The following is a 64273-nucleotide window of genomic DNA, read 5'->3' as shown; positions in this document are numbered from 1 at the left end:
AGGGTTACGATGTTGGCGTCTCTCATGTCCTGAGACACTGCACCCTCATCTCTGCACTGGCAGTGGAGGTCGTACAGGTGTATGAGCAGCACGCTGAAGTCGCACTTGATGACTTCTGCTGGGATGTCATCCTTCCTTGGGGCTTTACCTAAGGACAGTTTCTCTAAGGCCTTTTTTAGTTCTGCCACAGTAGGTTTCTCGTCCAGTTCCGCCATGAGAAGGAGGTTTTCAGTGGCGATGAGGGCATCGTTGGTCACGTGGTTCTCTTTGGAGTACAGTTCAGAGTAGTACTCCACCCAACGCTCCATCTGCTTGCCCTTGTCGTGGATGGTATCTCTTGCGGAAGACTTCAGTGGTGTTGTCACTTTCTTCATGAGACCCATTGCTTTATTTATTCCATCATACACGCCTCTGATGCTTCCAATATCAGCTGATGACTGGATGTGCTGACAGAACTGAAGCCAGTATTCGTTGGCACACTTCCGTGCTAGCCTCTGCACTTTGCTTCTAGTAGACCTGTATGCCTGTAGTGTCCTCTAACAGTGGGATCGCTTGTATTCCAGGTGAGCACTGCGACGCTCTTCTATGGCTGGCTTTAGTGTGGTGGAGGTAGCCTCAAACCAGTCGTTGTTCTTTGACTGCTTCTTAGCAAAGATCCGTGTGGTGTACACAGTCTCTCTGATGTCATCACATCTCTATTTGGCACTGTCGTTAGGAGGTTCTGAATCAAACATCTTGGAGAGGGCATAAGTGAATTCCTCAGCCTTGTCGGATATGACATCTTGCTCACATCGGTGCATGGTTTACTCTCTTGCCTAGAGCGGTGTATCTTCTTTGGCTGAAGCTTCATTTTGCAGCACACCAGTGAGATGTCAGTGTCGCAGACAGCGATGTGGAAAGTACGGGTAGGAAGCAATCCCTTTATGGCAGGTTTTCTCGTAATGATCATGTAATACTGGTGCCAGTGTTTGGACCGGGGATGCCTCCAAGACACTTTATGCTGTGGCTTTGTCTGAAAGAATGAATTGAAGATGCTGAGGTCTTGGTACGATCACACACCTCTAGGAGTTGCTGACCGTTCTCATTCATCTTCCCAATGCCAAACATGCCAAGACAGGAAGGCCAAAAGTCATGGTCGGCACCCACCCTGGCATTTAAGTCGCCCGGTAATATCAAGTTCTCTTCCTTGCGAAATTTGTCGATGAGCGACAACATAGTTGTGGGTGGGATGGGGATATACATAGGGCAAATTGAAAGTTCAGTAGCCGATTTCGTCTACTCGCTATCATTAAATGTGTAGACAGTTATAAAATGTGGTCTAAATAGTTTCCAAATTATGACTTAGAGCTGAATTGTTATGGAATGGGGTGGGGGTATTTGCTGCACATATAAATTTGTATATTATGTCTGAAAAAATCTTGTTTGTTGATTTATATATATATATATATATATATATATATATATATATATATATATATATATATATATATATATATATATATATATATATATATATATATATATATATATTGTTATGATATGGTTTTTGTGTCATTGTGTCATAAGCTTCTTCTCATTTCTTGCTACGAGTAGGAATTACTCATACGTTAAGTAGTGCCTTTGCCCATGGTGAGAGAGAGAGAGATAGAGAAGAAAGAGTTCAGGCTCTCTTAATAGATGTGTCTTTCATGACGGTGTAGATACGACTACATATTGGGGAATGAGGTACGGGAATCGCTGGAGTGAGAGACAGACCCTTTCTGATTCTGAACGATCGAACTTGATATAAATAATTGATATATATAATACTACATTCTAGATATACATCTATAAAGCTTTTATATTTAAAATTCAAGAAATACATATAAGATTACACTTTTCCTTCGAGCTTACTAACTTCATACATTTGTATAATTTCTGCATTTTAGAATATAATACATATAGTTTAATATCAATTAACTTATACCCATGGGTACAAAATTCAATAGTTGCGATTAATGCAACAAGCATTTTGAAGAACTGTATTTTACTAAATTTGAAATAGAATACTGATTTTGAATAGGTTACTAAAACATTATTCTTTATTATTTAAACAATATTTCATTTCCACATTAAATCTAAACATGAAGTTGGTAGCAAATTCGTTTTTTTCCCAATTAAAATTACCATAAATACAAATGAATATAATTCTTTAAAACAATTAAACATTCCATTACATTATAATATAAAATAGAAGAACTCAGACAAATGTTGCAAAAATAGGGACTTTACTGTTAAAATCTAAAATATTAAAAAGTGCCTATAGTTTAAAAAAGTTTACGAACATAGACGATCCTTACCTGGAATGAGAGACAGACCCTTTCTGATTCTGAACGGGCGAACTAATTCTGTGCAAGCCTGTTCTTAATTTATACGCAGTATTGAACGCTACACGACCAAATATGGACATTCGCCAAGAGGCTAGTGTTCACGCAATTGGAATCAGAACGAGGCTCTTATCTCTTGCCTATTGAATCGCCCGTGCCTGAATACGTAATGAGACAGACAATTTTGCCACATAAGCTTGCTTACTCACTCGAAGATAATTTTAGGAATTCGTTAGTTCAGCAACCTAAACAACTCACCGAGTTTATTTTTTGCTGACTTTTCGATACATGAGAAATGTATAGTGCAAGAGAGTTTTGAGTTTGCTCATAAAGGGCGCAATCTTTATTAAAATAGCATATAGCTGTAATACAGAAACAAATGAAATTAATATCAATATTTTTTGTGTAGAAAATTACTTTTAATATAATTTAATGAACAATTACTTGTTTTATAATGTAGAGAAAATTTCAGTCTTATTAGTTTTAGTTAAAAAACATTATGTCCTGATCATAATACGCAAGTTCCTTCAACCTCTTTATATATATATATATATTTATATATAAGAAGTGATGTGTAACTGACGGAGTGATAGACGGCGGCGATCACAATGTACCAGACGCTTTTTAAAATCCATGGAGATGAAAGTGGAATCCTCGCAAATAATAGGATATTGATTAATCAATCGTTTAAATGATGGACTAAGTGATTGACAAAACTATTTATGTATGAATAAATACTAATTTGTACATTTCAATCTGACACAAAAATGATAAAGGGATATGCAAGAGAAGAATGTAGGAATTAACTGAAGAAAAAGTCGAAGAAAAAACATAGATGATGTAAAATGGGTAATTGGTAATGAGTTAATATTGAATTCAGGAAACGAGTTGAATAATATCCAACGTTTGCGAGTCTCGGCGAACAAATGCTGGACATTATTCGATAAGTTTCATAAATTTAATATTAAACCATTACCCATTTGAGATTCGGTTTACTAAATATTTTGTTTCTTTCAATGGTAATAAGTTGATGTACCTGTCATTTGTTGCAGGTAAAAAACTAGTCCCAGCTCAAAGAGCGAAATTCGTTCCAAATCAATATAACATTTAACACAGACAGGATCATCAGACTGCAAGGAAATTCATATGTGATGTCACATAGTTAGCTGACTCTGTTTAGGTTAGTCAAACCATATTCCATGAGATTGTTTACAATGTTTCCAGCTAAAGTGTATCACTTCTATATTCCATGTGTTGGACATTCATGTAAAGGGATGATTACTGGATGCAGAAATTCCAGATTTAATGTGTTGTATTTGTGACCGGATATTTGCATTTTTTAAAATTTGGAACAGTTCTGTACATTATACAAAAAGACACATTTTTATTTAGAATAGGAACTGCATCACATAATACAGAGTTTAAAAAAATGCTGTGGCATGATAACATTGTCATTTTGGGAGACCGGCATATGTCCACACAGTGGCGTCACTAGGAGGGTGCGGAGGGAGGGGGCTGCCGACAGCACCGGGTGACACAATCAGAGGGCGTGACACCAACATGACTGTCTATACAAGTTTTGAATTTTTATGCAGAAAGGAGGTCCATGGGGGTGACACCATGAGTTACCGTACATGACTGTCTATAACATTTTTGAATGTTCGTGTAGGAAGGGGACCCATGGAGGTGATACCATGAGTTACCGCACTGGGAGACACCAACTCTCGTGACGCGAAAGAGTCCACAATCTTTTCGAAACAGAGGTGAGTTTATTTAATGTTATAAGTTAACATCTAAAACACTTTTGTCGTAGGGTAGTGTCCATTCTACGGGTCCAACCCTACCACTCATGATGACTATTGCATAGAATTGACGTTATTGTATGCAAGATGATGACTGCTACTTAAGAGCACAAATAACACGTTAAGAACAATTGTTGCATAAATTGGGTTGAAGGGTGTTTTAATTTCTTCTTTTTACCCCAAAATGTATTATATTTTATGGTTCTAAGTCGTATGTCAGTCAGAGATAACAACACTGTAATAAAGGTGCAATTTTATAACTGTTAAAAATATTTCTGTGCTGTAAACAGTTTAATTTTGTGTGATTTTTTGGGTGCTCTTGTACTTGGTTACATAAAAAGAAAAATAACTCCTCTGGTGTATTGGGTCAGTACAGACTAGCAGAACTTAGGTGGCAGCTAACAGTATAAGACTATGGCGTCATCCACGACTTCTTTGTAGACTTATCAAAATAGCCGAGCTATTCCGAATGGAACAGCGATTTCAACTTTCGATTTGTGGAGTTCATACTTGTCGTCGCCGAGGAAAGGTAGTTATACATACCGTAAAGGGAAGAAGAGTATAAATAACAGTTTGTTATGAACATGTATAACTACAAATTATTAATATCGACTTCTTTAGTCACACGTTACACGTATGTAATATGACCATTCGTTACTTCTCTCTAAGCTAAAGTTACGAGTAAGCAGATCCAGTATATAGTCCTACCTGGAAGACCTGGCGCTATTTATGTTTTGGGCGTCAAGTACTAAAACAAAAATAACGTGATATGTCTTACATTGTAGACTACCCAGACATTGTTGTTGTTTACGTTAGCCTACTAGGCCTACATAATATTTAACTGCAAATTAACTTGCCTCTATGTACATAAATATAAAACTGAGATGCAGAACACTGGTCATTCCCATTATAAATAAGGAATGACGTCATCTCGTCATCAGTTCACTGATGTCATTTATGGCTGAACAATTAGTGCTGTAGCAAGTTCCATCTGCAATCAGCACTGTAACTGGAGGCCAAATTTTCAAGAATATCACATAGTTGACAGCCCGTATTGACACTGTAATACAACCCCATGTCTAATTGGATTTTTTTGTGTGGACTAGACTGACATATGACCTTTTCCTTATCAAAGTAATTAGTCAAAATCAAATGCCTGTGTTTTACAAATTATGTTGGCTACCATTTCATTTGGTTGTAAAACAGTGGTTTAAGCCAAAAAAAGCTGGAGAATGTTGAACTAAATATGCATTTTTTTTAATGGTTGAAAAAGGAACAGAGTTTATTCAATATTGTAGGCCTCTGATCCATTAATACAAAACATATCAAATAAATTTTAAATGAACATCATTGTAAAATACACTTGTTTTTTTAAACATTGATATTGATACTTTTTAACAGTTGATCTATTTGTAATTAGATTTATTTTCTGACTGGATATTAAATTTGTAAATTTATTGACAATAGGGTTGATCCAGTACATATCAAGATACACTTTATATCTGACTTAAATTGCTATAAGAAGTACATTTACATTCAAAATGGTACTCACAGCAGGTCAAGCTAGACTTGAATTTTAGGGAGAAGTTGATTCTCCCTTTTGGATAGAATCGGAAGAAGTGACAAAAGAGCTGGGAGAACTGGCAGCAAAGGAAGAAATATTATATATATATGTGTGTGTATGTGTGTGTGTGTGTGTGTGTCTGTGAGATCTGGCTCTCTTATTTTAACTGTCCTGTTTCTCATTATACATATTTGCAATTAACATTGTATGTATCTTATAAACACATTTTGCAAGAGTATGCATATACCATCCTCATTTGCGGTGTATTCATACATCAAAGTGTGTGTGCTTAGATGGAGAGAAATATGCAGTTAATATTGGTCAAAAGAATCCAGAAGTGAACAACAGAAATTGTTTATTGTAATTAATTTTAAGTGACAGAAGTACCTAGAGTACAGTATTGTAATTACAAAAGGGTAAAAAGAATTAACCAACAAATTTGTAATTTGTAAAACCAATTAAACAACAAATATATGATTTTAGTTTCTAACACTTAAGTAGGAAAAAGCAGTCCAAAATATTTATAAATTACACTGGTCAACAGTGAAATCATTACTGACTTGAAAAGGCCCTAATCTGTAGTATTTTGGTGTGCCGAACACGAATATAACCGTGAAAAATTTGTATTGGCTCTCGTTTTGAAGATATTCATATACCTCATTTTCTATGTTTCACTGTGTAAATTTCTCCAGTAGGACTGCAGCAACATCCGGAATAATGATGTAACATTGCATAATACCATCATGCTCACATCATCCACAGTTGATTGCATCATTTTCTGATGCAATGCAATACTAATGCCATGCGGCTGCTGAAGTAAGTTGACGTCAGCAGTGTACTATACATGTGTAGGCCTATTATACTAATGCCAGGCGGCTGCTGAAGCTGACGTAAGCAGTGTACTATATAAAGCCCAATCAGATAGGTTCAGCATTTAAAATATTTTAGACGTTGTGTGAGACAGTTCAAGCTACTGTTACATAAAACTTATTATTTTATCCATTTACGTACAATAAAGAACAGTAATGCCTCGAAAGTGTGTTAATACCGCGGACAATTTTTGCTATATTTGTGGGGAAGTGACATTTGCCAACCAGAAGAAAAGTATCAATTCTCAAGTGAAGAAGGCATATCATCTTTACTTCGGATGCAAGGTTGGTGACCAAGACAAGCCTTGGGCTCCGCATATATGCTGTGCTACATGTACAACACAGCTTTCACAGTGGTTGAATTGCAAAAGGTCATCAATGCCGTTTGCAGTCCCAGTGGTGTGGAGAGAGCCAAGCAACCACCTAAATGACTGTTACTTCTGCTTGGTTCCTCCTCTTTCCGGCGGAATAACGAAGCGAAAGAAGTCGAGAATAGTCTACCCAAACATTCCGTCTGCATTGAGACCAGTTCCACATGGTGAGGGACTTCCTATTCCAGAACCTCCAGCAGAATATTCTCTTGATTCATCTGACGAAGACAAAGGTGAGTCGACCTGTTCTTCTCCTGGTCCATCAGCATGCAGTGATCCAGATTTTCACTGTGGTGCATCATCAACCCCACACAGAATAACACAGGAAGAACTAAATGACCTGATTCGTGATTTGGACTTATCAAAGAACAAGGCAGAATTGCTAGGATCAAGACTCCAACAATGGAATCTTCTAGAAGAAGATGTCACAATTACTGCATATCGAAAGCGCCACCAGCAATTGGAGCCTTTCTTCAGAAAGGAAAGTAATCTGATATTCTGTTCCGATATTGAGGGCCTCATGAATGCTTTAAAAATCACTCATGACCCACAAGAATGGAGACTATTTGTGGACTCTTCGAAACTGAGTCTCAAGGCTGTGCTTTTGCACAATGGAAACATTCTTCCATCTATTCCAGTAGCGTATGCTGTCCACATGAAAGAGACATACGATAACTTAAGGCAGCTACTGAATTCCATTGAGTATAACAAGTACAGCTGGCACCTCTGTGGTGATTTGAAGGTAGTTGCCCTTTTAATGGGACTGCAGCAAGGATATACAAAATACATGTGTTTCTTATGCGAGTGGGATAGCCGAGCAAGGGAAATGCACTACATGAGGAAGGAATGGACTCACAGGCAGAATGTAGCCATTGGAGAGAAGAATATCCAACACCCAGCTCTGGTTGAGGCTCAGAAAATCTTGCTACCACCCCTTCACATCAAACTAGGTTTGATGAAGAACTTCGTGAAAGCCATTGACCGGACTTTGCCAGCATTCCGATACCTGCATGAAAAATTCCCTCGACTCAGCGAAGCAAAGATTAAAGAGGGAGTTTTTGTGGGTCCTCAGATTCGAGAGCTTTTCAAAGATGACCGGTTCAACAACTTGCTGGAAGGTGACGCGAAACAAGCATGGAATGCTTTTCGCCTAGTTTCTACAAACTTCCTCGGAAATGTTAGGGCAGAAAACTATAAGGAACTAGTAGAAGACATGTTGATGAAGTATAAGAAACTTGGCTGCAATATGTCTCTAAAGATTCACTTCCTTCATTCCCATTTGGATTTCTTTCCTAGCAACTGTGGTATTGTTAGTGATGAACACGGCGAACGTTTTCATCAAGATATCGCAACAATGGAACAAAGATACCAGGGAAAATGGTCCACTACAATGCTGGCTGACTACTGCTGGACACTCCTCAGAGATGCTCCCGAACAGCTGTACAAGAGACAGGCGAAGAAATCTAAGATGTAGTCAATGACTTGATTTTTTATAGGTAGGCTATTACAGTTGACCTTTTACTATTGGAATGCATTTCGGTATGTAAACATTAATTTCTTGCAGATTACAAAAAAACTAGAGCCAATTTTGCAATTTGACTGTCATATTCGTGTTCAGCACATAAAAATTGATAAGAATTGACTAATTTTATTTCAGTAACATGACTTTTGTAAAAATTTGTTGTCCAGTGTTACATTATAACAACCCCTATAGCATGGTAATATTTGCTGTTTGTGACATACTTAACAAATATCACATTACAATTTTGTGCTACCCCTTGATTTCTCTGCCACCAAGCAAAATCTCTCAGATTTCAAAACTGCATGATCTTTACATAGTCAATATTTTGGGCCTCCAGCCACTGTATGGCAATATTAAAAGATTCTATTGCTTCCTGTGGGGTACGGTGTTGTTGTTTTTGAAGCAACATATGAATCAGTGTCACTCTCAACGCTAGTGGTGCTCCACTTGGAATCATCTACCATTGCAAATGTATTTGTTACAGAATTAATAATTATTTCTGACATTTACTCGGCTGTGGGATAGTCGTAGTCTGTACATATCCACCCGTCCAAATTGTCATGGGTATCAACCATCTCCTCTGTTTGAATGACATCTGTTATTCTCAAACCTTCCAAGTCACTCTCATCACTACTATCTTGATCACTGACTTGCTTTATGTCAAAGGCAGATCCAAGACCCTTCCTCCAGCACCCTTTTATTATCTTAGGAGTGATTGCTCTCCATTGCCACCCATTAATACAATCTGTTTCATACTCACACCCTTAAGAATGGTTGTAACACCTTCTTTGCTATTGAGGATTGACTGTTAACAGTGATTGGTAATTATGCTTAAAAGTGCTGACATTTCCCTGTTGTAGTAGCTTGATTAAATATGTTGTGTTTTTAGAGAGATATTCCACCTGAATCTTACCATTGCTTGTTGTGAGTTAATCAGCAGGAAATTGGCTGGACAAGTATCTAACAACACTTACTGTAGAGCTTTCTCCTCAAAACCCCTGGATTGCTGATGGTTTCTGACAGCAGGAGAAACGTCTCAAAATACCATTTCATAAGTATAGTTGCAGTCATTCATCCAAGCATTTCCACTACTTCTGAATACAAATGAAAAGCTGTCTATGTTCTTGTGATAGAAGCATCAAGGAGACTTGTATCTGCCAACATATAATTGTTTCATCTGGTGTGTGCCAGTTTTGTTCAGTTTGAAGTGATCCTCCTCTTTGTGTGTTCTGTGTTCACTTTTGATCTCTCTTCACTGTTATGAACCCTATCTATGAAAGAAAGCTTTTCTTTTGCTGAATAATATGGCACCTACTTTGTTCCTTTACTCTCCATGATCAAATTTACAAAGGATTGGGATCCATTACTGATTAATATGTATATAGGATTATATAGGTTATGATGAATATTCATTGCTGTTAAAATTTATATCCTTTGGAATTGAATAATGCAGTGGTCATTTGATCAAGTAACTTTTCTTTTCTTGATTCTTAGAAGCTAACAAACTAGAAATCGATAATAATTGTCATCATAGCCATTGACTGTTACTTTGACTGTTACTTTGCATTAAACATTAAGGTATGATGTTCATATGAGGTTTAAAAAATGCAACAACAGGTCTTTTTTTGTAAGAGATTGAAATGCATATATATATATATATATATATATATATATATATATATATATATATATATATATATATATATATATATATATGACATTAATTATTAAATTACAGGTATGAATTGTATACTGCAAAGGCAGCACTCTGTGGATCCATAGCCATAGGCATACAGTATTTATTCAACCCAGCAACACTCCATCAAGTTCATACAGTAATGACTGATTGATGGCAGAAGGCTATTCAGCTTAGTGTCATACTACCGTGAACAGAAACTATTCAAATTCTTGGGACCTGTCCAGCATCACTCAGCATTATTTGACCAAATTTGAAAGAAAGTATCCTGGCATAAATATGTTTTGCAAGTGTAAAAATGATGCTAATCCATACTGAAATAATTGGTTGCTGTTACTAAAAGCAGGAATACTTTTAAACAACTTTTCAAAAATTACCAAAAAGAAATTGACCAAAGATGACAAAGAACATTCATATGATTTTAATACCTTTACAGTTCTTACATATCTTGCCACTCTGCCATCAGATTTAGCAGTTTTACAAAATACAAAAAAAACCTGCAAATGACTTATCTTAAAAAACTGCTGAACAGAATTTGACCAGATTTGAAAGAAAGTATCCATGCATGTAAGGGTTTCAGTTTGCATTACTGACGCTGATTGATGATTCAATATGACCATTGTTACTAAAGTGAACATAAACCAGCTTTAATTATTTTTCATGAAATTTAGTGAATATTAGTTGACCAGATGCATTGCCTTTCTTTTTCACCATGCCAACTAGTAACTGAAAGGGTATGGTTTTGAATATTGCCATTGGATCAGCCCAAGTCAGCTACCATGGTGTGTCTTAGGGTAGGCCATTTTACTTCAGTTGGCTTGGCACTAAATAATAAACTTGTTTTGCTGTGCCATAAAAGACCAGACCAGGTCATGTATGTGTATCATGTCAGTCTGTCATCATATAATAAAGATAGAGAACCCCTTAAATGTTAGGAAGTGCATCATACTAACCCAGATTGGATTTGGTTTAAGGTAGATGAGTGCCAGATGAGTAATCTCAGGCCCACTTGGATCTCTTGCTTTTCATAATCTTCATTGCAAGATTACACAAAATTCACTAGACAAAGACAAGTAAAATTGGAATGTTTGTATGCAAAATTTGGTGAACTGAGTATGTTTATTGCCATTTAGGCTTTTTAAATTTCTTTTTTGGAAATTTTCATTAATTTCCTTTTGGGGGATTTTCATTATTTCATTTTCGGGGATTTTCATTAATTTCATTTTGGGGTATTTTTATTATTTCATTTTGGGGGATTTTCATTATTTCCTTTTGGAGAATTTTCATTAATTTCGTTTTGGGGCATTTTCATTATTTCATTTTGGGGGATTTTCATTATTTCATTTTGGGGGATTTTCATTAATTTCATTTTTGGGAATTTTCATTAATTTAATTTTGGGGGATTTTCATTAATTTCATTTTGGGGGATTTTCTTTTACTTAGATTTTGTTAGCTACATTGTTGGCAATACAGGTTGTTACCCTAATATCGACAGCTTGGTATATGGTGGTGTCACTAAAGAAATGCTGATATGGCACCAACCAATATGGAATAAAATAAGCTAGTTAATCTCAGTAGAGACAAGCAACTTGCATGAAGAGTGGTATAAAGAGTGAGTACTGCATCTTACAAATGAGATTTCATATCAGTTTATTTATTTATTGCTTCAGCTCACTTGAGTCAACCTTGCTCATTGGGACACACACTATTTTACTTTGAAACAAATTTTATGTATTTATGTAGAAATGGAAATGAACTCATTAAGCTGATTAGGAATATTGCCCTGTTGAATCCTATGCTAGTGCTAATTTTTTTGTGCGGCCTATTTTACTTGACGACTATAACGTGTAATCAGTTTCATGTTTCAAAAGTATGAGAGTTCTTCTGTATTACCAATGCAAGGCAAGTTTTGCACTATCCAGTTTTCATATGTAGTAATCTTTTATAATTTGCATTTCAGATGGCAGAATATTCTTATAGGGCTGAGTGTGTAGTGCCTCAAGCGTTGATTCAGAGAATAAAGTTTGAAAGAAAGATAGTAAGTGCTGAACAGATTGTAAAATCTAATGGTATAGATTGGAGAACTCCTTTTAAAATGAGCGATCATGTGACAATTGCTGGTCCCAGTGACGATATATTGAGGTTTGTCATTGAATGCCTGGAGACCATGCTGGATAAAGACCGAAATCCTTCATGTTTTCTCTTAAATAGAAAGGTTAAATTCCAGTTTTTGGACACTTTGGGAGAGAAAATCTTTGAATCAAGGAAAGAACTTCAGGAGAAGCATTTGCCACTTGAAATTGAAAATGTTCCAGGAAAACATGTACAATTAGTGTGTAGTTTTGATGGATACAGCAAGATAAGACAGACAGTTGATAACATTAGAAATTCCAAACCATCATCTAATTTCATCTCAGATCCACTGGACAAGAGTTTGGTTGGAGAACAAAATGGCTACCTTGGTTCATCCAACACTCCATTGCTTGCTGATAACCACCCAGCCTTCTATTACAGTTTCAATGTAAACAAGGTCAAAGTCTGTGTTTATAATGCATCCATAATAGAGGTTAATGACATAGATGCCATTGTCAGTACTGCAGATGAAGATTTAGATAATAATGGAGGTATTGCTTATGTAATAAGCACAGCAGCTGGAACTTCAGTGGAAACTGAATGCTGTAACTATCTCATTCAACATGGTAGAGTTCAAGTAGGTAACTGCGTTGTGACAGGACCTGGAAATTTGAAGAATTTGAAGGGCATCATCCATGCTGTTGGACCACGATGGGATGCTTACACAGACAAGAAGAAATGTGCCATGGATTTATATGAGACTCTTCTACATGTCCTACAAACAGCCCACAAAAGGAAATTTAAAAAAATTGCTGTGCCACCCATCAGTTCAGGTGTGTGTGTGTATCTGTCTGTCTATCTATCTATTTATCTATCTATCCATCCATCCATCCATCCATCCATCCACCCACCCATCCATCAGGAAGGTATTGTTTACATTGAGGAATATCATGTGAATTGTTGTGCAAACGTTATATCCAGTCATGTTGACAGTATAACTCAAACGTGTCAGTAATTGTCCAATTTGAAAAGCTATTAAGTTTTTTGAGTAGATGTTAGTCAAAGCAATTCATATGCTGGAGAGTGGGAAAAGTAGTTGCATTATCACAGCAGAAATGAAAGTCTCTTTTGTGACACTGTGACAGGTATATATAGTGAGATATTTTGAGCTATTTGCCTTTGAATTACGTCTATCTTGGAAGGAAAATAGCTTGCCTTTGCGAAGAGATATTAAATAAATCCTTTTTCATTAGGATTAGGGGTCATGCAATATTTAAAACATGTATACATATCAAATTTGGGTGATTATGAATAGATATATATGGATTCTAATGACTTTCTATTCACCACAGGCTTCTCACATATGCCATATTTTATGTTACATGTTTAGGCTCAAATAAACATTAACAGAAGAAACAGTGAAAACAAAAAAGCTTTAAAAAGTTTAACAAATAATTTATTTCCCTGGAAAAAATGCTGAAAAATGAAATAATATGAACTTACGGTTTTAAGGATCAAATCCAAAAATAATCCAAGAATAATCCACAAATAAAGTTTTAGAACTCCTAATAATGAAATGTCCTAATGAATTCAAGTTCGAGTCCCATCGAAGAATCCAAGATGGAAGGCATGACATATGCTGTATCGGGTACAGTGCTGTCATCTACGGTTCCTTGTAAAAACACAAGAAATAACGCTCCGATGTTGGAAATCTGAATAAAACTTTTAAGAAATGTCTTTGTTCAAGAATTCTGTATGATCACACAAATATTTCCAGAGAGACAAATTACTCTTTTAGAATTCAAATAATCTGAAGAAAAATTAACATATAACTCGAAAACTGGCTACAACAGAAGAAACACCAAGACATCAAGTGTTTTAAGCCCAGAGTGAGAACTCTCTCTCTAAGCATCACTATTAAAACTAATGCACTAAAACCGATGCCCAGATAAGGGTCACATATCACATTCAAAGTCTTGGAAGGAATCTACAAGTCTAATGGCACATAAACCAGTACAGCCTCAATTCCACGATTATCATTCACACATTACAAATGAATAAAAAAAAAGAGTTGTTTACTTTACCCCCAGTCAAGGTCAGGAACTAAGTCATAAATAGAAACATTGTTTCTAATATTAGGTATTTGTGAAAAGATTCAGGTCAAACTGAATTTCCTGGAAAATATAAATTTCGTAGTAAACAAAATTACATTACATTGACATGGAATGAAATTAAGAAATAAAAAGATTTTAAAACTTACAAACAATTAAATTAAATCAAATATACATAACACAAGTATCTTTCGATCTTGGTGAGTTGAGCAACTAACTTAGTCCAGATACTGTTTTTGTAGTGTGAACAAACTAAGGATGGTGTATACTTTTTATAGTGTGAACAAACTAAAGATGGTGTATGCTTTTATAGTGTGAACAAACTAAAGATGGTGTATACTTTTTATAGTGTGAACAAACTAAAGATGGTGTATACTTTTAAAGTGTGAACAAACTAAAGATGGTGTATACTTTTTATAGTGTGAACAAACTAAAGATGGTGTATGCTTTTTATAGTGTGAACAAACTAAAGATGGTGTATGCTTTTTATAGTGTGAACAAACTAAAGATGGTGTATACTTTTTGTAGTGTGAACAAACTAATGATGGTGTATGCTTTTATAGTGTGAACAAACTAAAGATGGTGTATACTTTTTATAGTGTGAACAAACTAAAGATGGTGTATACTTTTTATAGTGTGAACAAACTAAAGATGATGTATGCCTTTTATAGTGTGAACAAACTAAAGATGGTGTATGCTTTTTATAGTGTGAACAAATTAAAGATGGTGTATGCTTTTTATAGTGTGAACAAACTAAAGATGGTGTATACTTTTTATAGTGTGAACAAACTAAAGATGGTGTATGCTTTTTATAGTGTGAACAAACTAAAGATGGTGTATACTTTTTGTAGTGTGAACAAACTAATGATGGTGTATGCTTTTATAGTGTGAACAAACTAAAGATGGTGTATACTTTTTATAGTGTGAACAAACTAAAGATGATTTATACTTTTTATAGTGTGAACAAACTAAAGATGGTGTATACAAATCAAGATCAGTGAATATTTGAAGTCAGTGATGATTTAATTTTGGGATGGATTAAAGGGAGCTGGATACAGTAATCTTGTGTGGAAAATAATTTTGGGAGAGAACATATACTCGTAACTATGATTTTGTTGTACAGTACACATTAAACAATCTTGATGATGATGATGATGTAGCTCAGATTCAGTACATGTTATTTGTTCAAAAACCAATTTTAGAAGGTGAACCTGTGCACTGTGGTTACCTGTGTGCAACTGCCAGTCTTGCCGTTTCCCATGAGCAGTCACTTGTGACTGGTTTGATTGTGTATGTCTGTGTGTATTCAGGTTTAGAAACATGTTAACATCCATGTCACACAATATCTGTGTTACAGCTCTATGGTCTTAAAGTAAGTATAAAACAGAAAAGAATACAAACCATCAAACATAAAAATTCTACAGATAATGTATTTTCCTAGAATACAAAGTGAAAACTTAAAAAGAACTTACAGGCTTATGAATTAAATCCCAAATAGTTAAAAAGTTCTATCACAAGTCCTAACAAATAAAGTTTTAATTAAATTCCAGTGGTATATGAATTAAGATCCAACACTGAAGGTGTTGATGTGCCTGTTGTCTCAAATGTACTGTAATGTGATGTGATTTGGATTTTTAATGTAGCTTTAACAATTTTTTAGTCATGTCACTTATATGATGTCTGCAGTGTGGCAGTTTATAGTGATGTCTAGCAATTGGGCATTATGCCGCAGACATGTAGCATGATGTCCCACCGAGTCACATTATCCTGACACCAGGCTGACCAGTCCTAACACTAACCTCTTAATGCTGAGCGCCAAGTGAGGCAGCTGTTAGTACCATTTTTGGAAGTCTTCGGTATGACTCGGCCGGGGATCAAACCCACGACCTCCCGCATCCGAGGCGGACACTCTAACCACTAGGCCTCTGGAGCGGTCTCGCAAATGTACTAATGTACCTGTGGCCTGAAGTGTGATTATGTGATAAAAGTCTTTTGATGAATCCCATTAATATAATCCAAGATGTCGTTGAGTTCAATGTTATTCCAAGTTTTTATCTCTATCCAAGAATATTACTGAGCACTTTGTAATTCCAGAGAATAATAAATTTGAATAAATAATTCCACCAGATCAAAACCTGAACACAACAATAAAAATGATTCTACTGCAAAAAGTTAAAGCCAGAATTAATAATGTTTCAGGTAAACAAGATTATATTAATTTTTTTAAATATGACAGAAAATAAAAGTCAGGATGAGGGTTAAAAGTTCATTTCTAGAACAATATAAGCTTTAACAAGACAATGCCTCTTACTAAATTATAATATCGAATGTGGTAAACATCAGGTAGACCTCGTTAATCCATGGGGAATACCAATATTCTTGACTCATTTTGAGATAAACATTATGTTGTTTACAAAAAAAATGATTCTGGTCAGGTAGACAATGAACCAGATATTGGACAAAGTCAACTACAAAATACATTCTTACATAACCCATTATGATAGAGAAAAAATCCTAACAAACAATGTGGATTAAATATACATAACACTTGTGACTTGCCATCAGTCCTGCTAGTGGAAAGTGTCACATGCATATATTTAAACTACTTGAGACCCACAAATAAAAGATGATCAAATACTTTCCTCTTCTTATAAATAAATAATACTTTCATCCAGGTTAGAGAATATTTTTAATTTGTTCCTTACCTAAACTTGAACCTAGCTCCATGGGTTATGGCAGCTATAGAGTTTACATTTCGTGCATTCTTAAAACCTCTAACATCTTAGATTCATGTCAAGTGCCATATTGATATGCAGATGGTCTGGGTTCAATTCTTGACATAAGCTTTGCTTTCTGCTCCCCTGTTTCAGTTTGGGAATTGCTCAACTCATTAAAAGAGTATGGTGGTATATTAAATGGCGAATGTCTGGGCAGGGGAAGTGTAACATTTGGGGGGTATATGAAGGGGAGTGTAAAGTTGGGGGTATTGAAGGGGAATATAACAGTTGGGGTATGTGAAAGGGAATATAACAGATTGGGGTACTGAAGGGGTGTGTAACAGTTGGGTGAATGTGAAGACACTTTCCAAACTAAATGGTCTGGGGCTCTGTTTTGGTGGAGTGAGCTACAGTAGCTCAGTTGGCAGAGCATTTGACTCGTATTTAAATGGTCACAGGTATGATACCTACACAGAATGCCCAGGTCAGGTGCTTGGGTGCATCCTTGGGAAATACACATTGCTCATATTTCCTCATCATGACATAGCCAATAAAAGTGTTTATAGTCCCACTGAGCGAAACATGCACATAATTAGTATCTTCTCATTTTAAGGTAAACGCAGTGTCCCCCTGGATGTATGTGCTGAGATGTATGTCAAGGCTCTTATGGATTACAGTAAAGATGCTACACCAAACTGTGTTGCTGAGGTGCACTTCGTAGACCTCTTTGAAGACTCTCTGAAGGAAATAAAAAAGGCTCATGAAAATTGGCTAAAAAGCCCATATATGTTGGATTCTAAGGAAGTCCTAAGGCATGCGACATATCACCGAGGAGGGGTAAAGCCACAAGGAGGGGCCAGCTATTCTTTCTCTAACAAGAATGTGACAGGTAAGTCTATCAATGATGTACTATTCAGAAAATTTAAAAAATTTGTCCTGTCTATATCTGCCATACCTCTTTGGATTTTTTTTTTTTTTAGCTCTGTGTACAGTCCTTATGTGACTTCTATATCTCCTTTTGTGTTTTATTTCTTGTACCTTTTTAAATCACATAAGAAGAGACCTCTTATAGCAACTTAATCATTACAAGGAAAAGCAAAACCTTCATTTTCTCTCTTTATATATCTCTCCCTCCTTGTGTGTGTGTGTGTGTGTGTGCATGCATGCATGCACGTGTATGTGTGTATATACAGTGGAACCTGTCTTGAAAGTCCACCATTTCTGCCAAGACATAATAGTCTCTCATGACAGATGAGTCATAACACTATTAACACCACTCCCTCGATAACTTGTGCACTGATAACTCACAAACCCACTTTTAATGTGGGGTCAGGCATGGATGCCATTTTTTAAACCAGAAAATACCAAAAAATTGTTCCTTCTTGTTGAAAATCATGATCTAAATTGGTAACAGAAACTTTGATATATCACTCATTTTATCATCAAAAATGGTAGATAGGACCTGGAAATTTTAATCAACATTATGAATTATCAACTTCAAAAAGAAGTCACAAAATTTATTACATTTTCTTTCCAAAAGACATTCTTAGTACACTGCAATTAACGATATTCAAGGAAATTTTGATCAATGAAAATGTCACTTACACTTAGTTGAGGCAGTACTTAAATAAATACAAATTAAATAATTTTTTTATCAATTGAAATTTGTGTTCTAGTTCTGTCTTTTAGTTCCGTTTCAGTATAATCATCGTAAATGCAATGTGTCCTCTTGTAATTAAAAATAAAATATGTAAATCTACCATAACAGCTGTGTCTGCGAGTGTTTCTCTGAGACCCTAATTAAATGCCAATCATGTTTTGATATTGGACTAGCAGAAGCATTTGTTGTACTATTGCACTAAATAAAAAGCGGCCTCCTTTTCTATTGTCACATTAATTACATCTTTTGAATCAAATAAATGATGTGCAATAAACAAAAAAATTAAAAGCCAAATAAATCCTACAGATTTAAGAACCAGCAACCCCGGTTGTATGTCAGGTAACTCATTTCAGCTGATCAGTCGAACACTGTTATAAATGTTATTGAGTATGTAATCTAATTAAAATACCTTAAATTAACCTACTCAGTCATAACTGTGATTAAAGATAGGAAGGCTACCAAGTGAAATTAGTACTTTGTAAAATAAAGGGCTTTGTTTCACAGATACGGACCATTATGAGGAAAATGAGTTTCAGACAATTCCTGAACTTGCACATAAAGATATCCTCAAGGATGATAAACTTCGCTGTTACTGGCAATGAAATCGTGGCATCAGTATTGTACTAACTGAACAATTGAAATATTAAGATTCGACATCGACGACTGTCTCACCAAATGTTGCATTTTTTATATAAAAAGGAATCTTGTTTGGTAATGTATCAACAGTTAGTCTGGTTTCCTGTTTTGTAGACTCCTTGTTTTTCGAAATACTGTATACATCATTCCACCAGTCTACAAAACAAAAAGCCATGACATAATACATGAATGTTTTTGCATATCTGTTGTTGTTGAAACTAGTTGGATCATGTTATCAATTTTTAGGTGTTGGACATTTTGAAAATAAATTTAATTTATACAGAATAACGAACAACTTCATCAGAAAAAGTGCTTTATTGACAATTATTTTTGACACGATTATAAAATGAAGATTCAGTCATTAAACAGCCCAGTCCACCCCACCCCACCCCCAACCCCTTGGTTCTCTGGATGTCTAGCAGATTTTTTGGAGGTCCCTCGGTAACTTGAGCCCTCAATTATAATGCAGTCTTTATTTTTGAACCTCAATGTGTGCAAGTTGTCAAGAGAGAGGTGTATTCAATAAATTTGTACATGGAGAACCTGGTCCCTCAGGGGATCTCTCATAGCAGTGGTCTTTCAAGACAGGTTTTATTGTGCATGTGTTTGTGTGTGTGTCTCTGTCTGTGTTTCTTGCGACAACCCTGAGACTGTCTTCACTCCTTCAGCTCACAGTAGGAGATCTTTAGTAGTCACTCACCTGACATCCTGCTGACATGGCCTGCCCATCTCATCTGTGATTTGATCAGCAGAACATACAATATGAAGCCTATTGTTTGCCTGCCCATGTTAGAAACTTAGTGTCTGGCAACCTGTCTTGCCATCAGATCTTCATTAGATTCCTCAGGCAATCCATGTGAAAATGGTTCAGCTTCTTTGCATGGCATTTGTACACCATCTTTTACATGATTAGGGCAGGATCAGCATAGACAATGGATTTGTACACCTTCAGGTTTTTTTGGACTCCCACATGTGTTGTCTGCCAAAGGCCACACTTACTTTTGCAATTCTGGCATTGGTTTCATCATCAGTGTGAACTGTATGTGACAGTCTACTGCCGAGATAGGTGAACTTTTCCACTGAAAGGAGGGTTTGGCCGTTTACTGTGATGGTAGGCTCTATTTAAGGCTTTCCTTAAACATATGGGTTGAAAGAAGAAAACATTAGGCTTCATATTGTATCTATATTTTCTGTTGAAAACATTATTATCTGGACAAATTAAATCCATAAATACCATGAAGTTAAAAACATATGCTGATGTAAAATAAAAATGTTACTTTTTCTTTGTCAGGCATTCTCTCTCTCTTTTTCTTTCTCTCTCTCTCTCTGTCTCTCTCTTGCCAATAGTAGAGACTATACTCACCCACTAGATCTCATTTTCCTGTGAATATATACATGTGTATTGGAAACAAAAATAGAATTGCAAAAGGCCCATTGACATGCCAGCAAAACCTGCAAGATCATAGTTTCTTTTCTTCTTTCTATCCCATGAATATGACATGTGTAAAATCCACAGCTGAGGGATATACATTTTACTTTCTTTACTGAAATCCTAAATTTTAGTTTATTTATATTGAAGGTAGGTACATATATTTAAAAATTTAACATATATAAAGTAGAATATTGTGTATGTGTATATTTATTTATTCAGGCTATAGAATGCCGTGGAAATACAAGGAGGAAGAGAAAAAGGAGGAACTAGCAGAGCACTTTTCATGGGCATCTCTGGGTGAGGAAAAATTCAGACAACTTTGACAAAGGCCCAACTATTTTCCAATCAGTCTTTTAGCTCTACTGGTAATCGACACAAAGAGCTTATGGGGTGATCTTTTGTCCAACTTATCCATTCTTCTGTTAGCACAAGTTTGTTCTCCAAAAACCTGCTTGGAGGACTACAATGAATCATTACACATGCATTCATCCCATGGTCTAGGTGGTCCTACGTAAAAATCAGTGTCACTCGGACATCTGATTCGGCCTTCACAGAAGCAATCCTGAAAGTCATGTTATTGCAGCGTCTCCTTGACATATCATTATGGGGGTTTTCACTAAAAGACTTGTTATGACATTTGTTAATGCTAAATGAAAATGGTGCCGATCTGATGTCCAAACTTACCTTCAGTACGGCCACTGCAATCTGACATGCAATATGTCCACCACAGCAGCTAATTTAAAAATCATTTTATTGCTGAAGAATATTAGAGATGGTTTCCAACACTCAGCAGTTAAAAGGAAGAAACCGTCATTTTTTATCCCAGTAGATATTCATTCACTTAGAGGGACTCGTGTTTTCTTATTTAAGGCTTGTAAATTAGGGACATTGCACAAGTAAGGCAGGTTATTTAATCAAAGTTAATACATTTCTTGTGTGCCAGAAAATGCAGCTGTGGACAGTTTACAGTTTGTTGCAATGAAATTATGCAAGAACAAACCTAATGACCTAATAATGTTTCCTACCTTAAATATTCTCAGCATGTTTTTAATGTTTTCTAATTTCATGGTGTTTGTTTTTGTAATCATATCATTATATATTTTTTATCTTATACGTGTTGTCTAATGTTGTAAAGCGCTTAGAGCTTCTAAAGATTAGGGGCCATACAAAGTCCTCATTATTATTATTATTATTATTATTATTATATGCGTATTTGTATATACAGTATATAGTGCCTTTGTGCCTCTCCCTGGCACACTCAGGGATCTAGAATTGGCTTGATTTACTCTCTAGCTTAATGGAGCCAGAAGCTGTGATGGTTTAGTGGTAGCATGCCAGACTCATGACAGAAAGGATTCAGATTCAAACCCTGCCACTAAATCAGTCTGTGTTGGCTACTATTGTACATCTTTGGGCAAGGTACTTGGCACTGACAACCTAATTGTTTTGTTGTGCCATAAGACACAATAAGCCAAACCAAATCAGTTGCCTCTGTCTGATTGGTAACCACAGGTATTTATGTACATATATATCTAGATCATATATTTAAATAAATTACTAGTAGTAAATATTTAAGCACTTTAAATTGTTTTGAAGTATAAAAAAATGAATTCATTCTTAACCACATAGATTCCACCAAATATTTGTGCCCTCAGGTTATCAATTTTCATTGTAGCATTTTTGTACATACTTTGAAACCCTAAAACAGATATTTACATTGCATTTGGTAAGCGATGTTTTGGTTACAGTAATTTAATTTTAAGAGGTTGGAAACAAACTAATTCAGGATCTAAAATGTCTACATACACTGCCATTTTTATATTCAAATGAGGACATGGGATGATGAAGCCTGAGGTTGCTATAAATTAAAGAATTTTCATCCGTTGTTGTAAGAAATAATGAGCATTTCACTGCATGGATGTGATGTTATACCAGTCAGAATATAAAATAATGGCATAATATTTTTCCATATTCAGGTTTTCTGCTTATTATATCTGTCCAATCAAAATGGACAATATATGTTCAATGTCATTATTTGTCTGGCATGGCTTTAGCTTGTTAGCAAACAAGGGTGGGAACCACTACTGATCAAGTCTTTCATTCAGGTCATTCTGTTTTGCATTTGATTATTTATGAAACTTTATGCATGGGGTATACATGTAGGAATACAGTATTTGTTACTCTGACCCCTGGCTTACATAATGTCATACAATTCTTGTACACTGTTTTGAGACTTTAGACTGATGGGTATGATATGTGGTGTTTCTTTCTAATCAGTAAGTAAATAAGTAAACAAGTAAATTGCTTTTAAAATAACAAAAAATTAATTTACTATATAAGTATATATATATGGATGTGTGTGAATATATACATATTCCACCAAATGTATATTCAGCTAATCAGTTTTAATTGTTACTTTTTGTGTATCTTTGAAACAATAAAATGAATTTATACATCTCACTTGGTAAGAGATTATTTGGTAGCATTTAATTTGAATAGGATGGACATAATTCAGGAGAACCAGTACTGATCAAGTATTTCAGTCTGGTCATTCTGTTTTACATTTGATTAATTATCAAAACTTAACAGTCTGGCATACATCTTGTGAATACAGTATTTGTTACTCTGACCCCTGGCTTACATAATGTCATACAGTTCTTGTACACTTTTTTGATGCTTTAGACTGATGGGTATGATATGTGGTGTTTTTTTAAGTATGCAGTCTAAAATGTTGTTTGCACCCATCAGGGGAGCCTAGTGAGAGGTTGCAGTGGGCTTGAAATGGTTGGAATCAATGATAAAAATGTATGGCATGATGGTTTGCTGTGTTTCTACTTCATGAAGAACTGTAATTCTTTGCACAAGTTGATAGCTTCTCTGTAAAGAGAAAATCAAGATCTTGTTATCCTCCACTTTTTATCTCCTCTGGTCAGAAGGCCAAATAACCTTATGGCATGGTCCTCAGACAGAAGGCCAAATAACCTTATGACATAGTCCTTAGACAGAAGGCCAAATAACCTTATGACATTGTCCTCAGACAGAAGGCCAGATCACCTTATAACATGGTCCTCAGACAGAATGTCATATAACCTTTCAATATGGTCCTCTGTCAAAAGGCCAAGTAAGCTTATGATATAGTCCTCAGCAGAATTTACTGTATCATTCTTTGTCAACAATGCTATTTTTGACTTTCAAAATAATTTTGGTCCAAATCAGATCACTCAGAGATGGAATATTTCATTGGACATTGTCTGCAAAAGTTGTGTAATTTGTGTTCTGTGTAGCTTCCTGAGCAGCAGTATGGCTTCCGTAGCAACCAAAACTGGAAAACCTACTTACGACTTCTCTAGAACAGCTAGGTCTGTTTTGATCAAACTCATTAGGAATGCTTCATTGGATATGCTTTATCAAACTTTTGTCCAGGGTGACTCCCCTGGCAATGGCGTGGCTTCCTCAGCAACTAGGTGGTAATTCAACTATTTTACTTTTCTAAAATGACTGAAATGAATTTTTTATATTTGGGTTCTTTTTCATAGACTACTAGTGACCTACCAGTACAGCTCCATTTTTATGCTAGTTGGATATGGTTTTCAAAATTGTGACATACTTCTGATTTTGAGAGAAAAATGACAGACATAAATAATTTTAAAATCCTGTCACATCATCAGGCATGGTACAACATTATATACATACATGTATACTTACGCATCAGCATTTCAGTAGCCCACTTTTGAATTGATTGCCCGTGTGGTATTGGGGGAAAAAATGATGACTGCCAGAATGTAGCCAAATTACCTTACAGGGGCTCACTACAAAAAAAGTTATGTTATTGGTTGATGCAGAGAGTACATGTGGGGGGGGGGAACCTGTAATAGGCACCTCCTGCCATGACTAGTTTAGTTTAAATATTATCCTATTGGAGGAAATAAACTCACTTCTCTTTTGAAAATAATGTTGACAAATGCTGGTCTCTCAACTAACAGAAAGTTATCCAACTGCATCATTCTTTTAAATCGGATAATGCAGATAACCAGCCACAAGTGCATTAAATCTGGAATTATTATACTCAGCAATCTTTTGTCTGGATTTAGTAAAATTTCTGCATCCAGTAATCATCCCATTACATAAATATTCAACAATTGGAATGATACTTTTTCTGCCATATACAATACTGCATCCATAGTAGTGGAATTGATGCACTTTAGATGGAAACATTGTAAACATTCTCAAAGAAGCTGATGTATAGATGTTTATAGTGCATTTAACTTAATGGTGTGAATTATGTGACATCACACAGGAAGGGAAATACAGTGTTGAAAAATGCTGTTATCTGTGTTAAACATTCTGTTGATTTGGAAAGATTTTTATGTGTTACTGGTTGTAGAACTATTCATTATTAATTCAGCTAGCATCTGGGACTTTTCACATGCAACAATTGACAGGTGCACCATATGAGCCAGAATAAACAGATTGACAAATGGGTAATGATTCAATATTAAATTTGTGAAGCTCATTGAATAATTTCAGGCTTTTGCAAGCCTTTACAAGCTAAAGCTGAAAATTATTCAATTTATTTCATAAATTTAGTTTTAAATCATTATCCATTTGTGATTCTCTCTGTATCTAAAGAATACCTTAGATGATACCACTTTAGTAACTTTGAATATTTTCCAAAACTGCATTAATTATAGATTTAACCAAACATAGTATTGTGTTATATCATGATGTAGTCTGGGTCAAGTTTAGTGATTATGCATGATATCAGGTTCAAAGGTTAAAGGTCAAAGGCCATGATAAAGAATTTTGTACCATACTCAACAGATACTTTGTGAACATGTTATGTTAACTCACAGTGAAACAGTTTTGTTACCATAATTGGTATGTCGGAGAGTCTCAAGGATGTCAAAGATGATTTCACTATTCAGCAGTTAAAAAGAAAATGGACTTTGATATATTTGTTTTATTTACTTATTAGTTAGTTCAAAATGTCATTTTGCTCAAACAATTTAGAATATTTGCTTACAAGTAGATCACTTGATCCTTGATTTAAAGGCAGTGTTGAACCAGTAAGTACAAACATCTCAAGACCATTAAAGTTCAGTTAGATGGAATATAATGTCTTAATGCACACAAAGAAAACTGTATTGACATATTTATAAATAGAGAACCAATATATCTACCTTATCATATAAATCTTAATATTTTATGGTGAATAATATGCCATATGCTAGCCAATATTGTGTTATATGAATGAATGACTTTATATACAAGACACTACATTTCTCATAATTCTTGCTGTTTAGATGCGAAACTTCACGAAAAGGAAACACATGGGAATCTGCATAAGGCAGGTTATGGTGTATCCTGGATGGGGGCAAGAAATGGTGGAAAGGCAGGAAACCTTCCTATTTTTGGTGTTGAAGCAGGCAAGCTTAAGACAGTCAACAAATTTAAAACTGAACAGTCAGGTGAGTCATGTAACAACAACATCTGTGATAGAAAAGCCAAAAACGCTTTGGGATGTGGACACATATTTTGCGAGATATGTTTCATTCCAATGCAGAGGAATTATGTCTGTACAATATGTTCTCAAACACCTTTTGAGACCACAATGGGAACATCTTTAATAAATAATGGAGAAGTAACAAATATGTTGGAAGCTTCATCAAATAGTGATACCTGCATCATAATGGAGAAACTGATCATACCATATAAATTGCCCTGTGGCCATGACTCCTTCCATGAGAAATGTATTGAGGATGACTTTGTGTACAAGGAGGTGTGTCCAGTTTGTGGGGAGGTCCTTGGAACAGTTACTGGAAGTCAGCTAGAGAGAAAAATGACTGGGAGAATCATCTATATGTATGAATAAAAACCCAGATTAGTGTTTCGTTCATTAGGAGAATGAACACTGCATCTTGACTGTACTTTAAATTATATTTTTCCTCACATGGTAGAGAGTACATTATAAATTTACAGGAGTTGTTACAAGTTTTTACTGGCCTAGGATATAAACGATATCAATGCATTATTTATTGTAAGGGTCATTTTAGCTAACAGAAATACCAGGATTTGGATCTAAAATAATTATATGTGAATCTTATTGTTTAAATGTAATAAAGGTTGTGCAGAACACTTTTAAAGTTGGGTTTTGTACATCTACTATTAACTCAAAGAGCGTGAAACCATACACAAAAGATGAAATAATAATAAAATGGCAGAAATACTGTACATTATGGAGCAGAAAGAGCATTGTTTTGAGACTAAAATAATGGGAATGACAGTAATCAAATTATAGAGTCAGGTTAAATTAGTTATGAAAGAAGTTTCAAGAACTCTGCTCTTTGCTAGAAGGTTCATGTTGAAAGCAGAAAAACTTTTTTCATCTGCTTGTGTGCCATTCATTCTACACCTCTCCCTCGATAACTCACGCACAATGGGGTCCACAAACATAGACTGCACTATAAGCAAGGCGCAAGTTACTGAAAGGCCCCAAAAAATTGAGAAGAAAAAAATTGCTTTGACATTGAGAAAACCGTGGGGGGAGCAGCATTAGGGAACTGGGCTGTTTATTGATTGAATCCTCATTTTACAATCACATCGATAATAATTTTTAATAATGCACTTTTTCTAATGAAGTTGCTCATTATTCTGTTTAAACAGCATTTATTTTCAAAATGTCCAACATATGAAAGATTGTTCCAACTGGATTGAACAACCATCAGGCATACGCCAAAAAAATGTGTGTTACGTCGCCGCTTTTTTTTTCTTCTTGATGAGTCTGGTTCCCGTAGTTGTGTTTAATATTATCCTGCCAAATCAGGAGACCACAGAGCAGGGAACTAGACTAACCTTGATTCACCACCAAACAAGATTCCTTTTTTAAAAAAACATCCAACATTTATTTAGTGAGACAATTATTTATGTTGAAACTCAATCTTTGTATTGCTCATATAGTACAATATTGATGTCGTGATTTCATTGGAATTAATAATGACACTTCATCTCATCCTTGAGGATATCTCTAAGTGCCAGTTCAAGAATTCTCTGAAACTCGCTTGCCCACAGAGGTCCGTATCTGTGAAATCAAGCTCTTTATTTTACAAAGTATCCATTTCTTTTGGCTGCCTTGTTATCTGTGATCACAGTTATGAAAGAGTTGGTTAATTTACGGTAGTTTATGTTACATACACAATAACATTTATAAGTGTTCGATTGATCAAATGAAGTGAGTTCACCCGACTTACGACCGGGGCTGCTAGATTTTTAGTTTGTAGGGTTTTCATGCCTTTTAACATTTCTTTTATTCCACCTCCTTTATTTGATTCAGAAGACATCATTAACATGATAATACAGAGGAGACCAGCTTTTAATTTAGTGCAACAATACAACAAATACTTCCAGAAGTCAGTTATCAAAACATGATCGGCACTTAATTAGGTTTTCAAAGAAATGCTCGCGGACATAGCTGTTACAAAAGGACACATTGCATTTATGATGATTACACTTAAAAGGAACTAAAAGATAGCACTAGAACACAAATTGAAGTTGATAAAAAATTATTTAATTTGTATTTATTTATTAAAGTACTGCCTCGATGCAGCGTGAGTTACATTTTCATTGATCGAAATTTCCTGACGTATCGTTAATTGCGGTGTACTAGAAATGTCATCTGGCAAGAAAATGTAAAAAAATTTATGACCTATTTTTTAATTTGATATTCATAGTGTTGATTAAAATTTCCATGTCCAATCTACTGTTTTCAATGATAAAACGAAAGATACATCAAAGTTTCCGTTACCAATTTTGATCACAATTTTCTTCAAGTTCAACAAATAGGGATCAATTTTTAGAGTATTCAGGCCTAAAAAATGGGATCCATGCCTCACCCCAAGTTATAAGCAGGTTCCTGAGTTATCAGGGCACGAGTTATTGAGGGAGTGGTGTATTTGAATGCTTACAGGAGGCTACAATATGCCCTCTGTAAGGCAGATTTGTATTTTGTTGCAACATTGTCTGGCAGACTGTCTGACTAGATCCATCTGGTCATTTGTAAATGGCTTAGTTTAGTTTACTGCTTAGTAACATTGACAAAAATTTGTAAACATATAAATGAATATGCACGTGTCTGTCAGTGATGGAGGAACTACCATTTCCAAGTGAATGAGATATTCTTCACATGTCCACTTAAGAGGACTGTTTTGTAGCATTTTTCTGTTAATTATTAAACTGTATTATTTTCACATTGAATGTGGCATCACTAGGAAAAATAGAAGCTGACAAGAATTAGTTATAGCACACATTACACATCAGGTTCATATGCTTATAATGCTGGTACAAATTTCTCAGGGGCCCCGAGTGGGCGAGTGGTCTAATGCGCTCTCCGTTACGGATCACTGCCATCTCACCTCTGTCTGCACCAGTTCAAGTCTCGGATTCAGCCAATGTGGGTATGTGAGAAAGCTTGCCAGTAGCTTCTCATGGGTTGGTGGTTCTTACCGGGTCTTCCCGGGTTCTTCCTCTACCATTAATACTGGCCGCAATGTATAGCCTATCCTGTGCTGAAAAATGGCGTTAAACCCAACAACAACAACAAATTTCTCTTAAAATTCTCTTCATTATTTACCTTCAAGAAAAACATAATACATTTAGTCCAAAACAGACTGACTTTTTAATTGAAAAGATACTTTTTGGCAAAGAAATTAAGCTTTTGCACTAAAACTTTTGTTAATGAAGAACACCATGCTGGTGAAATGAACAGCCATTCATAGTTGTTATGTATGTTCTTTATTGTCCCCAGTTTAAGGCCTGATTGGGTTAATTTCTTTCCTCATGTAATCTTTCACTTGTTTGCCATTTGATATATATGACTTGCATTTATAAGTAAAAATTGACTTGGTTTGTGCATATAGCTAGGAGTTAAATTCACTTTGCCTGGCATAATGGTCTTTTTGTATTTCTAGATAAAATGCTGATCCACCATCAAATATATCCACTGATGCTAAATATAGAAAACCTTTGACATCTTCTCCAATACTATTGAATAAAACATGATGAAAATTGACAGAAAACATGAAAACTTTACGGATGTATGCAATGAAATTCCTGCTTCAGTATGTCACTTACTGATATTAGAAAACATTTACACAACTTTATAACAAAAACTACTAAACAGAACTTGACCAACTTTGATGCGAGGCATCCTGGCACAGTTGTTTGTCAATAGTCGACAAATTATGCTGACATGCAGTCAAATATAAAGGCTGGTATGAAAACTAAGGGAATTGTGAAATTGCTGTTTACAAAACATGTGAAATAAACAGAAATTTAAAAAAATATTTTTAAACAAAAGCATCCTACTGACCAAGATTGCTTGGCCATCTGCTCTTGCATTTGTCAGTCAGGTGATTGAATTCAGGCCCAGTTGGGCTTCTTGTTTAAAAGTCTGCTGCCACTGCCTTTTGATCATTTCTGCATTTTATTTTCCTATCTATAACCAAAACAGTTGGTGTCTTATGGTTTTGTTTATATTTACAAGCATTCTATATAATATGACACTTCCATATTCCATAAATATCATATCAAAGAAAAGCATGTATAATATCTTTTGGGAACATTATTTCATCTTTAATGTCAGAGATTACTTTTTTTTCAGCAAGTAGACAAAACCCATTCGATGATGATCAGGTCAAAACCAGAAGTGAACAGTTACATAAAAATGCTTCATCAAGTAATGAAAAGGACACAGTAACCAAGCTGGAAGAAAAATTGAGTGATTTAGAAGCAAAGAAAATACTGATGATTAAAGAGAAGAGGAAAAAGGAGTTGCAAGAAAAAATCAGACAGGCAGAGGAAGAGTTGGCAGTTTTATCAGGTATACATGAAAAGTATATGGATGGACACTGCAAAGTGTTGTATATACTGTACATGAAAAGTATATGGATAGACACTGCAAAGTGTTGCATATACTGTACATGAAAAGTATATGGATGGACACTGCAAAGTGTTGCATATACTGTACATGAAAAGTATATGGATGGACACTGCAAAGTGTTGCATATACTGTACATGAAAAGTATATGGATAGACACTGCAAAGTGTTGCATATACTGTACATGAAAAGTATATGGATTGGACACTGCAGAGTGTTGTATATACTGTACATGAAAAGTATATGGATGGACACTGCAAAGTGTTGCATATACTGTGTCTATCAGCAAGATGGACTTAAAGTCAGTAGAAATTATCAAAGTTATTTGTTAACAGTTGCATGCACATTATATAGCAGTGAATTGTAGTATTTTTGGGATACATTTTGCATATTATACACCGTTACAAAATGGTTTTAAAAATTACATCACTGAGTTCTTATATCTCACAGTTCCATGTTATCTGTAAAACGAAATATGGCACACTAATTGAAAGTAATGATGATTTACACCAATTAGATTACATTTTATTCTAAATATATCAATATTTTTGCAGTTGAATGACTTCTATGCTAATATGCATGCATTAAGTTCACAAATAGGTAGTACCATATTCTTGCAGCAGAAATAAGGTCACTCTTATCCACGTTTCACATTTTACAGGCATATATAAGGTGTTTGCATTTAGCTATTTACCACATTTCTTGTTACCTCCTGTAAACATATTGTTGTACTTGGAAGCATGAAAGTTGGTGAGGGGATACTGATTGATAACACCCCTTGTTGCTAAAAGAGGTCTCTATGATTATATTTCATGCAGAAGTGTCTTTGTTGAAATTTTGTGTGTAAAGTCACTTCTTGAGTGCAGTTTAAGTGTGAATCAAGCATCTGTTCAGTTTGATGCATCTTTGTTTGTGTTACACTCTTACAAACTTATACGGTCACTTTGACCTACAATGTATTCTTGACTAGCTTAGTTTAACTATATGTTGAGCTCATGCTTTTTATGTGTATTATTCATTGATGAGCATTTCATTAGATGAGTAGACTGCATGCTCCATGCTTTTCATGTGTATTGTACAGAGATAAGTAGATGAGTACACTGCATGCTCCATGCTTTTCATGTGTATGAATTGATAAGCATATAAATTAGATGAGTAGACTCCATGCTCCATGCTTTACATTGTATTGTTCATGGAGGAGTACATGAATTAGATGAGTACAGTTCATGTTCCATGTTTTTCATATGAGGCCTGAGCTGTATTGGCTACTCATGGAGATTGCTGCATTAATGATATTTGTACTACTTTGGTCACTCCATGGTTATTGTTTTCATTGTTGTATGTCTTTTTCCATTGTTTTGTGTCTTTATGCTCTGTATTGGTATTTATGTGTATATGCAAATTGTGTACCAGTATGTCAGAGCAATACTGGCAAATAAATACTGTTACAATTTTAAATTTTGACAGATCAAAAGTTAAAATGTACAGGTAAAAAGAATTGCAAAGAATAATGTAGAAAAGAGTCCAGCATTTCATTTTCAGATTTTATTTTCTGCATGGTAGTATTTACAATCTCTTCTGGAGACATTTACATGGTAATTACTGTGTACATTGGCTGCTGGAGACTTTACAAGGTAATTACTGTATAAAATGGCTACTGTAGATATTTACATGGTAATTACTGTGTGCAATGGCTGTTGGAGACATTTACATGGTAATTTAAGTTTACAATGGCTACTGGAGACATTTATATAGTAGTTACTGAATACAATGGCTATTGAAGATATTTACATTGTAATTAATATGTACAATGGCTACTGGAGACATTTACATAGTAATTAATGTCCACAAAAGGCTACTGGAGACATTTACACAGTAATTACTGTGTACAGTGGCTACTGGAGACATTTACAAGGCAATTACTGTGTACAATGGCTCCTGGAGACATTTACATGATAATTAATGTGTACAGTGGCTAATGGAGATATTTACATGGTAAGTAATGTTTATATGGTAATTAATGTGTACAGTGGCTATTGGAGATGTTTACATGGTAATTAATGTGTACAATGGCTACTGGAGATATTTAGATGGTAATCAAAGTTTACAATGGCTACTGGAGACGTTTACATGGTAATTAATGTTTACATGGTGATTAATGTGTACAATGGCTATTGGAGATGTTTACACAGTAATTAATGTGTACAATGGCTACTGAAGATGTTTACATCATAATTAATGTATACAATGACTACTGCAGACGTTTGCGTGGTAATTAATGTTTACATGGTAATTGATGTATACAATGACTACTGGAGATGTTTACATGGTAATTAATGGTAATTAATGAGTACAATGTTAATGGAGACATTTACAAGCTTCTTTGAGGGGAGCTATGTATCACTGATTACACTGTGGTTTTAAAATAATTTTTTTACTTACCCAGTCAGGAATAACTCAACGATTTATTATGACCTTCATCCTGGTACCTGCATAACTGTCAGTACGCTTTTATTCATGTACAACAATGAATACTAATTAAGTTTATTTCAGTCATATTTATATGTGAATTTGGTTTCAGTTTTTTTTAAAACTGGTATCATTAAAAGTGTGAATTAATAGGTAAGTTCTAGATGTAAAAAGTAAATAAAAATAATTGTAAAGCATCTTGTCCAGGGCAAATCTGATTGAATCGTAGGTAAATTTCAGTCAAGAGGGTCATGATTTACACATTTCTCAAAGTGACCAAACTAGTTCATTGCCCCCTCCCCCTCCATGTTCACATTTTGATACATGTATTTGCTATGGTCAAATCTTCAAATTATTTAAGAACAGAAAACTTTGTGTATGTAAATATATGATATAGACTTGTACTTTGGGAGATGAAATTGCACTTTATCAGATTATTCGGTGATGAAAGTATATCTGTATAAATTGCTTGAAGAATCATTTTGGAACAAAAAGGTGACAACTCTGGATCCTAAGGGACTTGATTCTCCATGTATTCTATTCCTTGCAGCTGTGGAATATAGAATTTAGTTTCAAAATCATTTTTCATTCAGACTCACTAATGTGAGTTTATTATTTATTATACTTTTAAAATGTATGCAAATTAGATATCATAATAATGAATTTGTTTTAAGTCTGCTACAGTCCCTGCAAATGTTAAAGGGTTTGCCATAGATAAAAGTATCTCACCCGTGTCTTTATCATCTATTGAGTTGGACAGAGAGGATAAAGAGCTTGAGCAAACATTAAGAGAGTTGAAGGAAAAGAATGTGAAGGCAATGAAAGGAAGGAGAAAGAAAGAACTGAAGGAAAAAATCAAACAATTAAAGGAAGATTTGTTTGTCATGGAAGCAGGTGATTTTAGATCAGAAAGTGAGTTATGACCACTCTGGTGACCTAGTGGTAAGAGTGTCCACCTCAGATGTGGGGAATCATGGGTTCAAACCATAGCTGAGTCATACCAGAGACTTATAAAAATGGTGCTTGCAGCTGCCTCGCTTGGCACTTAGCGTTAAGAGGTTAGTGTTAGGAATGGTCTTCTTGGTGTCAGAATAAATGTAAATGTGACTGGGTGGGATATCATGCTACATATCTGTGACATGATGCCCCAGTGCTAGACATCATTATAAACTGTCACACTGCAGACATCATGGCGGAGTGACTGAAAAATTGTTAAAGCTACATTAAAAATCCAAAACACAAACACACATGACAATTCCTCCAAGTAAAAAGCTAACAATGAATCCATAAAAGAGAAGCAGTTTTTTCAAATCAGTATATAAAAACAAAAGTGAGATTATTTTAGATCAGTCAAATTTGATTTTAATAGCTGAATGATAAGCAAAAGTTTATGACAGTAAAAACATCACCTCATATTGTCAGGTTGGCAGGCAGTCATTCATCAAATTGTTGTTATTTAGATATTGTCATTTTGTAGTACACTGCAACTTGTCTTGAAAGACCACCCTTTCGCCCAAGATAATGGTCTCTCAATACATGTAGTCTTTCATGACAGGTCATTACACTATATAATGAATAAATCTATGCATGGAGAACCGGGTCTGTCAGGACAGGTGGTCTCTCATAGCAGTCGTCTCTCAAGACAGGTTTTTCTATTGTTCCTCTTTATCTTTTACCCTGGTACTCTGCTACTTTAAAAGACATGATCAAAATATGTCAAGGTGACTTTAGATAATCGCATTAAGGTGTAACTGATGTCATAGCAAGACATTTCTGTCCATAATTAGACAATAAATAGAATGTAAGATGAACATTGATACAGATATACACATTCTTTTTATATCCCTGGGATCCTATCATATCAATTGTGTTACCCATGTTTGTCTGTCCCATCACATGATATCAGCTCTGGCATTGTATTTCCACTTGATAACGTTTGGAACAAGTTAATACATTTTGCTAAATTTGATGTGAGGCTTTGCATAAAAAAAATAAAAGTTCAGTTTTTACCATATTTCAGCAAAATTATTTGGTGTTATGTCCACCATTTGATTGAGAAATTTGCCCCTCAACTGCATTCTAGTGGTGGTAGTGTCATTGTTGTACTGATATGTTTTCTACTTTCATTATAAATTTTAGGACAAAAACTGACAGTTCTTTTTATTTTCAGCTCTTCCTGCAGGATCAGAGGAGGGTGGGAAAACATGCATTTTGTGTTCAGGTGTTCTGAGCAATCCCAAAAAGCTTGGTTGTGAGCATGCATTTTGCAGCAAGTGTTTCGATGAAGCTTTTGAATTTCAAGAAGCATGCCCAGTATGTGGAACAAACATTTGTTGAGAACCAACAAAGCTTATGCAGTGATTGGAACTAGGGTTCAGAAAATGTAAATAATAGTGAAAAGTTCAACTGCAAGAACTGAAACATATCCTTTTGCTCTTCTTTCAAAGAACTTTTCATAAAATTCCAGATTTACATAAATTGTCCATATAACATCAATCTTGTACACATTTTATTTCAGTGATATGTGAATCTTTAAAAACTATTGTTGAATTTAAATTTTGTTTCTTTTATTTCAATTAGACTTTCCAAAAAGCTTCATTATGACAAGGTCTCAGACAAGTTTTAACTTGTCAAAAAGATTGATAGTATCAAGGTCTCAGACAAGTTTTAACTTGTCAAAAAGATTCAAAGTATCACAGTCTCAGGTTTTGACTTTACAAAAAGCTTCATTGTAACAAGATCTCAGACAAGTTTTGACTTTACAGAAATCTTCTTAGTAACAAGGTCTCAGACAAGTTTTGACTTTACAAAAAGCTTCATAGTAAAAAAGGTCTCAGACAAGTTTTGACTTCACAATAAGCTTCATTGTAACAAAGTCTCAGACAAGTTTTGACTTTACAAAAAGCTTCATTGTAACAAAGTCTCAGACAAGTTTTGACTTTACAAAAAGCTTCATTGCAGCAAAGTCTCAGACAAGTTTTGACTTTACAAAAAGCTTCATTGCAACAAAGTCTCAGACAAGTTTTGACTTTACAAAAAGCTTCATAGTAAAAAAGGTCTCAGACAAGTTTTGACTTCACAATAAGCTTCATTGTAACAAAGTTTCAGACAAGTTATGACTTTACAAAAATTTTCATAGTAAAAAAGGTCTCAGACAAGTTTTGACTTTACAAAAAGCTTCATAGTAACAAGGTCTCAGACAAGTTTTGACTTTACAAAAAGCTTCATTGCAACAAAGGTCTCAGACAAGTTTTGACTTTACAAAAAGCTTCATTATAACAAAGTCTCAGACAAGTTTTGACTTTACAAAAAGCTTCATAGTAAAAAAGGTCTCAGACAAGTTTTGACTTTACAAAAAGCTTCATAGTAACAAGGTCTCAGACAAGTTTTGACTTTACAAAAAGCTTCATTGCAACAAAGGTCTCAGACAAGTTTTGACTTTACAAAAAGCTTCATTATAACAAAGTCTCAGACAAGTTTTGACTTTACAAAAAGCTTCATAGTAAAAAAGGTCTCAGACAAGTTTTGACTTCACAATAAGCTTCATTGTAACAAGGTCTCAGACAAGTTTTGACTTTACAAAATGCTTCATAGGAAAAAAGGTCTCAGACAAGTTTTGACTTTACAAAAAGCTTCATAGTAAAAAAAGGTCTCAGAAAAGTTTTGACTTTACAAAATGCTTCATAGTAAAAAAAGGTCTCAGACAAGTTTTGACTTTACAAAAAGCTTCATAGTATCAAGGTCTCAAACAAGTTTCATAACTAGCAGATTGTACCATATGACCCTTGGTTGATGGAGAATGGTTCTATTTACTTGTGAAATTTGTATTTTTAATTTTTTGAGAAATTCAAATATGTTGTAAAATTTTATATGCATAAAAAAATTGGATATCAGTTATGACAATGTTGTTTCACCACATTTTGAAGAGATTATGTCCAAATTGTTGTGAAATTGTAAGAGGTTTTTTCAAAACAATAATTGCAATGAAGCTTTATATAAACAATAGCTTATATGCTAATTTTGCCATAGTTTACTGAGATTGTGTTCATAGTTTACTGAGATTGTGCCCATGAATGTACTTGCACGATTATGAAGCATGAGACATTCAGTTCAGACTTAACGCTCTGGTCTTTCACTGTTGGAGAACAATGGCCATGTTAGTGGCAACATCTCAGTTTTTTCTACCATCACTGCTTCCAGCAGGGCAACATGAATTGGTGATCCTTTACCATCACTGCTACCAGCAGGGCAACTTGAATTGGTGATCCTTTACCATCACTGCTTCCAGCAGGGCAACTTGAATTGGTGATCCTGTCAGCACCTACATCTAGTGTTTTCTTGAGAAGATCATTGGCTTTATTCCACAAAATTTGCTCAACTTTCAGAAATGAAATTTGACAGACATATGTGCATATAATATAGGTGACCTGAATAGATATTTAGGTCATTGCAGCAGGATTTCATTGTCCTTTCATGGGCAGTATTTTTATCTTTGCCCATACATGTACATGTACTTTGATAAATATATATGATGTTATACATTTTGATATGCAGTGTAATACAAAATACCAGTAAATTGTACCACTGTCCTTTTCTGATCTGTGGTTCAACTAATTTTAGTGGTTTTGCATTAATGCAATTGCAACTGAAATTGCAATGTTGACTTAGTTAATAACAACTGTCTTTTCTATCATCAGTGCTAGCTGTTGTGCCAAGATCAGCATTTCATTAAAATACTATCCTATACTCTCAGATTTGATATCCCGCCATCATTGACTCCAGATACCATGCTTTTTTTTGTATTGTTGTAAATGAAGTTAGACCATATCACACGGTTAGAATTGGTACATGCTAAAGTTTAAACACATTATGATCTAGAATACATTCAGTGCAGGAAGGTATTAAATACTTTCCAGAATGAAAAATAGATGTGATATGTGTAAAGTATAATAAGGAAAACATAAAGAGTTCCTTTTCCCTGTGTCTGTGCAAAGACTTGAAAAATCGAACAGTAGAATCTGCAATCCCAGTTTTACTGGGTAGGGATTTATACATAACACTTTCTAGGTATCACTGGATTTCATTAGATTGTCAGATTCTTTGAAAATGTACATGTAATATTTTCACATCCAGATAAGGATTGCTACTTAATTTTTTGTATTTATGAGTAAGAGCGATTCTTGAACCTACCGTATTCTTAACTTTTTAAAAATTAAATAATATATATCAACATTTTTTGTCAAAATGTATATGCTTCATATGATTCCATAAACTCACAAATGAAAACAACACATACAAAAACATTATTTAATCAGAGAAGCTATTTCTGCACATCAGATTCTTATGGTCCATTCAGTAAAATGGGGATAATGCATTCTTACACAGAACTATGGGAATATGCATTTGTAGTCATGTGTATGCCTTATTCCTACATGCATGGTATTTCTTTAACTAGTGCCATGGCTTACAGCTTTTACTATTAACTGTTAAGGCTGTACACAGTATTATTCAAACGCTGTTTTTATTACCATGGTACCATGGCCTACAGCTTTTACAATAAGCTGTTAAGGCTGTACACAGTATTATTTAAAATATGCTTTTATTACCATGGTACCATGGCCTACAGCTTTTACTGTTAACTGTAAAGGCTGTACAGAGTATAATTCATAAGCTGTTTTTATTACCATGGTACTATTCCTTACACCTTGTACTATTAACCGTTAAGGCTGTACAAAGTATTATTCAAAAGATGTTTACCTTGGTGCCATGATCTACATCTCTTGATGGTTAGTGCACAGTATTATTCGGAAGATGTCTTTAGTACTATGGACCATGGCCTACAGCTCATGACCATGAACTGTTAAGGCTGTACACACTATTATTCCTAAGATGTTTAGCCTTGTGGTGCCATGGTCTGCAACTCTTTACCATTACCTGTTACAGCAAGGCTGTACACAGTATTATTCAAATAATATTTTAGCACTGGGATACAATGGCCTACAGCTGTCTGCCATTAACTGTTAAGGAAGCACATAGTTGGCAAGAATTATAATTGAAATACAGACATGTGCAAAGTGAATAATTATTGTTTGCTTTCATCATTTTTTTCTGTTTGTTCTGAAGTTGCTTGGTATTTCATGATGGTTTTGGTTAATTATTGTGTTACTCTAACCATATGTATGTATACATTTTGTTCATTTATTAGAAGACAGTATGGTAGTCTAGCTTTTAGCTAATTGTGTTACTCTAACCATATGTACATATACATTTTGTTCATTTATTAGAAGACAGTATGGTAATCTAGCTTTTAGCTTATTGTGTAACCCACTTTAAATAAAATTTGTTTATTATTATTATTTACAAAAAAAAGTCTTCACAAGATGCCATCATGTAAAAATCTAAAACTAAAATATATTGGAAATTTAATAGAAATATGTTGTATGTATTGATGTATTCAGGTGTAAATACCAAACTACTTTTGATCTTTACATGATACTCTAAGTTTATTAATTACATCTTTGAAAGATTAATTGAAAATACTGTATCATCTGGTATTGTAAAGGTCATTTTGTCATATTCAACTGCATGAATGAGATAATTTACCTTGTTTCTCCAAAATCAATATTTTACCCAGTCTTTCTTCTTCTCATGATATTTTTTAAAAGGATTTTACATGTGTTACCTTTCATTTGCATTTATCTGGTATTGTATATACATTTTGCAGAATTTTAACATATTTATGTTTTTTATTTTATCGTTTAATATTTAATTATACATTTATTTGGAAGGCTTTATCTTCCTAAATTTTGCTGCTGTTCAGTGTTATATTTTTCAGACTTAAACTTTTGTTGACACTACCTTGTCACCTATATGCCAAGGTGGCATAAAACATAGCAAGGATTATACTGATGTATGTTAAACCACACACACACACACACTATCCTGAGGTGACATAAAACATAGCAATGATTATACTGATGTATGTTAAACCACACACACACAAACACTATGCTGAGGTGGCATAAAACATAGCAAGGATTATACTGATGTATGTTAAACCACACACACACAAACACTATGCTGAGGTGGCATAAAACATAGCAAGGATTATACTGATGTATGTTAAACCACACACACACAAACACTATGCTGAGGTGGCATAAAACATAGCAAGGATTATTGATGTATGTTAAACCACACACACACACAGGTGTCGGACCTCATTTCCTCCAGGCATTAGCCACTTATATTTACTATGATGTTTGACTCTTTTTGTTTTCATTAGTGCATGCTTTTCCAGTACATCAACAAATAATGTGTACCATAGAATTAAACCTCCATTAACTTTGCAGGTGCTGTTTTAATTATTTCAAAAGGTGTTACACATTGTAGGTCACCATGAACTTTAGTTTTGTTGAAATGTTTTAAATCACAACATTGATTTAAATGCTGTTAGACCTTTTAGACAGGTGCCTTATGACACAGACTGGATAATGGTTACTAACTGCATATATTGCAGCATGAATTATGGATATATTTTCAGGACAGCGATCAAAGTTCAACTGATCTCAGTAGCTCTTGTTAGTTGATTTATAATTTGTACCGAATTGTTAGTTTCATTATTGAGCGTTGAAGTTATTCATTAGTTTTACCCCATTTGAATCCATAGAAATCTTTTCTAGTTCCTCTTCAAACTTGTAAAACCAGTCCACTTTGGAATTTGGTGACTTTATAGAGAACAAACAGGAAGAGGGGCCAAGTTGGGTGGATGAACATTATAACTGAATTGTTTCATTGCTGCCAGTTTTCAGATCATATCATTTTTAGATTCAGATGTTTGGGTCGCATACAGAATGAAATCCACCTCTTTGATCACAACAAGTCTTTCTTTCAAATTCAGATTTTTAATCCTAAGTTATCTCTTAGGGTGTGAAGATGTTACATATTGCAAGAAATATCAGCAGAACCTCTCTTGTTGTATTGTTAGTTTAATGTGATCTGCTTTTCGAAGATTATGTTGTACATAAAGTTACCTATCCTTATACCCTTCTTATCTAGCCCAAAAGATGTCACATCGTGATTGTATTTTCTTGTCATTACAAGTTAGCTAAGCACTGTCATGTTTTAAAGTACTATCATTTTCTGTATTACTACCTAATGCACTGGTAGGTTGTTTTGACAGAATTACCCTATGTGTTAGTACATCTATGTGGTTTGTTCCATCATCATTTTCTGAGCACATAAACTCATCAGACTATACATATTTTGTACTGTTATTGTACATGTGCTATACAGACTGTACATATTTTGTGCAATTGTTGTACATGTGTTATACAGACTGTACATATTTTGTGCAATTGTTGTACATGTGTTATACAGACTGTGCATATTTTGTGCAATTGTTGTACATGTGTTATACAGACTGTACATGTTTTGTGCAATTGTTGTACATGTGTTATACAGACTGTACATATTTTGTGCAATTGTTGTACATGTGTTATACCATCAATACTTACACTTTTACCTACATCTGTACTCAAATTAATTCTAGTATAAGATTTAATGCTGAGCAACATTTACATTTTTACAAGTCTTTTAAACTAAATTGAGTAATTGTTGAGCCTCAGGGCAGCTTACAGTGGAATAACATGTATATTATCTTGACATGAAATTTGTTTGAATTATACCAGTAGTTAGACATTTGTGCAGCAAAAGTACATTAGTTTTGTGTTCTATTTTTCTTTCAAGATCATACTGTGGTTTTTAAAAATTAAAATAGTTATTTTGAATTAGTGTTGTACATGTACACTTACCAAGTCATTTATTATATTCTGTGCATATTTTCAATAAAACATTTAACTTGTTCTTAGACTAGTTTATTTCGTTAACGAGCTTGTGGAATCTAGTATCTAAAACATGAAATACTGCTGATATTCTTTTCATGACCATACCCCAACAAATTATTATTTATTGAACAGCGTTATTTTTGCATATGGCCTAGTCCCTTGAAAATATAGAACCTAATAGCTGTTTTTTGTTACATGGTCCATTTCATCAAAGAAATGACAATCATTGGAAGTTCCTTTTTGAACTCTGGTGAATCTTGTATTTAGAGTTCATTTTTAGGTTCACGTTATAAGGGTAAGAAATGAAGGCTATTGGTCTATAAAATTATACTGTTCACATAGATGAATAAAATTATACTGTTCACATAGATGAATAAGTATACTGTTCACATAGATAAATAAAGTATAATGTTCACTTAGATGAATAAGTATAGTGTTCACATAGATGAATAAGTATAGTGTTCATTTAGATGAATAAGTATACTGTTCACATAGATGAATACGTATAGTGTTCACATAGATGAAGAAGTATACTGTTCACATAGATGAAGAAGTATACTGTTCACATAGATGAATAAAATTATACTGTTCACATAGATGAATAAGTATACTGTTCACATAGATGAATAAAATTATACTGTTCACATAGATGAATAAGTATACTGTTCACATAGATGAACAAGTATACTGTTCACATGGATAAATAAAATTATACCGTTCACATAGATGAATAGTATAGTGTTCACATAGATGAATAAGTATACTGTTCACATAGATAAATAAGTATACTGTTCACATAGATAAATAAAAGTATACTGTTCACATAGATGAATAAGTATACTATTCACATAGATAAATAAAATTATGTAGTTCACATAGATGAGTAAGTATACTGTTCACATAGATAAATAAGTATACTGTTTACTTAGTTCATTTGTGCATCAATAAAAGGAGGTATCCCAGACACTATTATGTATCTTGTTCATTGAGGATGCAGAGTGTAAAGAAAACTTTTGTAACTGTCTTGAATTTCATTGTAATCATCTTTGATTTCATTGTGATCATCTTTGATTTCATTGTAATTGTCTTTGATTTCATTGTAATCGTCTTTGAGATTTCATTGTAATTGTCTTTGATTTCATTGTAATCGTCTTTGAGATTTCATTGTAATCCTCTTTAATTTCATTGTAATCGTCTTTGAGATTTCATTGTAATTGTCTTTGATTTCATTGTAATCATCTTTAATTTCATCGTAATCATCTTTGATTTCATTGTAATCGTCTTTGATTTCAGTGTAATCATCTTTGATTTCATTGTGATCATCTTTGATTTCATTATTATCGTCTTTGAGATTTCATTGTAATTGTCTTTGATTTCATTGTAATCGTCTTTGATTTCATTGTAATCGTCTTTGAAATTTAACTGTAATTGTCTTTGATTTCATTGTAATCATCTTTGATTTCATTGTAATCGTCAATGATTTCATTATAATCATCTTTGAGATTTCATTGTAATTGTCTTTGATTTCATTGTAATCATTTTTGATTTCATTGTAATCATCATTGATTTCATTGTAATCATCATTGAGATTTCATTCAAACTGTGATCGTCACTAGAATTATTTCCACTTATCTAACTAAATTACTCTTGCATGTTGAATTTTGAATTTTTGATCCATGGTTTGCCTAATTTGACCACTGGATCTTAAATAATTATGAATATTTTGACATAGCATCTAGTGGTTTAGACTGGTTCTCTGCTTTTGCATTTAAACATCAGTAGTTACTGATGAAGACTATACATCATTTTTGTTTAAACTTTTTCAAACATGTTACGTTTCTTCTTGCAGGAAAAGTTTTTAGGTTATTTTATAAATTGTTCTTGGGATGATGATGTGATCAAACTCAGACTGAATCACTGTTAACAAATTTTTCATTTTAAACTTGATACAAATAAAGCATGATAGAATATATTCTTTTGATGACAGTGCTGTAGCTGTACAGGTAAAAAATTATCATGGTTTATTTTTAATATTTAAATTTATTTTTATCTTGCTATATGTATATGTATACTTATACCTATATATCTACAAGCATTATGATTCTTTTATAAATTGAATATAGTTATGTTGTATTTAATAATGTATGTTTTCTTTTTTGCCCCAAGTTGTCAATGGTAGACAATTCATTGTTTATGTTAGTAATGCTTCAGTTCGGTAATTATATATCAGTTCTTCACAGCAAAACATTATGAAGAAAAATATTAGATTGGTGATAGCCAAAGTAAATCCATTTATTATGTTGGCTTATTGTATCTGTAATGTAATGTGGAGTGTTATGAGTCTATGCTGTTAAGTAACAGAAAATAGTGAAAGGCAACAAGCTGTGTAAAATTCAACAAATTTATTTCCCTAGAATACAAAGTGAAAATTAGAACAATGGACTTACAGGATTGTGAATTAAATCCCAAAATAATCCAAGAATTACAGACACAGGTCCTAGTAATTTAAATTCCAGAATAAAATTCAGTACAAGTCCAGAATAAATCCACAAAAAAATGAAGGTGATGATGTGTCTATGGTAGCTTAAAGAGTGTTGATGTGTCATCAGAATTTTTTTGAATCACAGTAATACAATTCCAGCTTTTAATTCAATATAAATTCCAGTGAATGTCTCTATCCAAGAATTTTATCAGAGCACTATTGTATTTCCAGAGTAAAGAATCACTTGAATTTGAAGAAATAAAATTTCCAGCCCAAAAATGAAATACTGTACACAACATATAATACAACTTGAAAGTGCTAGATCTTAAAGGATGAATGAAATATCCTCTCAGCTACAAGATTATATAGTTTTCTACTTGACCTCAGGTCACAATTAGCATTGTGTTTTAAAAACCATTACCAACTAGAAAATAACCTTCTAGAATGATTCTGATGTTTACGAAATAAAAACCAGAAACTGGATTATGTAAAATACACTCAGGAAATTCCAAAACCTAGACCCAAATAAACATATTTACTTCTGTTGATAATAATTCTGATTTTAAACATATGCGCATAGAGAATATTTCAGTTAGGTATTAGTTGTTTACACAGAATAATATAAAAAGTCAATCCAGGTCAAGCAGAAATGAACTCAGTTTTTGGACAAGGTGATGTCCAACATACAGTGATACATTACAATAGCATGTAGTGAAATAAAATTAAAAAAAGAAATAATAAACAATGTAAATTAATATACATAACAAGAAAAACATCAAGAATCATTTATGGGCTTCTTCATACCCATATAGTTTTATAGGCCTATTCATACCCATATGGTTTTATGGCCTATTCATACCCATATGGTTTTATGGCCTATTCATACCCATATGGTTTTATGGCCTATTCATACCCAAATGACTTTATGGTCTCTTCATACCCATATGGTTTTATGGCCTCTTCATACCCATATGGTTTTATTGCCTCTTCATACCCATATGGTTTTATGGCCTCTTCATACCCATATGCTTTTATGGGCCTCTTCATACCCATATGCTTTTATGGCCTCTTCATACCCATATGATTTTATGGCCTATTCATACCCATATGGTTTTATGGGCCTCTTCATACCCATATGGTTTTATGGCCTATTCATACCCATATGATTTTATGGGCCTATTCATACCCATATGGTCTTATGGGCCTCTTCATACCCATATGGTTTTATGGCCTCTTCATACCCATATGGGTTTTATGGCCTATTCATACCCATGTGGTTTTATGGGCCTCTTCATACCCATATGGTTTTATGGCCTATTCATACCCATATGGTTTTATGGCCTCTTCATACCCATGTGGTTTTATGGGCCTATTCATACCCACATGGTTTTATAGGCCTTTTTATACCCATATGGTTTTATGGGCCTCTTCATACCCATATGGTTTTATGGCCTCTTCATACCCATATGGTTTTATGGGCCTCTTCATACCCATATGCTTTTATGGCCTCTTCATACCCATATGGTTTTATGGCCTCTTCATACCCATATGATTTTATGGCCTATTCATACCCATATGGTTTTATGGGCCTCTTCATACCCATATGGTTTTATGGCCTATTCATACCCATATGGTTTTATGGGCCTATTCATACCCATATGGTCTTATGGGCCTCTTCATACCCATATGGTTTTATGACCTCTTCATACCCATGTGGTTTTATGGGCCTCTTCATACCCATATGGTTTTATGGCCTCTTCATACCCATATGGGTTTTATGGCCTATTCATACCCATGTGGTTTTATGGGCCTCTTCATACCCATATGGTTTTATGGCCTATTCATACCCATATGGTTTTATGGCCTCTTCATACTCATGTGGTTTTATGGCCTATTCATACCCATATGGTTTTATGGGCCTATTCATACCCATATGGTTTTATAGGCCTTTTTATACCCATATGGTTTTATGGGCCTCTTCATATCCATATGGTTTTATGGCCTCTTCATACCCACATGGTTTTATGGGCCTCTTCATACCCATATGGTTTTATGGCCTATTCATACCCAGATGGTTTTATGGCCTATTCATACCCATATGGTTTTATGGCCTATTCATACCCATATGGTTTTATGGGCCTATTCATACCCATATCGTTTTATGGGCCTCTTCATACCCATATGGTTTTATGGCCTCTTCATATCCATGTGGTTTTATGGCCTATTCATACCCATATGGTTTTAAGGGCCTATTCATACCCATATGGTTTTATAGGCCTTTTTATACCCATATGGTTTATGGGCCTCTTCATAACCATATGGTTTTATGGCCTCTTCATACCCATATGGTTTTATGGGCCTCTTCATACCCATATGGTTTTATGGCCTATTCATACCCATATGGTTTTATGGGCCTCTTCATACCCATATGGTTTTATGGCCTATTCATACCCATATGGTTTTATGGGCCTCTTCATACCCATATGGCTTTATGGCCTCTTCATACCCATATGGTTTTATGGCCTATTCATACCCATATGGTTTTATGGGCCTATTCATACCCATATAGTTTTATAGGCCTTTTTATATCCATATGGTTTTATGGCCTATTCATACCCATATGGTTTTATGGCCTATTCATACCCATATGGTTTTATGGTCTCTTCATACCCATATGGTTTTATGGGCTTCTTCATACCCATATGGTTTTATGGCCTATTCATACCCATATGTTTTATGGGCCTATTCATACCCATATGGTTTTATGACCTATTCATACTCATATGGTTTTATGGGCCTCTTCATACCCATGTGGTTTTATGGGCCTCTTCATACCCATATGGTTGTTTTAAAAAAAATAGAGTATTCTGAGAAAATGTACAATTTTGTATGATACTTGATTATAAAATTTAATTCATGATGTTATGCTGCATACATCATAGGTTCTTTTTTTAAAATTTTACTTTATTACAGAATGTAATCTAGTAGTAATTTTTCTCACATAGACTAATGAAAATAATACTTAATGTGTGCAAGGGAAATTCAACTCAGTTCATACTTAAATTCTTTTTATCACCTGCCTTTCTGTTTTCATCAGTCCTTTCATTTGTTTGTCTCACTGTCGCTCTTAATTTACACTATGCAGTTTTTAAGACATGACAGGAAAAGTTATCAAAATGAATTATATATGCTACTGTTCTATTGTGTACCACATTTGTGACCTTATATTCAAGATGAAGATAAAAGATCAGTTGTTTAAGCTTTCCCTTTACATTCTTAAATTTCAAAGCCAAATATGATTTCTTTGTCCTGCCTAATGTATGGAGGAAGGATGGTAAAAGTGATACTTGACATGTGATTGATGTGTCCTGTCTGATGTATGGTAGAAGGACCCTTAAAGTTATAATAATTATATTTGTGTTCCAAACACTGAACACAACAACTGATACTGCTTCTCCAAATCTCTGCGACATAAAAATATAGCTGTTTTGCTAACCTTACTTTTCTTATCTCAGTCTAGTCATCTCAGACCAGTCATCTCAGTCAAGGTGTCCATGTGCTCAGAACTATTTTTTGAAAAAAAACCTTGTCTTCTGCTGTGCCTGATGTAGTTGTTCTAAAATCAAACAACAACAACAACAAATATATAACAAAAACATAGCGACTTAAGGTAAATCCATCTTTGAGAACACACCATACAAAATCATTTCGAGAGAGACAAAGACACACATGCATACAATGTTGAGCTTTTTGGTTGTATGCTAGTTCATTCCATACAGCATGGTCAATTTTATCCAATATGCAGGCCAAACTCAGTACATTTTCAGGTCAGTGTCATTAAATGTAGCTAAAGCTACATAACTAGTCTTAAATTATATACTGTTAGCTACATTAAATGACACTGACCTAGCCTCTCAGCTCTCTTAACAACTACCGAAAACTTAGTAACAGCCAGAAAATGTGTTATGTCAAACATGTTTTAATCTAATATTGTTAAGCATCTCCATTTTGTCCCAGTTGAATCAAAAATATGCCTATACTATTTACTGACAAAAAATGTACTTACCAGCCAGAAGGAATCATTTACCCATCAATACATTAATCCATAATCAAATTTCAGAGTAGCTTTTGCCAAAACTATTTCCAAGACAGAAAAATAAATTTTCAAAGAATCCATGAACTTGAAAGTTTAGCACATGGCTATCCGCCAGGGTCCATACTTGGAGGGTCTTTTATGCACGGGGGTAATTTTATAATGAATATTAAGGACAACACAAGTATGTCACAAACAGTTTCACCTCCTCCAAAGGAAAGGAGTTATATACGATAGTGACACAAATGACTAATTACCTGTGAATAACACAAGCAAGGACACTCATGCTACATGTAACTTTTCGTTATAATAATAGCCTATACACTGCAACATAGGTTTGGGCTCAGTATCGTTTCATTATTTACAATATAATTTTCTAAATTGGAACTGATGAAAATGAAACAATTTCTTGTAATAAATATTAACTATTTATTGTTAATTTCATATAATATCCATATATTCATCCATATGTTAAATGTGATAATACCTCAATAATATGCAACATTTTATCTTGTTATTTTGTTTGGCTCACACATAAAAGCTGTGTACTTCAGATGACACAGTCACGCCACAGTCCTAATTAACTTATTTGTATTAATGCATCGCATGTAAACATTGGCACATGAACTATATTGCAGAAGTGAGAAGTTCTTTTTTACTTTATAGGAAATTATTGGGTAAGAAAACGAATCTCCATTAGGGTTTGGACCGAGACAAGGAAATCCCAGTTGCAGGGTTACATTATATGTCCCCCCCTCCTCGGCAAGCCTCATCGGGGGACAAATAATGTAACACCTTGACTGGGATTTCCTTGTCTCGGTCCAAACCCAAACATAGATTCTATGTTTATGCTGTACAATTTATTCTATTAATATGTCTGCAATCACCATTAGGAGAAATATTGAAGTTGATACCTGTTATGTTAAAATGTTTTAGATCTATCTTATTTTTTTCAAATTTAATTAATTTCTTGATCATCTGGTAATGGTACTGAGGAGTTGGATGTCAGTTTTCACATCTAAAAGTATATATATATATATAGATATATATATATATATATATATATATATATATATATATATATATGGAATTTAGTTCTTCTGGTATATATTTATATGATAAATGCCCTAAGATGTTCCACATTGCCATCCATACTGCCAAGAAGATATTCCACATTCTGATTATTGCCATTCATGCTGCCCAGTTTAATTGATTTTGCCACAATTTCATATCACATTGTGCTTCATATCTATTCATTGTATTATCATGATTAAATTTTAAAGTGTAATTATTTCAAAAGCTTTGTGGTTTGTATGTACAATTGTACATTTCTTTTTAATATATATTTTATCTCATTAAATTCATTTTCTGTAGTACTTTATATTCCCCAAGTTTTAAATGGAATTTGCTAATCTGGATTGCAGACAAGCTGTTTTAAGTCCAAATGACTATGATTTATCTATAAAACACCAATTTACATTTACAAAATTTGAAAATAATATAATTGGGGGTATAAATATAAATCTGTAAATAAGTATTCATATGTAAGCTAGATAGAAAGGCATAGCATTGTAATGTAATTAACTATTAAAGATATTACTGAAAACTTATCACATATTTAGGAAATGAAACCTTTACAAGATCTAGAAAAAATAAATGATCAGTGTAAATGCTGAGAGGAGTGTGCATTTATCAGACCAAGGATCTAATATTTTAAAAAATTAGTTATGATAAATGCTCAGAAAAACTCTTTGTGAATGTGGATCATATTTAGCAGAATGTGGAAATGATGATTTTGTGCAAAATTAAAAAATAATAGGGTTTATAAATATAAATTTTTACATAAGTATTCATAAATTAATAACTGAAGTACAGAAGATTAGAAACTATATGACTAATGCTATGGTAACTAAGTAAGAACTTTTAAATAATTTACATTAGTTTGTGATATATAAATGAGTTTATGTATGCACATTTTTTAAAAGAAACTCATCTAATCTAGAATTTAATTTTAAAAAACTTGCTTTTAATGGATGCAAATACCTGTCAGTCATATATTGTGAAAACCATTATTATGCAAATAGTGATACATGTTTACAGTGTGGCTGTGGATCTTTAGTAAATATATTGTAATTACATGTATCATATTTTTACAAATAAATACAAATTAGTGCTAGGATCTAAGTGATTTAATGAAAATGTAATGAAACCAGATATTACATTAGTTACCTATAAATAAAACCATAAAGTTCTGTTTCCAAAGAGTTATAAGCTTTGTTTTGTGATTGAATGGTGACGAGGAGTTCATAACGAACTGTGTCGAAGATACTTTGTGTTTAAGTGATCAGATTGTGTTTAACTTTTGTCCTTGATTGTAGATTGAAAGGGTCATTAATAAGGAACATATTACATATCTAACTTGTGTCCTTCATAGTAGATTATACTTTATGACTCTTGGTTCATCAGTTAATCCACAGATATTGGAACACCAGCACATTCAAGACTTGGAATTCATTCGGAATGCTCTATTCTTTTGGACTAGTGATAGAACATATCTAAATTTAATCCACAGTACTGTAAGTTCCTTTAAATTTCCACCTTGCATTGTGGGGACATAAATTATTTTGTTGAATTTTACTAGACATGCTGGGTTTGTTTTTTCTATTACTTTTTTGAAGACAGAAACATAACTCAATATTTTAATGTTCCTTATTACTGACTGATTTATCTCTTCACATAATTATTATATGATTAGAGAGAAGAATGTCACATAGTTTAGATCTTCACTAAACAAATCATTTTACTGTAGCAGTGCTAAGAGCTTCTTTAAATAGTCCAAGTACATTTTGTTTACCAGAAGATTTTGTATATATTATCCTTGGGATTGGCAATTGTAATGAGTCCCCAGACCAAATCATATGCCTGTATCATAGGCATACTACAAGCATTTACAACAACTAAAATATGGGTACTCATTGGTTTCTCTAGAATATGAGAAACAAGCGTAGTACTAGCATATCTTAGGTGAACAACTAAGGTACTTCAGGAGTACACAGAGGCAAATTACCTAATTTAATAAGTCTTTATTCAGATAGTAAATTAAGCATCAATGTAATAAGGTGTTTGACATGTGTAAATCACAGGTGTAAACCATACCAAAATACAAGCATATATTACCAGCATAAAGCACAGGTGTAAACCAAACCCAAAATTACAGGCATATATTTAAGGTGTAAAACATTGGCTTAAACCAAACCCCGAGTACAGGGTGTATTTATTCATTTATAATGCAAGCGTATTTTGCAAGAGGCGTACTATTTTTGAAGAATGTACATCTGGCTAATTTACTCATGAAGCAATGAACACAGACAAATTAGATACACAGTGTATTTGATTTTAATAATTTCATAACTCATAATATAAACACATTTGTTGGCTGAATCTGATTCACAGCAATACAACCATGTTCCTTATTTGCTGATTAAAGTTATATGCTATTGTGATTCTGCACTGGTGAAGTTTTGTCTACATTTTCTTCTTGAATAGATCAGTTTCAGTGACAGCATCATTGAAATCAGTTACTGAAGGGTTTGGCAATCCATATTTAACACACTGTGCATTCACATTCTGAAATAACGACATATGTGGTAAGGAAATGCATTTAATTAATTTCATGAAGAAAGTAGGAATATTAATTTTTGTTAGATTACTATGGACATAACAACATATCATACCAAAAGCTAAAAATATGATTTATTTACTCTGAAACCTCCTGACAAACAAGATTTTCCATAATCTTCAGGGAAACAAGCCACCTCATATATGCCCATAATACCTAACATGTATAAACAGTTGAGTCCTGCATAGAGTTCATGTAAAACTATCATTGGGGCAGTTTATACAGCAAATTGTCATACAGGCAATGAAAAGGCAAGGAGGTCAGGTATAAACAAACACCATTTCAGGAGGTCAGGTATAAACAAACACCATTTCAGGAGGTCAGGTATAAACAAACACCATTTTACATGTTAATTGGCTGACAAAAGCTAGAGTGATGTGTTATGTCCTTTGATGGCTAATGTAGGAGAGTCCATTATGCTAATTTGCAGAGGTAGACTTCACAAAGTGGAACAACTAAATTCATTGGAATAGTGAACAAGTGTGATCCACTTTTGAAGACAAAACATCCAGAAACATTTTGTGTGATCCAGGAAACAATAAGCTATCAACAAAGCAAGTAAAGCCCAGAAAAACTAAATTTCAGAATGCCTGGTTGATGTTTTTTTAATACTTTTTGAAGCAAAGAAGCAATGGGGAAGCATATATTGACATAAGTCATTCTGGAGTGTACGTCATCCATTTTAATAGCAGCACTACCAGCATATAACATCGGGACGAATAAAAAATATATGGCATGTCAGATTGAATAGTCAGATTAGTCCTTTTCAATACTGTTCATTATATTAATCTTGTTAAATCTTGTTAAAATAACAACTATTAATTTACCCATGCTTTTCAAGAAGATTTTAGATAGTTGATGCTTTGGGCTTAACATCATCTTTCGGCACATGATAGACTATACATGGCTTCGAAGATGGAGGAAGAACATGGAAAAATCTAGGGGAGAACCACCAACCCATGAGAATCTACTGGCAAAGCTTTCTCAGATACCCACATTGGCCAAGCACGAGACTTGAACCAACAAAGACAGAGGTCAAATGCAATGATCGGTAATGATGAATGCTTTAGACCACTCTGCCACCCAGAGTTCAAAAAAAAAGATTGATTTAAAGCACATGCAAGTTTTTGCACAGGTTATTTGTGTTGATAAAACATTAAGACCAATACTGAACTGAGGTGTTTATTATTGCTTTATTACCTGTAAGGCCTCCATTAAACTTGAAAATATTATGCTGCTCCTTCATTCCTCTAAGGAAATGGTCTGTCCCAAATGTGATATTTATTCATTTTTCTATAGAGACTAGTATATCTCATGGTCAAACTGCACCAGACACAGTTCTGACAATGCTAAGTTTAAGGTCATCAAAAACAACTTTATTCTGACCATGGATTTGCTCAGAGAATCAAGTGTGGAATTTAGAACAATGATCCAGTGTCAAATGAGTGCAAAGATGAACACAAATGACGTATGTATGTATGTATGTGTGTGCCACACTGCAGACATCATAGTGATATGACTGAAAAAACTTTAAACCTACGTTAAAAATCCAAATCACACACACACACACACATACCACTGTTCTCAGATTAATGAAGGAGTGTATCATAGAGTATATGTTTTGTGGTCAGATAAAATTTTAGAAGAAATATTTATTTAAATTATTCATTGGAATTGCAAAGTGCTCATTGACATTTTAGGACTAAAATACTATTTTGGAATTATTGGGAACTCATTCAAATATATTGTGGATTGTGTCATTGTTGTACATGAGAGCATTCAAGACTATTGGAATTCATTCTGAACATTCTATTTTGGACTTCTGATAGTATACTTAAGATTCTTTGGGGTTTTAATTGGCATAACTGTAAGCGTCTCTTAATTTTCTCTTTGTAAGTTAAAGAAATAAGTTATTTGTTGATTTTACTAAATTTATTGGTTTTGCTTCATACTATAACATACTTTATGACCTAGAATCATAACTTAGGTGTGATACAGTGATGACACTCTTGGTCATCATCAACTACCTGTGCTATTTCATCTCGCTTGGATTGTGTATCAGTCTTGATATAATACTGTGTCACTCCTTCATAAAGTCGCTTTACAGTAAACCATAGCTCCTTCTCTGAAGAAAATCCTAAGATTGCAAGTACTGTATGTTTGCTTTTCCCATAACGTTTGGTATTTGTATCCTGCAAGTTGCCTTAGTTGAATCATGTTTGGCATCCATATATATATATATATGTATATATATATATATATATATATATATATATATATATATATATATATATATATATATATATATATATATATATATATATATATATAAGGGAAATCATTCTCTCATTAAGCAATTTATTTATTATATTTAACTTTACCAGGTCAGAAACTGCAAGAGCTTCCCTCCTGGCTATTATTTTGTTTACTTCTGTGTTTGTTTCCTCAACAGCATCTGGTTTTTCTACAATCATTGGTGTTCAATAACAACAGTGTTAGCGAATCATCATCAGCATGCACAATAATACTTGCGAACAGATCCACCTCGTCGGAGAACCTGATAGCATTACATAAAACCTAACAGTAACACACAATTCTCTGAACAAAATGCATATGTATTTATATACTCAGCCAGTCATGATTTACAGGTTGGCAAAATTGAAGGTTGAATGATTATTCAGGGTTTCCAGTTAGCAGTTTTTCAGTCAGGCGGAAATTCCTCCTTTCATTTCATTGAGACAGTTGTGGTTGCCAAGAGAAGATAATGCCCAAGTTGAACGAGCAAAGGTGTACATTTTTTTGTATATGGTCATGTGTACATAATCATTGATGTTAATTCAGCACAATACATAATGATTCATGGATTACTCGAAGCATAGCACAGTTGGACCACTAATGTTTTCGGCCCAATAACAAAATCAAGACTATTTGAATCAGCCCATAATGTTGGAATCAAAATGTATACAGTGCAGGGCCAGTTATAGCATATATATATATATATATATACACACAAACTTTCTGACAAGTAGTTGTCTAGTTTTAAGCCTGCAAGTCGGAGTATGAGCATACATATCGCTGAAGTTTTTTATGCATGATTTACTAACATAACATTTCATTTGAAATTGAGGTTATTAAGCTGGTGCCTATATACATCAAAACCAATGACTCCAGGATAATATCAATACGATTCGTTCCTACTTTTACTTTCATATCCCCACATTAACTACACTGAAAATGAATGTAAAACTTGATTGTTAAAAGGATTAATTTCATGGGTCATGTTATTGATTTGAACAAAATGATAAATGACAAAACAGTATAGTAAAATGTATAATGTATAGTTTAGTAAATTCCATGTTTTTAAAGTATGATTTGTTTCATTTGACTATCTAGTATTGTTTTTCTTACATACAATTTTCATTTTTGTTGCAGATGGCACGTTTGTCCAGCAAATATAAACAGTGTGTATCATCAGCCTTAAATCAGTGTATAAAGAGTGATAGACCATTGCTGGTTGCTGAAAAGTTTATAAACCGAAATGATCTACAGTGGTCTTCAACAAATTCAGGTGATGTATATGTATCTCTGGTCCCAATATAAAGATGTCCTGGTGTTTGCAGTTGAATGTCTTGAGAGCTTGTTAGATAAATCTTGAAATCCTTTCTGCTTTCTCTCAGCTGGAAGAACAAGATTTGTTTTCAAAGGCACCCTTGGAAAGAAGTTTCTTGAATCTGAAAACATACTTAAGGAGAAATGTATGCGTGTTCTTGTTTCTGAGAATAAATACCCAGCAGGAGTAACCGTGATGACTATAGCAAGATACGAAAGAATATTGATAAAATTAGATATTCCACACCATCGTAAACTGACAGTTCTTAGCTTACTGGATAAAAGTGTGGTTGAAGGCAGAAGTCAATACAATGGCTCATCCAGCACTAAATTCCAGTACAGTTTCAAGGCAAAGAATATTCAAGTTTATGTGTACAAGGCATCCATATTAGATGTTACTGGCATAGATGCCAATTAGTGAATGCTGCCAACGAAGATTTATGCCATTACAGTGGTGTTGCTTATGCAATATGTGAGACTGCTGAAGACTCAGTGAGAAAACAGTGTTCAGACCATCTAATCAAACATGGCAGGGTTCCTTCACCATTCATCTATAAAGTGTTAAACCATTTTGATATCAGTACCACCTTTATTTTTATGGTGTACGTACTAAAATCTTTGAATTGAAAATCTGTTAGAGCAATTACAATAAGCTAATTGATTAATACCATAAAGTTGAAAGAACTTCATAAAATTAATCAAACCTAAATTGAATTAAAACTTTCTTAACTTGTCCTCAGTAGAATTATACCCAGGATCAGTACCTGCCTGAATCCTTTACAAAATGCCTGAAGAGCATAGTTAAAATTTAAACTCAGACTCAAAACTCAACAATCTGCCTACTGTATATAACTTAACCCAGAGCAAATTTTGTTTAACTAAACCTCAGAATTAGCTGACCATGTTAATCTATGTGCAATATGCACTTCACTTAAGATAGCACAGATCTGCATATGTACATTCAGATTACCTTACTGTGAGATTTGCATGAATTATTTAAGTGATCCTGAAACATATACATGTGGATGAACTGTTTTGGAAGTAATTGAATATCTTTAAAGTCAAGCTTCCAAAATGGGCAATCCAAGTGAATATATTTGTACAAATTCAGTAACCTATTTATTATCAGGGCTTTCATTGTCAGCAGGGAGGTAGGTGATGTATCTGGATCTTTTTATTTTACACCCAGCTACTTTTAAAAAAAAACCTGTATCCCCATTGTGGGAGGTCTTTCAAACCCCCCACCTTCTTTGGCAACTCACCCTCCAACTTTAAGTCTAATGGAAGGCATAATTGTATAGTTTCAACCATTAAAAGACATAAAACCATTATTTTGTACAACAGTCATTGAAACTTATGTTCTATCTTTAAAGTTCAAATTTAGTGTCACACAAATTAACTTACATGCATCATCCCCATTTCTCAATAGTCAAATCCCATTTAATATCTTAATGATGTCACATAATACTGATGAAGTCAAGCTGCAATGCTAGCAAACTTTTCATAGTGGCAATTGTTCTCTTTCTTGTTTTGTCAGTGAAGCATGTACATTTTTGTACTAATAAAGGGCTTATAAGTTGGCAGTGTGTGACTTATTTACTTATGGATGACTTATAACTGATGTACAAATGAATAATTAGGATTTTATCTGAAAATTAGGAATTTAAATTAACACATGAAGTATCTTTTGTTTATACTTATACTTTACTCAGAAATGAAGTATACTTTGACTCATACATTTCATAACATTTATGTAAATTGCAAGTAATTTGTACATGTCATAAATAAAATGTAAGCCATGCAGTCACTTTATTGACAGTACTAGTGATATTAGTGACATAGAAGTCACTCACTTGGCCAAAGACTTTTTTTTTACAAATAATGAATGGGTTTGGCAGTTTAATTAATTGGCTGTTTATATATATATATATATATATATATATATACATATATAAAAACATGTACACTAACATTGATAACTACATCATGTAGAGTTAATCAGAGCTACGTTCAGTGTTGCACCTTCGTTTCAATTTTCAAACCGTGGCAGAGATAAAGCCTTTCTGTCTTATCACAATTACAGCAGTTACAGCCATACTAAATTTTTCAACAACATTGAAATGTCTAAAATACAAATTTCACCATATTTTTGGATTGCCTAGATATACTGAAAGCCTTCCAAAAATCCAAAATTTGAGAACCTGTTACTGTTCCCAGCTTTACAGAAGCGTGACTTGCTCATACAATCTGGAAAACATATTATGTATTGTTGGCTGCCTTAAGTCACATTGGTATTAAGAATAATGAAAGGGCAGCCAAAGCTGCACTGCAGTCATCTATTTCTGATTGGAAGATTCCATATGCTGAATTCAAATATTATATAAATTGGTGTTAGATATGCTTGGCAAAATATGAAGAATGCAGTTTTAATTCACAAACAATAGGAATTGTCAGGATTGTAGTGTGTACCTTGTAATGGGTATACAGTGTTTTTTTTTAAAGGGACATTTAAAAAGAGTGCGAGACTCATGCAATCCCACGCATTAAGTTCAAGGTATTTCTTTCAAGGACAAACCTGTCTGATACGAGCTCAACTCTTTGAGTGATGATCACACATACCAAAGTTCAGACGCATAGGATACACCAGTTGGGGGTAATTTCTTGAATGGTGTACAAGGAGTAGTGCAAACATGCACAGATGGGTAGGGAGGAAATATCCCTACCTTTTTGTCTCAAAAGTCATGGAATAATTTTGGTGATATCATAGGCCATCAGGATGTGACCTATACTCAGTGCCTGTCAGATCTCTACACATTAAAGATCCATCAATATTTAAATCAGGTCAAGTAAATCCAAATTTTTTGGCCATGGGTACAAAGACACTAAGGCTAGCTTATAAGCAGCACAAGCAGGGATCATGGACAACACTTGTAAACATGTATCTGCAGCAAATATTTTGCCAACACTTGGTGCAGCTACACTTACCCTTTGCAATATCTTTGTTACAAAATTCAGCTGCAAATAATCTGAAACATTTGGTAGGAACTTTGATGCACATATTTTGCCAACATGCAAGTCAAGCCCTCCAATACAAGTCATTGCCTTGAAATAATGCATACATTTGAATTGTTTTCAATAAGTTCCTGCATTAGAAAAATCCCAATGAAAAATCTCATCGATTCCTATTTAAATAAGGATCAGCAAAAGAATTCCAGCCAATACACAGAAACAGCTTGCCCTGTATCAGAATTTTAGTTGAAATAAGAAGAAAAAAGTGATAACCATGAATAGTATCTATTCCTTAAGTAGCAATTAAAATGCTGCTTTTGAACATGTGTCTACTCTAAATCTATTATCATCATGTCATCTAGAGTCTGAATTTGAAAACTAGATTTTAACTCACCTGGCAGTGTGGTAAGTCTTTTTTCTGAATCTGAAAGCCATTCTACCTCACCTTGTACAAAAAATGTCTGCAAATAAAATTTAGTTGTCATCATGTTCATCCTAGAATACTTGTAAAGATCACATGATGCTGTAATCACAAAAGAAGGAATCCAACATGAAACCGCCATTGTTTCAAAATTCTTCCAAAATAGGAGAGCAACTTACATAGCTAAGCCTGAACTGAGATACAGCATTTGCTCCAGAAATCTACCAGACTCCAGATTTTCATAAGTGAAGTGACTTATTTTACATAGCACATCCAACTTTTACATTTCATGTATCTGAATACATGATTCTGATATTTATTTAATAAATAGATATTTATGGATTGATAAATGATTTTTTGTTAACTAAAATTTTATAGCATGATATTTTGTCTTATGACAATTCTTATATCACAAAAGCCATTTGGCTTCCTTTCTTTGTGCATTGGTTACAAAAATATTATACTGTTTAAATGGAATGTACAAAAATTTGCATGGAATACATATTGTTTATAAGAAAAACATGCTAAAGGAAAGATATTATAGTCACTAATTTCTTGTAAGATAGGTGATTTGACATTTTTGCAAATTTAAAAAAATAATCTTTAATAACCTTTTATCATGTTATTTTTGTCAGTCAGTTTTTCTGGTATCTAAATTTCATCTAAACAAATCAAGAAAGGGTATTGTATATTTTATAGTTGGTATCAGAACAAGCAAATTAAAATTCTTTTTATTTTAGCTCAAACATATAATCTAGTAGTATGTCTAACAGATTGATGCAGCAGTATGTTAACAGATCGATGCAGCAGTATGTTAACAGATCGATGTAGTAGTATGTCTAACAGATTGATGTAGCATTATGTCTTACAGACTGATGTAGCATTATGTCTTACAGATTGATGTAGCATTATGTCTTACAGATTGATGTAGCATTATGTCTTACAGATTGATGTAGCATTATGTCTTACAGATTGATGTAGCATTATGTCTTACAGATTGATGTAGCATTATGTCTTACAGATTGATGTAGCATTATGTCTTACAGATTGATGTAGCATTATGTCTTACAGATTGATGTAGCATTATGTCTTACAGATTGATGTAGCATTATGTCTTACAGATTGATGTAGCATTATGTCTTACAGATTGATGTAGCATTATGTCTTACAGATTGATGTAGCATTATGTCTTACAGATTGATGTAGCATTATGTCTTACAGATTGATGTAGCATTATGTCTTACAGATTGATGTAGCATTATGTCTTACAGATTGATGTAGCATTATGTCTTACAGATTGATGTAGCATTATGTCTTACAGATTGATGTAGCATTATGTCTTACAGACTGATATAGCATTATGTCTTACAGATTGATGTAGCATTATGTCTTACAGATTGATGTAGCATTATGTCTTACAGATTGATGTAGCATTATGTCTTACAGACTGATGTAGCAGATTTCATGTGGTATCTCACACAATAATGTCAGCTGTTTACTGTTTATGTTCTGCTGTGTTTTGTGTACATTCACAGAAAAAATCACCAGTAACAATTCTCTTTCCTAAATTCAAGGTTGAAATCAATTAAACAAAAACAATGAAGCAAAAAATAAGCACATTGTGGGATTTGAACCTGATACTTGTGCATGGCAGGTGGTCAATCAAATTTCTTGCTCATAATGTTAACAATGTGTATTGACTGTAGTGAAAAAATATTTGCTATAATTCACTTAAGTAAATTATCAAATTTGTTTATTTTGGAAAATCCACTAATTCATGAATCATCATTGTAATGATTAATATTTATTGACTTATATGTTTTAGAAAAAACGTCATCAGGAATGAAAAATCTTAGCTTAACAAATTTATTTTGTGGGAAGTGGAACTCAGTATGTAAACAAGGCTGAGGTGGGCCAAAAGTATAATGAGATTGTTCTGTTATTGAGAGATATGATAGACATAGATTGGCTCATCCTCGCATATCAGGGTGTGGATTAAGTGTGTTCTGTTACTGAGCAGAGCAGAGAGCTTTGATCCAGATCTGACAAAATGGCATGGCAGTAATGACAAAATGGCACAGCAGTAATGACAAAGTGGCACAGCAGTAATGACAAAGTGGCACAGCAGTAATGACAAAATGGCACAGCAGTAATGACAAAGTGGCACAGCAGTAATGACAAAGTGGCACAGCAATAATGACAAAATAGCACAGCAATAATCACAAAATGGCAAAGCAGTAATGACAAAATGGCACAACAGTAATGACAAAATGGCACAGCAATAATGACAAAATGGCATATCAGTAATGACAAAATGGCACAGCAGTAATTGCAGATGGGGTTCATATATAGATAAATATGAGAATATTTCCATATGTCTAAAAATAGTGTTTATCATTACCATAATAAGGATATGTACTATTAAATACTCATTTATGAAATAGATATGGTACCGGTATCTACAGCTAAGTGACCATTTAGTAAACATTTAGCTTTCATTTGCAGATTGAAGTCATGGATCAGGTGACATCAAAATTGATAACTAAAGAAACACATTGCATCATCTGGCTAGTGATAGAATTGTGAAGAAAAAATCATTTTTTTGTCTAATTGTCAGTTCTTTTTATTTTGCTATAAAACAATTGTTCCCTTCTAATCAAGTGTATGTTTTGAATCATCTAATCAGTTTTCTATTAGAGTAACTGCATCTCTAGTATTCTTGTTTATTTTTCACCTTACAGGTATTTTCAACGTACCTAAGGATTTATGTGAACAGATGTACATCAAGGCTGTCATGGATTATAGCAGAAATGTAAAACCAAACAACATCACTGAAATTCACTTTGTGGACACCAAGGATGACATTCATAGGGCAATAAAAGAGGCACATAAAAAATGGTTGACTTCACCAGAATTGTTCAATTTCAAGAATGCTTTGGAGTGTGCACTTCTACGGGGATGGGCAAATGAACGACCTTTAGAAAGAAATTTGCCATCCTCAGAAAAGGCAAAGGTAAGTAAACTGCGAATATAATGTATACATATTCTGGGACATACATCCATGGATGATGTAGACATATTCTGGGACATACATCCATGGATGATGTAGACATATTCTGGGACATACATCCATGGATGATGTAGACATTCTGGGACATACATCCATGGATGATGTAGACATTCTGGGACATACATCCATGGATGATGTAGACATATTCTGGGACATACATCCATGGATGATGTAGACATATTCTGGGACATACATCCATGGATGATGTAGACATTCTGGGACATACATCCATGGATGATATAGAGATATTCTGGGAAATACATCCATGGATGATGTAGACATATTCTGGGACATACATCCATGGATGATGTAGACATTCTGGGACATACATCCATGGATGATGTAGACATATTCTGGGACATACATCCATAGATGATGTAGACATATTCTGGGACATACATCCATAGATGATGTAGACATATTCTGGGACATACATCCATAGATGATGTAGACATATTCTGGGACATACATCCATGGATGATGTAGACATTGTGGGACATACATCCATGGATGATATAGAGATATTCTGGGACATACATCCATGGATGATGTAGACATATTCTGGGACATACATCCATGGATGATGTAGACATTCTCGGACATACATCCATGGATGATGTAGACATATTCTGGGACATACATCCATAGATGATGTAGACATATTCTGGGACATACATCCATGGATGATGTAGACATTGTGGGACATACATCCATGGATGATATAGAAATATTCTGGGACATACATCCATAGATGATGTAGACATATTCTGGGACATACATCCATGGATGATGTAGACATTCTGGGACATACATCCATGGATGATGTAGACATATTCTGGGACATACATCCATAGATGATGTAGACATATTCTGGGACATACATCCATGGATGATATAGAGATATTCTGGGACATACATCCATGGATGATGTAGACATATTCTGGAACATACATCCATGGATGATGTAGACATTCTGGGACATACATCCATGGATGATGTAGACATTCTGGGACATAATCCATGGATGATGTAGACATATTCTGGGACATACATCCATGGATGATGTAGACATATTCTTGGACATACATCCATGGATGATGTAGACATTCTGGGACATACATCCATGGATGATATAGAGATATTCTGGGACATACATCCATGGATGATGTAGACATATTCTGGGACATACATCCATAGATGATGTAGACATATTCTGGGACATACATCCATGGATGATGTAGACATTGTGGGACATACATCCATGGATGATATAGAGATATTCTGGGACATACATCCATGGATGATGTAGACATATTCTGGGACATACATCCATGGATGATGTAGACATTCTGGGACATACATCCATGGATGATGTAGACATATTCTGGGACATACATGCATAGATGATGTAGACATATTCTGGGACATACATCCATGGATGATGTAGACATATTCTGGGACATACATCCATGGATGATGTAGACATATTCTGGGACATACATCCATGGATGATGTAGACATTCTGGGACATACATCCATAGATGATATAGAGATATTCTGGGACATACATCCATGGATGATGTAGACATATTCTGGGACATACATCCATGGATGATGTAGACATTCTGGGACATACATCCATGGATGATGTAGACATATTCTGGGACATACATCCATGGATGATGTAGACATTCTGGGACATACATCCATGGATGATATAGAGATATTCTGGGACATACATCCATGGATGATGTAGACATATTCTGGGACATACATCCATAGATGATGTAGACATATTCTGGGACATACATCCATGGATGATGTAGACATATTCTGGGACATACA

At 34.1% G+C, this 64273-nt stretch overlaps 1 protein-coding gene across 1 annotated transcript; it reads left to right on the top strand.

Moving 5' to 3' along the window:
- The first annotated feature begins 4651 nt into the window (after window positions 1-4651).
- LOC149795893 (uncharacterized) lies at window positions 4652-44198 on the top strand. The gene is made up of 7 exons (XM_089965809.1): window positions 4652-4697; window positions 12151-13096; window positions 17705-17980; window positions 21039-21116; window positions 26123-26287; window positions 30475-30693; window positions 35390-44198. The coding sequence occupies exons 2-7, from the start codon at window positions 12151-12153 to the stop codon at window positions 35554-35556; spliced, it is 1851 nt and encodes a 616-aa protein (XP_089821935.1). The 5' UTR covers window positions 4652-4697; the 3' UTR covers window positions 35557-44198.
- The last annotated feature ends 20075 nt before the right edge of the window (window positions 44199-64273 follow it).

Source organism: Sinohyriopsis cumingii, chromosome 7, assembly GCF_028554795.1.
Source record: "Sinohyriopsis cumingii isolate HCF-2022 chromosome 7, ASM2855479v2, whole genome shotgun sequence".
Lineage (NCBI taxonomy): Eukaryota > Metazoa > Mollusca > Bivalvia > Unionida > Unionidae > Sinohyriopsis > Sinohyriopsis cumingii.
This window is presented reverse-complemented; position numbering and strand designations above follow the sequence as displayed.

Coding starts and splice junctions, on each gene's coding strand:
- LOC149795893 (XM_089965809.1), top strand. CDS start 12,151: ATGGCAGAATATTCTTATAGGGCTGAGTGTGTAGTGCCTCAAGCGTTG. Junction 21,117..26,122: donor CTTTTCATGGGCATCTCTGG/GTGAGGAAAAAT, acceptor CTTGCTGTTTAG/ATGCGAAACTTCACGAAAAG. Junction 30,694..35,389: donor AGAGTTGGCAGTTTTATCAG/GTATACATGAAA, acceptor TTTTATTTTCAG/CTCTTCCTGCAGGATCAGAG.